At 42.3% G+C, this 52,054-nt stretch overlaps 4 protein-coding genes and 1 pseudogene across 7 annotated transcripts; 1 reads left to right on the forward strand and 4 right to left on the reverse strand.

Annotated features, from left to right (window-relative positions):
- Positions 1–7,385: 7,385 nt before the first annotated feature.
- LOC311001908 (uncharacterized protein) lies at positions 7,386–9,063 on the reverse strand (the record flags this gene model as incomplete). Its single annotated transcript, XM_083993087.1, has 3 exons — positions 7,386–7,856; positions 8,278–8,980; positions 9,059–9,063. 3 exons carry the CDS (start codon positions 9,061–9,063, stop codon positions 7,386–7,388), a joined length of 1,179 nt encoding a protein of 392 aa, XP_083849213.1.
- Positions 9,064–11,230: 2,167 nt separating this feature from the next.
- On the reverse strand, positions 11,231–15,759 carry LOC311001909 (GTPase IMAP family member 8-like; annotated as a pseudogene). The gene is made up of 4 exons (XR_014596506.1): positions 15,691–15,759; positions 13,759–14,553; positions 12,828–12,832; positions 11,231–12,657 (listed from the first exon to the last, which is right to left on the reverse strand). The product of XR_014596506.1 is annotated as a GTPase IMAP family member 8-like (transcript).
- A 1,349-nt stretch (positions 15,760–17,108) lies between these two features.
- On the reverse strand, positions 17,109–18,675 carry LOC311001910 (GTPase IMAP family member 4-like; the record flags this gene model as incomplete). The annotated part of the gene is made up of 2 exons (XM_083993088.1): positions 18,627–18,675; positions 17,109–18,244 (listed from the first exon to the last, which is right to left on the reverse strand). The coding sequence occupies exons 1-2, from the start codon at positions 18,667–18,669 to the stop codon at positions 17,109–17,111; spliced, it is 1,179 nt and encodes a 392-aa protein (XP_083849214.1). The 5' UTR covers positions 18,670–18,675.
- Positions 18,676–26,549: 7,874 nt separating this feature from the next.
- On the reverse strand, positions 26,550–30,613 carry LOC311001672 (myeloid-associated differentiation marker homolog). The gene is made up of 2 exons (XM_083992788.1): positions 30,509–30,613; positions 26,550–28,178 (listed from the first exon to the last, which is right to left on the reverse strand). The coding sequence occupies exon 2, from the start codon at positions 28,046–28,048 to the stop codon at positions 27,170–27,172; it is 879 nt and encodes a 292-aa protein (XP_083848914.1). The 5' UTR covers positions 28,049–28,178; positions 30,509–30,613; the 3' UTR covers positions 26,550–27,169.
- Positions 30,614–31,626: 1,013 nt separating this feature from the next.
- arhgef11 (Rho guanine nucleotide exchange factor (GEF) 11) lies at positions 31,627–51,052 on the forward strand. 3 transcript variants are annotated; one of them, XM_083993490.1, is made up of 41 exons: positions 31,627–33,306; positions 35,254–35,345; positions 35,457–35,561; positions 36,054–36,103; positions 36,210–36,267; positions 36,396–36,595; positions 36,691–36,762; positions 36,865–36,972; positions 37,138–37,186; positions 37,923–37,960; positions 38,109–38,201; positions 38,928–38,993; positions 39,101–39,205; positions 40,007–40,105; positions 40,215–40,257; positions 40,367–40,463; positions 40,575–40,697; positions 41,240–41,263; positions 41,478–41,604; positions 41,872–41,965; positions 42,520–42,549; positions 42,737–42,866; positions 42,983–43,189; positions 43,372–43,419; positions 43,890–44,038; positions 44,134–44,274; positions 44,989–45,065; positions 45,169–45,294; positions 46,022–46,139; positions 46,227–46,375; positions 46,505–46,580; positions 46,883–47,062; positions 47,221–47,302; positions 47,393–47,473; positions 47,598–47,653; positions 47,755–47,907; positions 48,003–48,236; positions 49,028–49,135; positions 49,234–49,553; positions 50,366–50,498; positions 50,586–51,052. In XM_083993490.1, exons 1-41 carry the CDS (start codon positions 33,272–33,274, stop codon positions 50,633–50,635), a joined length of 4,326 nt encoding a protein of 1,441 aa, XP_083849616.1. In that variant the 5' UTR covers positions 31,627–33,271; the 3' UTR covers positions 50,636–51,052. The 3 variants fall into 3 exon arrangements, with proteins under 3 accessions (XP_083849616.1, XP_083849615.1, XP_083849617.1); XM_083993489.1 differs by lacking the exon at positions 31,627–33,306 and having other exon boundaries at positions 34,840–35,345; XM_083993491.1 differs by lacking the exons at positions 31,627–33,306; positions 49,028–49,135 and having other exon boundaries at positions 34,840–35,345.
- The last annotated feature ends 1,002 nt before the right edge of the window (positions 51,053–52,054 follow it).

The following is a 52,054-nucleotide window of genomic DNA, read 5'->3' on the forward strand; positions in this document are numbered from 1 at the left end:
TTGTTCAATGTTACAGAACTTTCATGACCACAAAATATAAAATAACCAGCAATTTAATTTGTTTGTTTGTTCTTAAACTAATGTAGAATGGTGCAAAGCCTCATGGGAAATGGGAAATGCATTAGCCTATCACTGTGAAAGTTATTAAACTAGCGGCTACGGCTAAAAACAGAACGACTCACGGAAGCCAACCAGCAAACCTTATCAGTCCTGCCCGTGTGTTACGTTATCTATAAGTTATATTAATTTAACAAGACAACACAGTCCGTGCTTTACTGTAAGTGGGCCAGTGCGCGTCGGTACGCGGACCGCGGTACCGTTACGAGCCGGAACCTCTCACATCACAGCAGCAGCTGCTCTGTCTTCTCCATGGGCACCGAAGCATGTTGGTGAGTAGGACAAGACCCCAAACCGTGGCGTTTGCAGCGCGCTGTCAGTAAAATCAGACAGACATCAAGCAGAGTAGAGTAGTTGAGAGGGGGAAATAAAGGAGTAAACATGACTGGATGTAATGTTATGGTCAGCAGTGTTAAGTAGGCTAAATCTGCTCGGGAGGCACTCTTTCACATTCTGTGTTTCTGTAATTTCTTTCTTTCTTTCTTTTAGCTAGATAAAAGTAAGTTAACAATGTGTTAAAATGCACCAGAATATGGGAAATGGTGTAGCCAATTTATGTGGGAGGACCCCCAGACCCCCAATTAAGTTGTTTCACCCACATTTTTTTTTTTTTTTTTTTTTGCTTCTGGCACTCATATATTTTGCCATATGGAATGACACATAGCTCTGTTTGAGCGGTGAGCGGTACAGAAATATGTAAATGGTGTGTGTGTGTGTGCGTGTGTGTGTGTGTGTGTGTGTGTGTGTGTGGGGTGGGGGTTGGGCCGATCGTGGGCCGGTGCGGTCAGAATTTTCCCGGTAGATTTTGGTGCCCCACTCCGCCCCTGATGGCAAGCGGATTTAATTAGGTATCAACAACATATTTTTGACAAGTAGTAATTACATTTTGAAAAGTTGGATTTTTCATTCAAGATACAGTATCTATAATGCAATGTGACTAGTATGGCAAGCGAATTTAACATTTAAAAGCAGCTACCTGCTCCAAATCCATTAAAAAGAAAAAACAGGTATGGATCAAGTTGTGGAGGAGTCGACGTTGAGTTAATACGCTTTTTCATTTGTCCCGTCTCCTCTTTTTTATTGGCTGTGGGCAAAGTGTTTGCAGAAGTGTTGCCAGATTGGGTGGTTTCCTGCCCAATGGGCGTTTTTGTAATCTATTTTGCGGGAAAAAATGGGTTTGGGCGGGTGGATAAAAATTGGGCTGGTTTCAGATCAGTTCGGTGGGTTTTTGTAGCCGAAACGCGACTAGCGACAAATCTAGCGACTTTTTCCCGTGATATTACAAACGTTTCTGGACCTGAAATCACGTTATCACAGCTGTTTTCAACGAGCAGCGGCGCTGCCGCGGGCACTCACAGGTAGTCAGCCTACACACAATAGTGTCACGGAGCTGCCTCCGCTGCATTCAGAGACGCTCTGCTCCACGCCAAAGAGCGCCGCAAATATGGTGTGGAATGGAGAACTGTCCCCTGGTAATTGCATCAGTAGTATCACGTACTGGCCTTGACTTTAACCATCTGTGAAAGTAAAGTGAAACCAAACTAAACAAAACATGTTCCAGGAAGTTAGACTATTTTTGTCTCAGGCAATACAGTGCATATGTCAGGGCACTTAGACAAAGAAACCCAACTTAATGTAAATTTGATGAACCAGAACAAAGGACAAGGGAAGAAAAAAGTCATATCAATGGGTACACTTAATATTTTCAGTCACTGTCGGACATGGAAGGGACAAAAAATGGTTTCACAGTAGAAAACTTACATTTCCATTAAAGGGGACATATTATGCTCATTTCTGCTTCTTAACATGGTACCTTGATGTCTAAAAGTAATGTTAGTAACATGCTTTGGTCAGAAAAAACAAAAGATTGCGCACAGCTGGGTTTTCTACACACCAGTTTCACAGCCCTGCTCTAAATGGTCGGTTTAGAATCTTCGCTCTGGTAGCTGAGGTAACCATGGGAGCGAGGACTTGAATATTCACATCACCCGGCTTGTGATGTAATAAGCCGGGTGAAAATTAAAACGGCTTGTTAAGAGACACATTTTCTTACTATGGCAGTTTACAAAATGTTGACCTAGCTAGTTGTCAAAACTTACGTTTAAGGGGTGAGGAGGCACTCTGGATACGCAAATACACATACTAAAACAATGAAAAAGTGAGTTTTGCATAATATGTCCCCTTTAAGGGAATGCTTTGATTACCTGAAGCTTGGATGAATATCTGATCTGCTTTTTATAATGTACTGTACTGTTTCCCAATAGTGATAAGTACTTAGTTATAAAATACAGTACAGTACAGACAGCTGATACATGTCTTCATCTACACAGATTATGAAACAAAAATTACATGACATCTGAGACATCTTTTTTGTTATTCTGGGAAGTCAAGCTTTGTTGGACTAGAGACACACGTGTCTTGGTTATGATCTGTAGATGATCTGTAGAAATTAAGCAGCCAGGCCAATGAAAACAAACAAACAATGATTTGAAAGCAAGAAATGTAATATAGTGTCCTGACCTTTTCAACATTGTTATTAAAAATAACCTTAAATAGGTTACACCCCAGAGAAAGACTTGAAGATCAAGACAAACCAGATGCGAAACTTTGTCTCCGTCATAAAAACTTGTCACTGCCTAAGATTATCTCGTCCCATTCCCAGGCCCTAACAACTGGCCTTATAGACAACCAGTGTCAGAATATAAAAAAAACCTTTGTTTTTTTGTTTCTGTCGTCTAGTGATTTTATTTTTGTTATATGAAATTGAACATGAAAATCAAACTGTTTTTAAATCTTAGTTAATTGTTCTTTGATACTCAAAAAGAAGAATGCTTTGTGTTTCAATTTTATTTGGTGTATTTCAAAATGAAAATCCAATAAACCAGTATTTTTTTGTTTTTTAATTCCCATTCATCAAAAGAAGACCCAATGACCAAAAGACACACTGAAACCAATTCACAGACAGAAAGACAAAGTGGAATCCAAGTACACCGATCAAGCAATCCAATCCATAATGGAAGGTGAGTTAAAGCAGAAGTAAGTGATCCGGTCGTTTTGGCTAATGCTGCGTTCCAGGTAGGCTTTTGAAACCGTAAATTACAGCTTCAAGTCACAACTTACGACTTTGTAGCGTTTCAGGCAACCCACTCGTGTTTTTCCGACCTGTTTTACCTGTGAAAGTCACTATAACGGCCACTCGTAACTTCCGACCCGTGAACTCGTACCAGATTGAAATGGTATGACTTCACAGGTCGGAAAAACACGAGTTACGAGTTTCCTTGAACGCACCATAACGGTCCTCGTCCCTACGTCACCACATTCACGGCGTCCCTTGGCTGCACACACAGCCCTGCATGCCGTTCTCTCTCCTCATTGGATAAAAACTGTAGGATACGATAAATGTTTTCTCCTCGGCTCAGAGCAGAGCAGAGTGACTGACAGACCCGTGTTTCGGTCCAAACACTCTATGTAAGTGATTGCTTTCGGAAGATATAACTATTTAAGACTTATATTAACACAAATATATCACTTACTTCTGCTTTAAATTATAAATTCTTAACTTATTCTTTGCAGATCAATAGCCGTGTTTCCACTGCAGGAACTTCGGGGTAATTTTACGGGGCCAGCCCCGTTGGTGCGTGTTTCCACTGCAGGAACCTCCCCCACAGGGCCATTTACAGGAACTTTTACGGGGGCCAACGGAGTACCTACTCCAGGGTAGGTACTCCGTTCGGCCCTGAAAAGCTCCTGGGTGGGGTTCGAGGTTAACCCGGCGCTGATTGGCTAAAGCTAGAGCAGGCTCTGCCGCTACCAGAAAGCACCAAAACAACCGGCATTTTTAAAAGGGGGAGCAGAAGGGGAGCATTAGCCTAGCAGACACCGCTGTAAACAAGAAAACAGCAGGAAGATGTACACAAATGGACCGACGATGAGGTGCAGACATTGATTGCAGTCTACAGCACCGAGGAGATTCAGAGGGGGTTTGAGTCATCGCGGCGAAATGAAAATATCAGCGCACCTCGACACACTGGGGATCCATCACGCCACAAAACAATGCCGTCAAAAGTTTAAAAAAAAAAAAAAAAAAAAAAAAAACACGCACAGCGATTAAGCGGCGATCGAAACTCATGACGTCGCCGCGGGGTCCGACTCTGCAGTGGAAACACGACCACTGAGAGGGCCGAGTGAGAGGACGGTTCCTGTAGAAGTTCCTACCCCCTCCCTTTACCAGGAACTCCTGCAGTGGAAACACGGCTATTGTCATGTTATGTGTGACCTTTATTCAACTGAAAACTAAAACGGACAAAAAATTATATCTGGGGTAAGAAAACAACCATATCAACCTGTATCAGCAAAATGTTGAAATAGGCTTCCACTCCTAATACGTACTGTCTGTGAACAAATAATTTGATTAATCAACAAATAAAAAACAGAAACGTTTATTTCCAATATTACGTTTTTAGTGTGTGAATTTCCTTAAATGAATTCTTTGATGGATGATTTTACTTTTTGATTTCCTTTTGTCAGTCTTTGTACATCTTCATATTTAAAGCATCCAAGAAAAATACTATCTCTAAAAGAAATAATTTGTGGGTGACTCAAAGACTCAATTTATCAATGCAAGCGACAAAATGTATAAATCAGCAAGCTACACTTACAATTTTAACATTTTAACACTCATACACACAGGCACACAGTGACCTCAACAGAGATCCATCTGCTTCATTTCTACAGATCAGTTGGCTCATAACAAAGACAGGTGTGGCAGGGCACATCTACAGCCCAACAAAGCTTGACTTACCGGAATAACAAGGATGTCTGTTGCCATTTACGGTAATTGCCTTGTTTAGTTTTGCCAGAATTATTTCGGTTATTATAGTCTGTGTAATTGAATACTTGTACTAGCATACAGACACACATGACAAGATAAAGGAGTTAACCCTTTTCTGAAATTAATAGATTTTTTAAAAAATTTTTAATTTACTTATTGTTAAAAAAAACAACTTATATTTGACAAGTAATTAATTCAGTGCTGTTTTTACTGTACTTTATCATAACATATAGTCATAACGCCAATCACTTTTTGGAAAATGCGGAAAAAAACAACAACTAACAAACAAGTACATTATAAAAAGTAAATCATATCTTTTCTTCCTCATATTTGTTCTGTATGAAATGGAGAGTTGTGTTATAAATGTGTTTTCAGGTTTTGCTGAGCACAACAACTCAACAGCTGTGAATCCTATTCCATAGGGTTACATTTTCAATATTTTTAGCTGCAGACAATTGTGAGTCATCCAAGTCTTCAGTTCATCAAAGCATGCCTTTATACAGTAGGGAACATTTACATTTTTTACCCAAAAACTTTTTCTATTCCTTCCATGTCTGATGACAATGACTGAAAATAACAGATTTAGACCCAGTGATGTGACTTTGTTCTTCCCTTGTCCTTTGGTCTGGCTCGTGAAATTGAAGTTTCTTTGTCTAAGTGCCCTGACATATGCACTGCATGTCTCTTATTTTCATATTTGGTTCCATGGTGACACATAACACTGGTATGATAATTATCGCTTTAGTCAAATACAGCCCAAGTTCCTGGAACATGTTTTGTTTAGTTTTGTTTCACTTTTCTTTTCAGTGAGTAAGAAAAAAGTGGTCATATGTGAGAGATGTAAAAACTTTTATTTGTAACAGCTTTGGCTCAAATTTCAATGTCGTGTAAAAGTTGAATTTTCTGTTATCGAGGATTATAACATAAAGCATATGATTATAATTTTCTGTACAGAACTCTGTTTAATGGTTATCAAATCAACACTTATGGTGTACTATTCCTTATCAACTGTTCATTCAAAATTGATTGAAAAGTGTCTTTGAGCACCTGTAAAAGTGCGTTATAAATCAAATGTATTATTATTATTATTATAAAATAATATTTCACGTACATGAGTGTTTCCCTCACCAACACTGATCACCTGTCCATCCTGTAGTGTTAAACTTCCCTCTAGTGGTGAGATGATGTGGGTGAGATGATGTGGTTGCAGTGCTTCCATTGCACTTTTTTTTCTTTCCTTCTCTTCCTTCTCTTTTCAGGCGAGTTTTGTCAGTTATAGTTCACATCTCTCCTCGGGCTTTAGCCTCATAGTCGGTGATTTTGAAAAAAAAAAAAAAACAACAACTGAGGAGACACTTAAGGGTGATGAAATTTATTTATTTGATTTACAGAAGTTTAAGAGAGAAAAAAAAATCACATAACACTGATTATTTCACAATTTATCACTTAAATCCACATCATGTAATTGTAATAGCAAGGAGTAGTTTTACAGAAAAATAAGTATAGTGACCTTGAACAAATGGATTAAAATTATAGCTGATGAATCACAGGTTAAAGTCAAGGCCAATAGGTGATACTACTGTACTATATATGATGCAATTACCAAGCTAAAGAAAATGAGAGCTAGACACCTATTGTCATTGGACCCTTCCAGGCTGTCTGACATGGTTTTATGAACAGGAGAAAAAAAGTAACAACTACATTTTACTATTTTTAACAGAAAATCAAATGGAGTATGAATCTGAAGAATACACACTTAGTGCACATGCTGAGTAACCTAGATAGACTATATAAAACAGAGTCAAACACAGCAAATGTATATTTTAAATAAATGTTATGCAAGAAAACAAATAGATATTAAAGAAGCTATTTCCAGTTCAGCCTTCTTGTCACAATCACCTCTATATTCACTCAATGCTTCATTTTTTTTTATCCATTGTCCATTTGTCACTTTCTTGTAATAACAACTTTTTGTTTTGTGAACTGAAGGTAAATGTTGTTTATAATAAGTTATGTTCCTCATAAAAGCAGAAAAATAATTTGGTGATATTGAATGAAGAGAAGGCTCATGTCCTGTTGTTGTGAAATGTACATTTAGCTACACTCTCCTATAATAACAGGAATAATGCCACTGACAACAACAACATTATTAATACACCAAACCATAACAGAATGGTCCCAGCAATTGGTACTTTCACACAAAATGATAACAACAACAACAAGAAGAAGGTGACCACCAGCAATATGATTCCTGCACATCTGGAATAGTTTGTCAATAAGTAATTGAAAAACTTTTTCAGAGCCCACTGTGGATTTTTAAAAATGTCTACTACTGCTGTTACTATTACTATGGCAGTTATTACTATTCCTGTAAAAGCTCCTCCAACAAATATTCCTACTGCACTACCCACTCCTGCTGCACCCGCTGCACTACCTACTACACCCGCTGCACCTGCGGCACTACCTCCTCCTGCTGCACTACCTCCTCCTGCTGCACCTGCGGCACTACCTCCTCCTGCTGCTCCTGCGGCACTACCTCCTCCTGCTGCACCTGCGGCACTACCTCCTGCTGCACCTGCGGCACTACCTCCTGCTGCACCTGCGGCACTACCTCCTCCTGCTGCACCTGCGGCACTACCTCCTGCTGCTGCACCTGCGGCACTACCTCCTGCTGCTGCACCTGCGGCACTACCTCCTCCTGCGGCACTACCTCCTCCTGCTGCACCTGCGGCACTACCTCCTGCTGCTGCACCTGCGGCACTACCTCCTGCTGCTGCACCTGCGGCACTACCTCCTGCTGCTGCACCTGCGGCACTACCTCCTCTTGCTGCACCTGCGGCACTACCTCCTGCTGCTGCACCTGCGGCACTTCCTCCTCCGGCTGCACCTGCTCCTGCTGAAGCTCCACCTAAAGCTGCTGCTGAAGCTCCACCTAAAGCTCTACCTGCTACTTTTTTTGTTTCTGATGCAGCTGTCATAGCCACTTTGTCTTTTTTTGTTGCAGTTGCTTGTTTTTCATTGGATTCCTCGGCTCTTTCATCTACTTCTTCTGTATCTGTTGCTGCATCTTCTCCTGTTTCCGCTGTTTCTTCATCTTCCTCTCTTCCTGTTGTTGTTGTTGCTACTTCATCTTGTATTTTTGGTGCTGCTTCATTTTCATCTCCTTCTTTGTCTTCTATCTTTGTTGCTTCTTCCACTGTTCTTTTTATATCTTTCAAATATTTTCCTTCTCTGGCTTCATTCCCTGCCTGCACTTTCTCTGCTGCTCTATCTGTTGGTCCTGCGGTGTTCTGCAAAACTACGACAGCTGGGCTGGAGAAAGCTTCTACCATTGATTCTGCTGCAGGGCCTGTTAGTTTGATCCACATACTCTTGGACACACTTTTGTTTTTGGTTTTGCTGGTTTCTCCTTCTGGCATGTTACCTACTGATTCTTTGTTGCCGGTTTCCTCTGTTTCCCTCTCTGCTGCTTGCAACATCTTGTTGGTGTAGTAGCCCCCTTTGTTTTCTATCACTAGCTTGTCTATTGTGCTGAGCAGCTCTGCCACTTGGTTCTTACTATTTTTATTATCAACAACATGACACCGACCCCCACATTTCTTCACTAGATCACTGAGACTTTTCTCCTGACCCACAAACTCTTCAATCTTCATTCCTTCAGGGAGCTGATCACCATGAGTGAAGACCACCACAGCGCATTTTAAGGCTTCCTCAGAAAACAACTGACACATTTTGTCAATCGCATCCTTCTCTTGCTCTGTGAATTTCTCCACTTTCAGCACAATGAGAAAAACATGAGGTCCAGGAGAGCACCCTGTGATCCAGGTCTTCATCTCCTCCTCATGTCTGTCAGTGTCAAAGAAACCAGGAGTGTCAACCACAGTGATTCTTCTTCCATGAACAGATTTGGACTTTGTCTGACATTCACTTGCTCCACTGATCGGAGTGTGATGTATCTTGAACACATCCTCTCCAAAGATGGTGTTAGCCAGGCTGCTTTTCCCAGCTCCTTTTGTTCCCAGCAGGACAATCCTGAAATTTTTTAGCACTAGAGGAGAACATGGGAAAAGTTAAAAAAAATAATAATAATAGTTACGTTTTTCCAGTTACAACATATTCATTGCAATTATGTGTCCTGTACAGTCTTGTTACAGGACTGAAATTAAGAATTGAAGATAAAATATTCAGTTTTACTAAATTGAACTTCTTAGGTCAACCAGAAAAAGGTCCTGTATCCTAACAAGCTGAAAGGCAGCATAAAGGCATCTATTGTAGACGGTTGTCCAACTAAATGGTCTCACAGAGCTACAACAGTAACTGGACTTCAGGCTCTGTCGTTTTTCATCAACGAATTGTGGTCCAAATATGTAAATCATTACCTTTAATGGTCTTCCCAACTCCAGATGTTCCTGCGATGATTCTGGTTGGTGGCACTAGGGGAGCAAAGTGATTAACAGTAAATAACATCAAACAGCACTGCCTCGGCTCATTTCCTCACTATAATAATGTCAACACTGGTTTATATGATGCTAAATAACTATCATAACAGTATTTTTGTTCAAGCATGTGCCACTTTTTACCTGCTGGTTTAACTCCTGCCATGGCTCCTTCTCTCTCAGTAACTTGTTCACCTCCTTCTGCAGCTCTGTGTCCTGGCGGTGGTTGCATCAAAGCTCCTCTGACAATTCTGTTTATGATGAGCTCTTTGCTGTTCTCTGGGTCTTCTGCATCTGCTGCTCCTTTTTCTACCCCCTTTATTTCCTGCAAAACTACGATACCTGGCCCATAGAAAGCTTCCCCTAATTTTTCTGCTGAAGGGCCTGTTAGTTTGATGCACGTGTTCTTGAAGACATTGTCAGCCCCATTGCTCCCACCTCCCACCTCTGGAGCCATGTCTTTGTTTACCATCACCATCTCGTATCTTGTGTTGAGCTGTGTAGCTTTGCTGATGCTGGAGTAGTTGTTTTTTGTTTTGTTTTTTCCCCCTAGTATTGATTATCAGTGAGGTGACACCAGCTGTTGAACTTCTTCATCAGATCACTCAGAGTCTGTCTGCATAGGAGGAGATAAATGAATGTATCATTAATCACACTTTTTGTCTGCAGTTTTGCTTTACATACTGAATGGATTTATTCATGCCTACATCAACAAAGGTGTCTCACAGTGTCTAAGAGTATAACTTCACATTATGTCCTGTAACGCAAAAGTTCATACACATTCATTATGATATCTGCAGATATAAGTTGTAAACTCATCCTGTGACAGTCTAACTTTAACGATAGAGTAGTGCGTAAGCTTGAAAAAAAAACAATGCCTCCTCCTGGGTGGCATAAGCCTGTGAATATTCTCATTTGTCCAGGTCATAGTTATCTCAAAGACATTTAAATCGAAAGCAACTAAGTCCAGTTGCTTTCTGTTTTGTTTTCTTTGAAACTCCTGGGTGGGATTGTCCTGAAGCGCAGCATCACATTTCCTCACCCTCACTTACCCCTGATGCTGCATTCCTGTCTCTGTACGCTGAGCAACTGGAGAGCTATAAGATCCCTACTCTAGCTGATGTTGCTGTGTGCTGCCATCTAGAGGTTGCTACACATCACAGCTTGGTGTTTTCTTAGTGTTTACGGTTTCACTTTCCTCTAACACTAAATTCACGGTCGTTTTTGTGATTTATTTCTACCCACAATCAGCATGTGATCCGTGTCTGTGTCTGTGGGACCTTAACAACACAAACAGTTAAAGGGCTTTGGTTTTATTTCTTGGCTGCCATGTTACACAAAAAACAATGCTAAATTGATTTCAGTAACTGCAGATTGAAAGACAGCAGTCAGTGCTAATGAAGACGTGACCTTAACCTAACAACCCCTGTCGTCTAAAGACAGACAAGTTAAGAGAGAATAACCATTTAGCCTTACCAGTTCCGTGTGTTCCCATGTCCTTTCTCCTCTGCTCTCACTCTGCTTTCACTTTCAATTTGATGTGCCAGTTGAAGGGTGGGGGCTATTTTGGGATTTCATCCCCTCCCCCATACTCAAACAAGAAATTAAAGAGGAAGAAACCCTGCTGTGGTGCAAAACTTAAGACAACAAGAGACATAAAGTACACTCAGATGTCCCATGTTACACATCTATGCTGCTTTATTAATTTAACATCAGTGATGATAGTACATTAATTGTACAGCAACATCAGAGCTTGTTACCATCAATATTGTTTATCATTATGATCAAAACTATTAACCTTTTTGATAAAGAGTACAATCTACTTTTATTCAGCCAGAAAGCACAAACAAAAAATGTGATGTTAGTTTTCAACAGTGACAATCATTTTTATATAGCTTAGCTTTTTGTTCATTTTTATTATCCAGTATATGAATAAACATAATCAAGTGATGGATTAAAGGTAGCTGATAGCAAGTTTTTACTGTGAGATATGATGTTTTAATCATGAGCCCTCAAAATGTGCAAGTCATTTTGGCTTTCCATCCTGTCCTGACTGTGGATGTAGAATTCTGTCAAACAATCCAACTGTACTATTGTAGGCACACAGGGCGTCATCTTTGACAGCCCCTGCTGTCATCTTCACAGCTTGCCACGGTGTTTCTGCCTCCTCGGATGCATAGTATCCTCGAACACCACCAGCCCCTGCTCCTAATACAGCAGCTCCAATTGTAAGTGCTGCTCCAGCTGTTCCTGCTGCACCTCCTCCTGTTGCAGCTGCTCCTGCTGCTTCTCCAGCTGCTGCTACTGCTGTTCCTGCTGCTGCTGCTTCTCCAGCTGCTACTGCTGTTCCTGCTGCTGCTCCACCCGATGACCCTCCACCTGCTAATGCTGCTGCTGCTCCTAATGTTAATTCTAGAGCTTTTTTCAGATGTGGAGTCTTTGCAGACATCTTTAAACCTGTATAAACTGCTGCAACCATCACTGCTACACCACAAAGAGCTCCTATCAATGCACCTGTTGCAACACCTGCTGCTCTGATCCAAAATCTATTAAATACACTGGCTTTAGCCCGTCGTCTGATCTCTTTCCCTGACATATTTCCTGGTGACTTTCTAATGTTTGCCTCTTCTTGCTTGATTTCCTCCTGCACTGCTTGTAGCATCTCATTGGTGTAACACCTTCCTTGGTTTCCCTTCATCTCATCTATTGTTTTCAGGAGCTGTTCCACCTGAAACTGGTTGTTCCTGTACTGATCTTCTCCATTTCCGTTCCAGTATTTATTGTCAATGACATGGCACCGATTGCCACACTTCTTCACCAGATCTTTCAGAGACTTGTTCTGGTTGACAAAGTCCTCAATCTTCTTTCCTTTAGGGAGTTGGTCACCATGAGTGAAGAGAACGACAGCATACTTAAAAGCTTCCTCAGAGAAATACTTAATAATTTTGTTGATGACAGCCTTCTCCTGCTCTGTGAACTTTTCCACTTTCATCACAATGAGAAAAGCATGAGGCCCAGGAGCGCACTCTATGATACACCTCAGTATCTCAGGTTTCAGGTTCTCTTCTGGTTGGTCTGTGTCGAAGAAACCAGGAGTGTCGATCAAAGTGAGGCTTCTTCCATGGACAGATCTGGTTTGTGCTTCACATCGACTTGTTTCTGAGTTAAAATTGTCACTGGTCTTGAACAGTTTCTCTCCAAATATGGTGTTGGCCAAGCTGCTTTTCCCTGAGCCAGTTTTTCCCAACATGACAACTCTCCTTGTGTTTGACTCTAAAAGAAACAACAACAAAAACATATCAGTATGAGTGTTAGGACAACAAAGGTCCTCGGTGTTCAAAAATTACAATGAAAGGAAAAACACTTATTACTAAAAAGATAGAAATAGTCTGTAGGTAAAATTGCATGGACTATCTTAATATTTTTACACCATGGATAAGGACCACAACTGTTGGTGAACATTTATGCTGAAATGTACAGAAATAGAAAGGGACCAACAAAATGTGTAACCCATGTTGACAGCTGAACATCAGGGCAATAAAACATGAATATATTATGGAGCATAGTAACACCAGACTAATATCAACAAGTGTCCATACTATTTTTATGATGTACTTTTTGCCTTTCATTGATAGCACAGTCAAGAGAAACAGGAAATGGGGAGGCAATACGGGGCGCTGCAGCGAGGGCTATATGGGGCGCCTGCTCTACCCACTGAGCTAAACGACGCCCCAAATGTCTATAATATTAAAGGAGACGATTAGAAGCGAAGCCTGTAAATCCACATATTTTTGAACTATAGGCCTACATTGACTGAGTTTGAGCTGACCACAGTTTAGTGGTGAGTCCTTTCCACTCATTTCATGGATGTATTCAGACATAGGCCTACAGTATTTTCCCTAGGTTGCCCAAAAATATGAAAAAGTACTAACATTGACAAAAGACAAGCAAAACCATCCTTCCATGCTGAGAAGAGTTTCTATTAAAAACACACACAAGAACTTGAATGAGAAATAAGCTTTTTTTATTTGTTGATTATTTATTTTCCAAAAACATTTTTCAACAGAGAGAGTGGAGAGTTTTAACTAAGCATGAGAAATCCAGAAACAACCATTAACTTGGAAATGATTTCACATCACTTATTTCAGTTTTTCACTTTTCTAATTTTCATGTTTGTCTCCAAAAAAGAAACTCAACAGAAAATGAGTGATTTGCTAAACTTGTAGCATTTATAGCAAAGCACAAAGTAACAGCAATAAACAGTGCCATAATGCTCAAAGTGAGACACTGCAATGTTTGAGACAAGCCCAGAGGAGATGGTGGTCTAGAGTGACATCTAGTGGCAAAGATGATCACTTTCTATTACTCTGTCACAGGATAGAGTGTATTACTGCTTTGGGTTTCATCATTTTTGAAATGAGGAGCACACCAAAGATCACTGCTCCAGCAGCCATCACTGATCTCTTACTTAGAAATGTCTTCAAATACTTAAAGATGTTTAGAAAAGATGGTGATGATGGATTAATGTTCTTCTCTTGTTCTTCCTGCCATTCCTGCAGCATCTTTGCTGTGTAGCAGCCTCCTCTGTTTTTCACCATCTTCTCTATTGTGTTGAGCAGCTGTGTCACCTGGAACTGGTTGCTCCTGTATTCATCCTGTTGCTTGTTTTTCCAATATTTATTATCAACAACATGGCACCGACCACCGCACTTCTTCATCAGATCACTCAGATCTTTGTTCTGGTTGACGAACTCTTCAATCTTCGCTCCCTGATGAGCTGATCGCCACATGTGAAGACGACTACAGCATATTTTAAAACTTCCTCAGAGAAGTACTGACAGATTTTAGTGATGACATCCTTCTCCTGCTCTGTGAATGTTTGCACTTTGAGTACAATAAGGAAAGCATGAGGCCCAGGAGAGCATTGAGAGATACATCCAAGTATCTCAGGCTTCAGTTCCTCCTCAGACCTGTCTGGATCAATGAACCCAGGAGTGTCGACCAAAGTGAGCTTCTGTCCATTGATGGATCCAGTTTGAGCTTCACATTTTCTCTTTGAAGAGCTGGTACCGTGGTTGACGGTAAACAGTTCCTCTCCAAATATGGTGTTGGCAAGGCTGCTGCGCCCAACTCCACTTTTTCCAAGCAGGATGATCCTCCATGATGCGTCTGGCATTAGGAGAAAATAGTTTGAAATATTTTTTTTACCCAACAATGTCTTTAAAAATGTCATACCTATTAAGTGTCAGACGTAGGAAATATGAAGCCAACATGATAGACTGAGACTGAGAATGGCATGGAATGTACAGTCTCTGTGGCTCTATTTTATTTTATGGTGATTGTTAATGACTTTATACAAACAGCGTTAACCCGGACAGATAAGACTGTGCTTGTCTATGATCTCTGTAGGGTTGCTAGTCTTAACTAATGATTAATTTGACCTAGTTTAAAACAACAAGTATCTGTAGCCTACATACAGTAAAAATATGGTGAGTAGGTCATGTGTTTGATAGATGTTATCTACTGATACTTGAAAGCACAAAACTTAAAACATTGACTGACTGACTGTGACTGTTTTGACTGATTATCCAATATCTGCTGCACATTAAGCAGCTGGTGTATTTAGGCTGGTGGATGTGTGAATTAATACGTTCATGCAACGAGAGATTGTTGATAAAGTGTGAGGTGGAGTGTGGCACGTTTGTTATCTAGCCGACACATGTGTCACGTGCCAAAGACATGCATTTGCGTGATACAAGTTTGTATTACAGTAAGTAAGTGATACTCATGGTCATAACTAGCTTTCCCTACGTTCATGAAGGTGGCATTGGCATAGCCTACAGTTTACAGGCTAAGAAGCCTGTCAGTCATTGTTGTTCCCATGACAATGAGTTGTTTTGGAGAGATGGGGCGGGAGCTGGCATGGGACCCGGGAGTGTGCTGTGCGCGAGCCTGGAGAGGAGCGCTAAGTTAGACCGAGGAATTTCGTTTCTTGTGATGTTGCTGTTGGCTATGGCCCACAGCACCACTCGGTATTGTTGCGTCCCCGTCTGTGACCCGCACCGCACTCGCACCAAAACTTCAACTGGGTCGACCTAAAACCCCGATTTTACGTCTTATAATTATTCTGCAGCACTAGTTAGTCAGTTTAAGGACAGTTTAGACCGTGAGTCAGAGAGAGAAACATAGAGAGGGAGAGAGGTATGTTGCAGCCCCGTGAACAGTTTAGCTCTGTAAATGATTTTCCGTCATATATTAGTTCACTCGGTGTTCACAATATGAGTGGCATAAGTAAATGTAACTCACCATCCATGGTGTGAAGAAAGAAGTTGACACAGTGTCGAGAGTCGAGAGTGACACGGACTGCGTGGCTTGTTCTCCGTCTTCACTCCCAAGTGGCTGCTTGCCTGTTGCGCATAGTTTCAGTTTCTATTTGACTTGGTTGCTCTGACTTCCTGTTGAACCCTCAAATAAGCTAACACAGGGTTTTGTTTACATATTAGGAGTGGAAAGACACACACACACACACACACACACACACACACACACACACACACACACACACACACACACACACACACACACAAAGTATAACGTTAATATCAAGTCTTCATCTCTGTTCTGAACAAAACATATCTGATGTCTCCCATGCTCATATTTATCTGTTTGGTTTCTGAGGAAATGTGCAAAAATTGACTGTGCGTGTGATCATACTGTGGTGGCATGTGTTAAGAGACCCCAAAATATACAAGAAATGTCATCCTTTATTATTGTTGTAATAGCATCTGATTAGGCTGGAGTTTAAACAAAGAAAATAAGAGAATTGCTTCGTGGAATACTCCATGTTTATTACAGAGACCATTACAAGAATACAGGTTTTACTGCTCTCTCTTACAGTTAAAGAAAAGTGATAGAACATGCATGGCTATATCTCTCGTAAAAAAAAAGAAGTAAATCTTATAGAAAATCACATAAGCTGTATATGTGACAAAGAATAATGAGAAGCCGTCAATATCTGGATGATGTATTGAATTATCTTAAGTAGATGAAATAATATATGACTTGTGGGTTATTAACTCAATTGTTGTGACTCCCAGGACTATGGTGGTATTTGATGTTTGATTTTCTTTTTTCCACTTTTATTTTTCAGTCTGTCTTGATCACGGCAACACAATTCTCAGATTGAACATGCATACAGGTTCAAAATGATTCTGCAAATAATTGAACAAACCCATGTCCCAGTCAGCCATAAACATAATACATTACATGATACCCCTCTATTTGTGTTAATTTAAATGATTTTAAGACATTATTTCACTTCATTCTTTATGATAATCATGTATGAAAAAAAACATCAGGGAGGTGATTCAAAAGATAATAAAGTACATAAACACATGTAAAAAGAGTGAGTGCATAATGACAAAGTGAACACATACTACAACAAAGACGTTTTTCCAGCTTTTCTCCCATCTCCCAGAGACACCAATTTAGCAAGTTGGTCAAAGCAAGCCTGATTTCTAAGAGCTAATGTATCTGACCAGTTGAAAAGTATTTTTATTGTAAGAACAACATGTTTAATCCTTTACCTAAATATTAACTTTGTATAAAAAAAAGAGACGTGAACAAGCTTTTTGTATATGAAAATATTTCTTTCAAAAACACTTTCTGTTTGGAAAAAAAACAACAACAAAAAAACCTTTCTACCGAGTGTAAAGAATCAGTTTCTATAAACGATTTGGTTCTTCTATCACATTGTGAGCCCTTTTCAAAACAGCCCTAGCTGTGTTCACTACTGCCTCCCTGACTGAACCTGCTTGACCAGCTTCTTCATATCCAATAAAACCTCCGACTACCGCCCCTGCTGTTGCTGCTCCTGCTACTGCTGCTTCAGCTGCAACGGCTGCTGCTCCAGCGAGTTCTGCAACTGCGGTTAACAGAGCTTCATTTGGTGCACCTCTTGCTGCTGCTGTTGCGGCCGCTGACATCTCTATGAAGGCTCTCTCTGGTGTTACTGAGGCCTTTACTGCTTCCCTCCATCCTCCCATTCCTGCTCGTGCTACGGCTTTGACAACTAATGTAACCATCACTGGCACACCAAGCAGAGCTCCCAACAGGGCTCCTGTGGTAACACCAGCTAATTTCTTGAGAAGATTTGAGACAATTATTGTTGCTGTCTCTACGTTCTCTTCCACTGACAAACGTGGAAATAACCGTCTGAGCCACCTTATCACTTGTTGTCTTACTCTCGATATTACTTGTAGCATCTGATTGGTGTAGAGACCTTCTTCTTCTACCATGCCTTGAATTGTGTTTAGTAGGTTTGCCACCTGGACTTCGTTGTTCCTATATTTGTGCTGGTTGTTTCTCCAGTATTTATTATCAATGACACAGCACCGATTCCTGCACCTCTGCAGCAGATCACGCAGCATCTCATTCTGACCAACATATTCATTAATTGTCATTTCTTCATCGAGCTGGTCACCATGAGTGAAGACAACCACAGCATGTCTGAAAGCCTCCTCACCAAAACACTTTCTTATCCTGTCAATAACCTGCTTCTCCTGCTCTGTGAATCTCTCCACTTTCAGCACAATGAGAAAACCATGAATCCCAGAAGCGGATTCTGTGATACACCTTGAAACCGCAGTGGCCAGATCCTCCTGAGACCTGTGTGTGTCAAAGAAACCAGGAGTGTCGATCAAAGTGACTCTTCTTCCATTAACAGATCTGGTTTCTCTCTGACATTCTCTTGTTTCAGAGTTTGCAGTGCAGCTTCTTGTAAAAACATCTTCTCCCAGTATGGTGTTACCCAGGCTGCTTTTCCCACCTCCAGTTTTTCCCAGAGGGACAATCATCCATTCTGACAATGAAAAATAATTAGATGTACATTTGTAGACATCAGAAAATGAAACATCATGTTTTACTGTGTCATTTATTCTCCCAGCAGATCTGCAAAGCCTTCAGGTCTTGTTTTGTGAGTATGTTTTTTGCCTTTATTTGATAGAATAGTTGAGAGACAGGAAATGGGGAGGCAGAGAGAGGGGGAATGACATGTGGTATTCAAACCGGGGCCAACTGCAGCGAGGCCTCTATATATGGGGCATCTGCTCTACATCTCTAAATTTTGAGGGTCAGCACTCATTTCTATAACTAGTAATGGAGATGTAATAGAATATGGTTTTACTGACAGAATAATGGTGTGATTTAATTGTGCTTCGTGGCATCTCAGGGGTCAAACTCACCACCTCCATTGTTTGGATTCACTTGAGCGGCTTCGTTACTCATCTTTGAGGACAGGTGTGTTGATCCTGTGGAGAGGTGCAAAGTGAGAAAGAACAAACACACAGGAAAACATTGAAATTGCAGAATCAGTAGCAAATGGAGGTGGGTTGTATTATACAGTAGAGCTGCAACAATTAATCGAACAATAATCAATTGTTAAATTATTCGTCAGCTATTTTGATGATCGAATAATCGATTTGTTCCTTTACAACAATAAACTGATTATGTCTTTGGTTTGTTGACAAAAAGACATTTCAGGACGTCATCCTGTGGTTTGGGAAATTAATTTATTTTATTACATTAATCAAAACCTTTAATTATTCTGCCTGTCACAGGATAGAGTGCACTTCTGCTTTGATTTTCATCATTTTTGAGATGAGCACACCAAAGATCACTGCTCCAGCAGCCATCACCGATCTCTTACTTAGAAATGTCTTCAAATACTTAAACATGTTTAGAAAAGATCGTGATTTGATGTTCTTCTCTTGTTCTTCCTGCCATTCCTGCAGCATCTTTGCTGTGTAGCAGCCTATATTAACAAAAACATTCCACTGATATCTGCTTTAATATAAGTCTTAAATAGTTATATCTTCCGACAGCAATCACATACATAGAGTGTTTGGACTGAAACACGGGTCTGTCAGTCACTCTGCTCTGCTCTGAGCCGAGGAGAAAATATTTATCGTATCCTACAGTTTTTATCCAATGAGGAGAGAGAACGGCATGCAGGGCTGTGTGTGCAGCCAAGGGACGCCGTGAATGTGGTGACGTAGGGACGAGGACTGTTATGGTGCATTCAAGGCAACCCGTAACTCGTGTTTTTCCGACCCGTGAAGTCGTACCAGTTCGATCTGGTACGAGTTCACGGGTCGGAAGTTACGAGTGGCCGTTATAGTGACTTTCACAGGTAAAACAGGTCGGAAAAACACGAGTGGGTTGCCTGGAACGCTACAAAGTCGTAAGTTGTGACTTGAAGCTGTAATTTACGGTTTCAAAAGCCTGCCTGGAACGCAGCATTAGCCAAAACGACCGGATCGCTTACTTCTGCTTTAACTTTTCCATTTTTTGTGGTTGGATTGTTCCTTATCTAGCTCAAGGTTATAGATAATTGAACTTTAAAATATGTTAAATCTTTAAACATGATTAAAATGTTTAGAATATTAATAATGTGATAACCTTGTCCTAGACTTTGAAAATTAGCCATCCTATTACTAGAGGCGCCTCTAATTCATTAGATCTGTATGACGGCCAGTCGGCCTGATAGGTGTTGGTCAATTTAATTATGATGGAGTGTTTTTGACTATTTTTGTATGTTTTGGTTTTGCACAAGATGGGTTTTGATTTATACATTCCCTTTACCATGTGACTCACCATGTGACCCTCGGGGGCAGGTTTAAAAGCGGGGCGTCTAATGTGTATGAGTTAGTCTGATGAAGAGCTATGAGCTCGAAACGTTACTACTGATGTGCTAATAAATCTGCACATAAGGGAGCTGATGTGTGCGGTCTCCTCTTTTTGCTTTTCCAGACGTAGGAAATACAAAACCTACATGATAGACTGAGAATGGCATGGAATGTACAGTCTCTGTGGCTCTATTTTATTTTATGGTGATTTAGTTTATACGCACAGTGTTAACCTGGACAGATAAGACTGTGCTTGTCTATGATCTCTGTGGATCTTTTGCAGGGTTGCTAGTCTTAACTAATGATTAATTTGACCAAGTTTAAAACAACAAGTATCTGTACGTATGGTGAGAAAGTCATATGTTTGATAGATGTCATCTACTGACACTTTATGATGAAAGCACAAAACTTAAAACATTGACCGACTGACTGTGACTGTTTTGACTGATTATCCAATATGTGCTGCACATTAAGCAGCTGGTGTATTTAGGCTGGTGGATGTGTGAATTAATAGGACGTTCATGCGATGAAGAGAGTGTTGGTAAAGTGTGAGGTGGAATGTGTATGTGTCGGCCAGATAACGTGCCAAAGACGTGCATTTGCATGATACAAGTTTGTATCAAGTGATACTCATGGTCATAACAGCTTAAATCCATTAAGCTGCTGGTGGTCACGTAAATTAATACGATCTTGGTGAGAGTGGGTGTTGAACTGAAAAGGCTGAAAAACAAATAACAGAACCAAGGACATGATGGCCATTTTCACAGGACACATCAGGAAACAGCCAGATGGTTTAGGAGTAAATAAGAGTAATAATAATAGTTTACATTTAGCGCTTTTCTATCGATACCCAAAGCTTGTACAGAAACCATTGTTCACTCATACCACATTCACACCGGTGAGTAGGCTCACTCTGATTATCTGTCTTGTTCTGCAGCACTACTTTACTGAAAACACAGAGTTCAAAACAGCGATTCTGGTGATTCTTCAACTATCGTAGAATTTGTGTCCCTGGCAGATATAACAAAAACTGAAACACATTTCTTGTTTTTTATTTTACACTTACATGACATCAAGAGGAACTTTGAAAAAAGTCAAATGTCATTTCCAACATGTGAAATCCTTTTCACCACATATATTGTCATTTCCATCACAACACACATTTTCACATAAAATTCATAAAAATTAACAGTGAAACTAATAATATTTTGCAGTTTTGGAAATTATGCAGCTGAAATCTCAATAAATGCCCTGAAACATGTGTTATTTTCAATATTTTGTTTGGAAAAACAACTTTTTTGTGGTGTGGTGGAAATTATGCTTTCCACTTAATGTTAGACTAAAATGTCAAAAAACATATATTATCTAAATAATTTTATCACAACAGCTATCAGAATGTGTTTCTATACATAATTGAAAAGTATACATCTGAAAAAAAAATCTCAAAATATATGTTTGATTTTCTAAAATTTTCAAGACCAAATTTGGCCGTAGTTGAAGAATGATAAGTGAACGAAACTCACCACCCATGATGTGAAAGAAGAAGTCGACACAACGAGGAGTGGTTTGGCGTGTGTGTTTACTCTCTGGCTGCCTTCCTGTTGCTGTGCTGCTTCCACTCGACTTGGCTGCTCTCAGTGGGACTTCCCGATGAACTTTCAATGTAAGGCGGGGTTTGTTATATAAAGACTGGAGTGTAAACTGTTAATGATCATAGTTTCAGTTTCAATTTGACTCAGAGCATCTGTATTCAAAATAAACAAAATAATATATCTGATGGCCCCCATGCTCATATTATTTGACCTAATTAAACTGTGGTAGCATGTACAAGCAATTTCGTCCTTTATTATTTGCATAAAAACAATCATGGAACAATATTTCATTTTATTCAACTTGTATTTATTTAGGTGAATTAAAAATGTATTTAGAATCTTATTCAGTACAGTGAATACAGAAACTCACCCTCTTAAATCATTACAATTACTGCAATAAAAAGAAATATTTTGCTGATTTGATCAATGGCTGACCTTTATTAGTCAGCCCTTCCTTGTCATTTTGTGTACTGCCGGATCACTGAGGACATGTTCAGACACTGTATGTGATGATGAACTCAAACTTCATGAAGTAGTAAATTAAGATCTGAGTAAACAAACAAACAAACAAAACCAGGGATACCCAATAGTTTGTATAATAGTAATAGTAGTCTATATCTCAGTCTTAAAGGATTTAAAATGTTTTATTTTGTATTAGGTTATTTTGGTCAAAATTTAGGCACACGTTGCATTTGATCATTTCCTATGCAACAACATGTAAAAAGCAACTTCTGTTGAGACTTTAAGTCAGCATCATCAGCTGTAGATTCACTGAATGCAACAGGCTTCTGCTGCTGCTTCTGCCGCTGCCAGCACTGTTGCCGCCGCGTCTCCTACTTCACTTAACCCCTCTGCTGCTGCTGCCATCTCCCCCGCTCCCTCTGCTGCGGCTGCCATCTCCCCTACTCCCTCTGCTGCGGCTGCCATCTCCCCTACTCCCTCTGCTGCGGCTGCCATCTCCCCCGCTCCCTCTGCTGCAGCCGCTCCTTCAGCTGATGCTTTTGCTATTCCCTCTCCTGCTCTTGCTGCTCCTGCTGCTCCTGCTGCTCCGTCCACTGTATCTTCTGTTGCCGCTCCTGAAGCTGGCCCTGTTGTTTCACCATTTTGTTGTTTTCCTGGAGTTTCTTCTGCAGGAGCATCCTTTCCTCCAAGTAGTTTGGCTAACGTGAGGAAACCAGCTGCAGATTTGGCCACTTCTCCTCCCTTAATCAGTGCTGATAGTACTTTTTTACCCGGTGTCTCTGCTGCTTGTTCTGCTGTTGCCCCTGCAGGTGGTTTTTCTTCTCCTGCACTCTCTTTTGTCACTGCTTGTGTAATTGTGTTTGCACCTTTTGCAGCGCTGATTAAAAGTGCAGTTTCTGATCCGAGCAAAGCCAACATCAGCACTTCACCTGCGACGTTAGCGAGCTTGGCAACATTCTTCTTATAGACAGAAGATTTGGTTTTCTCTCTGGTTTCTTTCTGACATGCGTTTCCCTCCTGTCTGGTTGCTTCCTCCTCTTCCTTCATTTCTGTCTCCACTACTTGTAGGAACTTATTTGTGTAGTGACCACCTTTGTTGTCTGCTACGATCTTGTCGATGGTGTTGAGCAGCTCCTCCACCTGCAGCTGGTTGCTCCTGTATCCGCTCTGTGGTTCACTTTTCCAGTATTTGTTATCAACGACATGGCAACGACCACCGCACTTTTTAACAAGATCAATCAAACCTTCACTCTGACTGACAAACTCCTGAATCTTCATTCCTTCTGGAAGCTGGTCGCCATGAGTGAAGACAACTACAGTGTATCGTAAAGCCTCCTCTGAGAAGAACTGGCACATTTTCGAGATGACCTCCTTCTCCTGATCAGTGACACCCTCCACTTTAAGCACAAGGACAAAAGCATGAGGCCCAGGGGAACTCTCTACGATACACTGGAGTGTTTCACACTGCATGTCCTCCTCTGACGTGCAGAATCCTGGAATGTCAATCAAGGTGATGTTTCGCCCCTTGACTAGTTTCGACTCTGCTTGGCATTTACTTCTTTGTGAGACAAGAAGCTGGTTTGTTTTGAACACAGTCTCTCCCAATATGGTGTTGCCAAGGCTGCTCTTCCCAACTCCAGTTTTCCCCAGGAGGATGATCCTCCTTGTTGGTGGTTCTAAAAAAATAATAACTCAGATTTATTTATTTATTCCTTTCCTTATGCTTGGTGAGTATTCGGCTTAGTCACTTTTCCTGTCACAGCAAGGATGAGACACACTTTGTAATCTCAACCTCATGCAATCAAGAATGTTTGTGGACTTCGGCCAAAGGCAACTATAGATAGCACATTGCAATAAAGATGTGATTATCTAACCCTCTGATTAATTTTAACAGGGTGGACCTGTCTGCATTATGTCAGTTCAACAACACCACAGAGTACATTTTCAAATATGATCATTGAGGTCTGAAGACTACTGATGTTCATGTCAAATTTAAAACTTGTAGTTGTACTTGTAGTGTTTGTAGAGTACCTAATAAACTGCCAACTGAGCATACAGTATACATAGATTTCATTATGCATTACATAAACCCTAAAACAATATGGCTAGATAAACTCCAATGAGTTAGAGAAGCTATAGTGAATCAACCAATAGAGCATCAATAAAGAAAACCACTTTAAAATGCAAAATATTGCACTGATGCAGTAATCAGTGTTCAACTGTTCAGGCCTTGAGAGAAAAACTGAAATAATATTGTTCACTGATCATGAATTTTGCTCATTGTGAATAGAAAATAATTCAAAGGAGCATTGAAATTATAGTAAATAGTAACATAATGAATAACGGAATAGTAAAGTATCTGAACTCACCAGCCATGTCGTTAACAAAGACAGTTGAGTAGTACCCTGGTTCTCCAATTAAGGACCTGTGTCTTATTTTATTTTCTCTGTTCTAGTTCAGCTCTGTTTGAACACATGACTCTGTCTATATATCTGCTACAGTATCGGCTGGTCAATGATCACTGATGCAATAAAAGTAAGAACATTGAACAGGATTATTAAAAACCCAGATAAGAAGCACAATCTTATGCCAACCACAATTCACATCGCATCAGCTAATTTTTCTCTGTGCCAAGTTCATGAACTATGATCAACAGCAATACTATAAAGAGGAGAAAGAAAATCAAACGTCAAATATCAAACATAATATTGTTTAATCCTAGAACTAAACAATCAAGTCAAAAAGTTCACAATACAAAAGTAAAGGAACAGGGTGAGAATGTTTGTGTTTCCTCGTTTAAAGTTTCTTTTTGGCATTGGTAAAAGACACAAAAACTGGTCCTTGTGGCACAGTTATTGAAGACACTAACACATTTTAGCCAATGTACTGACCTGATTTCTGCTTTATACTGAGTTTACATTTTCTTTTGCAAATGACTACACACGGTTATCTACATAACACACATCACTCAAAACTATAAGCCTCAATTATGAATCACCAGCAAACAGAATGCAGCAGTGAAAACACCTCAAGTGTTTGAACTGTGCATTTCCTGGACAGTTGGCAGCCTCTGCTGTTGTCTTTTTTGCCTTTGATGAGTGCAATGAAAGATTTCTAAAATGTCAACAAGGCTTATCTCCAGTTGTAAGGTCATGAACTCTTTTAGACTTGGTGCTGCCATAGTAAAAGTGCAAATTCAAAATATTTGCCTCAACTGTCGTTTCTCCTCTCTTTGCTTTGGCCTTGTGATATAAAGAAGAAAAATTACAGTCAGGTAAATGACAGGTGGTCAGGATGCTGTGTCTTATCTAGTTTTCCGTTGTCCTGATCCACTTCCTCTAGTGCTGTTATGAATATAAAAATCAAAGCCACACCTTCATCTGCAGCTTAAATGATCCGGTGACCCACAACACTGTCTCTAATGTAAGTGCTGCATTGACAGTTGACATCTGGTCAACGCTCACTCACATGTAATAAAATGTACATCCAGGAACCAAGATATTAAACCTGACACTTATTAACCATAATTCACGTCATCAGCTCTTACTTTGGTTATGAGAAAGTTCCAGGAACTGCGTTTAAGGCGTTGCCATGATAAAGTTACAAATGCAGCCTTCTTGTTTCAGCTGTGGGGGAGATGATTCCTCCTGACTTTGCTTTGGCCTTGAGGTATTCACGTAAATTCTTAACTGCGTTAATATCAATCTTAGCTGTGTTCTCTGCTGCCTCCCTAACTGAACCTGCTTCATCATATCCAATAAAACCTCTTACTGCTGCTGCTGCAAATAATTTCCTGCAGCTCGTCTGTTGGTGTTTCACACTTTACAAAGCTTGAAGCCTGTACACAGGGTTTCAGTTCATGTGAAAACCTTCATCAAACAACTGAACTGACATTTTTTGGGTTTGCAAAGTGAAACCAACCAAGTAGCCCAGCACCACGTCATATTTCAACAGTCATTTGTTTACCATTGACCAGTCCAGTATGGCCACTCTTTCTGAAATGAAATTGAATGAATTTTGAAAAACTAAAACATTATGTCACAGTAACACAATAGTTTTTGTTGTTGTTTTATCTGTAGCCATTTAAATTGAAATCTGGATTGTGGTGATGACTGTCTTGCCTCATTTGCTATTTTCAGTTTCTCATATGTTTCCTGTCATTTATGCTCTTCACCATGTTTGATTTGTCAGGTCTGCAACAGCATGTTGTACATCATCACTGAATGCAATACTCTCAGAATAATTTAGCTATTTGCAAATGCCACATGTATGATTATCCCCCCTTAAGTGATAGCAGGTACATTAAAGCTCATGTTTCAGATTAAAGTACGTTTTACTTCATACAGATACAGGTAACCGTCTTTGCCCATAATGTCAGTAATAAAGAATAATAATAACAGTTGCATGAATCACACATTCCTTTAAACACAAAATATTTATTGGTTTCACTAAAAGCTTAATTTTCTCAAATACACAGATTTTTTAATACTGATACTTTTGAAGTATTTTTCTTCCAAAACCTTATTAACAATAGATAATAAGAATAATGTGGAACAAATCTTTTCATTGGCAGGTGCACTCCTTATCAGAAAACAAAGATTGTATGTGTGTCCAATAAAAAGACAAACATCTAAAAAAGAAAAAAAACATTTCACTTTTCTCTTTGGTTTACTGCTGTGTTCTCTCCAGTGTGTTTGACTTCAATGGATTTAAACAGACCTCATCTTGTTTTGATCGTCATGTGAAATCCAACATTTGGATCTTTCATTTTCTACTCAACAAAAGTCACATTGGAGTTTAATCACTGTCATTGCAGATAGCTGGAAAGTATACAAACATGTGCAGATACATACACACCTAATGGAAGTGAGCTTGTGTTATGTTATTGAGCTTTCCTTGTATCAACAGGGCTTTTTAATTCCAGCATATTACAATAAGGCAGCAAATGGTTAAAGTCATGTCAGCTACACTCAATCTCCTTTGTTTATTCCCTTCATCACTCGCTGAGGTTTCTTTTCCTTTTCCCTTTCATTTCCTCCTTCCTTCTCAGACAGTGACAAACACCAGTCTGGCGGTGTAGGCCAGGTCGGCGAGGTACAGCAGGAAGTTGAGGGCGGTGAGCACGGCCACGGTGATCAGGTTTGTTGAGTTAGAATTGTATGTGTAACGGTCCTGGTACTGTTTGTCAAACTGGTAGACGGGCCAGATGATGGTGGCGGTCAGGTACATGATGGCCGCCAGGAGCCCGTACGCCGACAGGAACTTGGAGAAGGGGATGGGGAGGCAGCCGGTGCACTCCCCCACACACAGCACCACCACGGCCATGGAGAGGATGAAGCAGATGCAGTACACCGCCATGCACCACTTGAGCGCCGGGTGGCGGTCGTACGAGACGGGGTTGCTGACCAGGATGAAGATGACGCACGCCACGAAGGTCTGACACACCTTCAACAAGCCCGGAGCCGTGGCCATGTATCCCGCCACCTCTCCCGGCCTGGCCTTCGTCAGGCTCACCTCCCCCATGTAGGCCACCGCCGCCAGGCAGGAGAAGACGGTGGAGACGATGCGATGGTCTCGAACCTCGCTGGAGAGAGACCGGCCCTTCAGGAAATAGATCGGGAAGATGATGGAGGCAGAGAGGCAAAGGAGGGCGGCGTAGCAGGCGATGGTGATGGGGAAGTTGTTCCAGGACACCGGTGTTCGGGCCTGGAGGCCGCACTGCTCCACCAGCAGGACCAGCAGGGTGCAGGCGAAGCTGAACACCCAGCAGAAGAGGCACCAGTCGGCCATTCCCCCCAGCTGGCCCCCGGCTCCGTGAGGCAGGTAGCCTCCGTGTGCTGCGACGCTGAAGGCCACGCAGGTGAACAACAGGGCGGCTACGCGCACCCAGAGCAGCTGGGACATGGGAAATACAATCTGAGGCATGATGAGATCAGGCTATCAGTCAGTCAGGATGTGAAAACCGCTTCTGTAGTCCAGCGAGGATGTAGATAACGTCTTGGAAACTGAATGCACTGAATCCTGTGTCCAACTTGTCATATACCCCGTTGATGTTCTGCAGAAAGGACAAGAGACAGAGAGTTTGGTGAAATTATAATCAGGAGTTTTAGATGCAAAATGAAAGCAAAGTACTACAGGATTATATTGCGTAATTTAAAGCAGAAGTAAGCGGAATGTTTGTGTTAATATACTAAGTCTTAAATAGTTATATCTTCCGACAGCAATCACTTATATAGAGTGTTTGGTCCGAAACACGGGTCTGTCAGTCACTCTGCTCTGCTGTAAGCCGAGGAGAAAACTTTCCTTGTATCCTACAACCTTTATCCAATGAGGAGAGAGAACGGCATAAAGGGGCGGTCCTCTCTGTGTGTGCAGCCAAGGGATGCGCGTGAATGTGGTGACGTAGGGACGAGGGCGGGGACTGCTAACTCCATCAGCTGACAGGAAGTTATAGCCAAAACCACCGGATCGCTTACTTCTGCTTTAATGACGCATCCTTGAAGTTTCTGTAGTCTTGTAGTTTCATGTTGTAGAAATGCACAGCTGTCCAGTGACTAAACATGAGTCAATGTGAAATAGTGATAAATTGCAACATCACTAATTTAAATATTCCTTGATGGACATGTCTAGGCTCAAACTAACATTGCATGAGAAGGAATGTTTGATGGATTTTGATTTATGTTTTCAAGCTGTGACCTGTGCAGGGTAGGTGTACAGGAAGTTGAAGTTTGCCTGCGGAAGCCCGGAGGGAGTTGGAAAGTCCCTCAAGTCTAAAGCTGAGGCGACTCAGTTCCAAATATTTGACGTTGCTGCCCTCTAGTGGTACACAAACTGTAGTGGTTCTTAACTCAAGTCAAGGCAGTTACTGTATAGCCAAATATCAATCACAGTTCTGCCTCAGAGAGTTTGACAATCTGAACCTGTGAAACAGATTTAATCATCATTACATTAAGTGATCTCTGGACTATAAGACTAGAATTTATTCTGAATCAGATGATAATTCATTCCAGTCATAAAACACAAAGTCTTGGAAACGGGTTCTTCCAAGGTTTTAATGCAAAGAGGTGACGGGCCTGAGATCTGCAGTTTCATAAACAGTGATTTTAAAGTTGATGCAGATTTTGAGGGAGGTGTTCGTGAGTGAGAATGACATCATGTAGCTCTCTTCCTTTGTCTTATACGCCCAGCTTTCTCATATATTGCATGTGCATATTTCCTGTCAGTGCAGAGCATAGTGTTGAACTGCATCAGGGTGATTTATGGTAGTGTGAGCAGAGTGAGCATCTCCACAGTCAGACCATCACTGAAACACACGCACCTTTAGTCACTGGTAGTCTGATATTTCATGTAGATGTAGATTTTAAATCACATTTCTTGTGTATGATTAAATCGACTGATAATGCTCTCTCCACAGATGCTGCGATCTCAGGTCAGAAACCTTCATTCAACAACAACAACAACAACAAAAAGTCCATGACTGCTGCCTCAACAGGTCAAGGGGACAGTGCACATATCATGCACAAAGCATCACTCACAGAGAAACACAAGTTCCCTCCATCGACCCACCCTAAAACTGAAAATTTCATTACTCACTAACCAAACCTACCAGCTTCCTGTTCTGCAGTGAGAACACAGGAAACAGCTCTTAGTTGCTAATGGCCTGTCTGTCTGCAGGAACCTGCAATGGCAAGACGAACTATAATGAGCCCTTAATCACTTTACCAGGACACAATGAGTTGGATCTCAATTGATGATACAAGCTTCTTTAGCCTACTGCATGCAGAAGTCAGTGAATTTGAACATGAGGGGTCTATACTGCTCAGAGTTTCACTACTGAGAGATGTCAGTTCATATAGGCTACAAATGAGTCAACACTAACCTGTTGAAACACACACTGATAGAGATGTGGTTGTGTGGTGCATGAGGTTGTGCTCCAGAAGCTGGCAGGAAACCAACCTTTGGTTTTGTTAGTGGCCTTGAACATACCATGCATACCCAGGGAGGGTATTTAAAATAAACAGAACCAGACTGCTATACTGTAGGTACATCACCATGTTCAGGTTGACCATTTTCATTACTGTGAAATGAGGTCACACCAACAGAAAAAGCTCCTTAAAACTCACTAGAAATCTTTACACAAACCGTTTTAAAGCAGAACCAAAGCTGTAAAGCACTGGATTATTCAGTAGCGGTATATTTACTTTGCTGGGAAGACACATACATGAAAACCGGCTCAATACGCGAGTGATGAAGAGGTTTTCCGTCTCCAAATAGCGGACATACCGCGCCCAGCTCAATGCCAGAAATAGTCCATGATTGAAGCGAGCTGGTACCTTCCACATCAACTCTACGGGAGAGCAATGCAAGTTAGAAGATCGACCTTACCGTTTCCTTGGCTTGAGGGTATCCTTTTTTTTTGTATTTCATTAAACTTTAAGTTCCTGTTACGGAGTGCGTACTTCTCTGGCGCATCCCCCCTTCTCTCATCTCAGCCACCGATACCTCCCAGCTCCACGTCTCCCACGCCCCGCGCTGGCCATATTTGGTAAAGTGTTGAATCCCTCTCTAAGCCTTTAGTGAGGTCATGGTAATTCCACTTCTCCAGTGCTTCTCATATTTAGTTTAGGCTGGGCTACCAATAAAAACATGCTGAGAGTCTGGGTCAAATGAAAAATCTGAATGATCCTTCTGGCAAAGATACCTCTATTTTTTGGGTGCGCCCACTTCCCCTCCACTTCACATCTGTTTGTACTTATGGGCTTTTGAGAGATTTGCCGGATTGATGCGATTCTTTTTAAGGTTTAGGCCTTTACAAATCACATTTTCCTGATATCATATCATAGGCTATAGGCCTAGCCTATCAGCTTATACCTAAACTATGATGCATTCTGTAGCCTATTACAAGTGTTATTAATTGTTATTAATGTAGCTAGTTATTCGCCGTTTTATTAATAATTATTTGCCAAATATGCTGGATAACTTATTTCTATAGCTATAATTTGTGATTCAAAGTGCATCACATGTTTGGGTCCAGACTCAATAAAGGCCATAAAGTCTGATGACAAGAAAATCATATAATCAATAGGATGACCAACATAAGTGAAGTTCCATCAGGTGTCAGTCTCTATACCCTTCTGGCTATAATTTCAATTTTTGATATCAAATATATAGCTAGTAGTTTATATTATCAATAATGGTCTCAATAAAGGTCATAAAGTCTGATGATAAGAAAATCATATAATCAATAGGATGACCAACATAAGTGAAGTTCCATCAGGTGTCAGTCTCTATAGCCACTGGCTATAATTTCAATTTTTGATATCAAATATAGGCTATAGCTTAGCTAGTAGTTTATATTCTCTTTTATTCTATGTGTTGTATTGTGTTGTCATTCTGTATTGCCTATAGATCAATGGTGGTGGCTGCAGTACCGCAGTCCAGCCAGGTGAGGTCGGTGTTGCGCCGTGTGGTTTGTCCGGATGATCTATTGAGGACATGGTGTTGTATCAGCAGCAGCCAGTCAAGACAGCAGGAATAACAACACAGCAGAGATCATCATTCATGAGCACCGTACGGGATTAAAACGGGCAGAAAAATATATGCAACGGAGGTCGTGATTACACACCGAGCCCCCTGGCAGACCACGGGAGAAAGTGAGAGGAAGAAGCAAACCCAAATTCTGTGACTTGTTTTGGAGAGAAGAAGACCCTGAGGTGGAGCTCTGGCTGCCTTCTGGCTAACTGGCTAACATGCAGCTTTAGTGTCTGAATTTGCACCAAAAAAACCAACTGGGATTATGTGGAGCTGGGATTTACACGGATTTCTATCATCTGGACCCTTTGTGAGGTCCATTTAGTCGCATGCAGCTGGACTGAACACCGGCCCTTTTAATAATCTTTGCAGCGGCACTTAGCTCGCTAGCTAGCTGCGAAAGAACCGACTCGCTGGCGCAGCAGTGAGCCGAGCACAGTGCGCGTTCTGTCGGCGTGAGCTCCAACGCCATGCCGCGGATCGAACTCGGCCTGTTCGTAGAGCTAACTCCGGCGAGCTAACACAGGCCGCTTCAGATGCTCGTTATCATTCCCTAGCCCCCGGTTTATTAGACAAGTCACAACTGAAAATAGAGAAGCACCTTTTTTTAGCCTTCACCCTGCACCGTGCTTCCATTTTATATAAGACAAACAGCAGAAAGGACTAGCTAATACCGGCTAACTTGCTAATTAGGGTTAGCAATGCAAAGACAGAGTCTGGGTTGGTCGTTGTTTACAGTGTGATAGCATGTAAATTACTACCAGTTACAGTTAAGCCTGGGAGCGTGTTTAAGTGCTGTGGAAAGTCATTGTTTTTGACTTATCAAGCTAATTTGTGTATGGGCTAATTTGCATTAGCTAGCCACATCTAATACAGAGACACTACTTAAACTCACTTTAGGTTTTTCCCTTAAAATAATCTATGCAAGCATATGACTGAGAAAAAAAACAAGCGACATGCATTAGCTTGTATGTGATTATTTAGGGTTGCCACAGCTCTTTGGGAGCCTCACATGTAAACAAGGTAGTATTTAATTCCACGTTGTCGCTAAATATATAATTCAGTTACTGTGAGCTTATCCCCAATGAATTAGCTTTACACACAGACACTAAAAGGCATGGCTGTTGTTGTCCCTCTGCAGCACAGCGAGACGTATCAGTCATTCATTCATGATTGATGACCTGTGAGGAAGCAGCCTATCCTTTATCCTGTACTACTGCATCACACCTAAGCCACTAACTGTGTATTTTGTGTTATAGTATTTATTTGTGAACCACTAATGCAACCTGGGTACTGAGGGAGATTAGTCAGTGTTTTTTTTTTGTTTTTGTTTTAATGTTAGTTTTAGCAGCACTTTCTTTTTATATAATCCTACTGACACCTAACTGGAGCCACATGGGTGGACGGGACCATGAGGAGCGCTCTGCCTGCTGATCTGAACCGGCTTCCGAGCAGCTTGAAGGTCTAGATCAGAGCACAACGCAACAGAGAAGCCCCCATTGTGTGGACCGAGATGGGGATGATGATGATGATGATGATAATGATAGAGAAACCCCAGTGACAGTGTTGACCCCCCCCCGCACCAGGAAGCAGAGGAGTTGTCACACGGCTGCAGACATGAGTCTCCGCCAACCCACCTCTACACTGGACAGGTAGGAGCGCCTCACAAAAACCAAACCAAAACAAAACAAAACAATAAACCGCATCATGCACCCAGACAGCCTCACACAGCCCCGCTCAAAAATGTAGGGCTTCCAGATCGGGCAGACTGATATGACTTTTATCTCACTTCCCAGTGTGGCCGGCGAAAAAACGAGTCAGACAGGCTGTTTACTGGGGAGGTGGTGATGAAACTGCTAGAGGAGAAGGAGGGGAAACCATGTATGCATGATGTGAATTCCCCCTCCGAAACACCTCAAAACAAAAGATCACACAATAATCTTTCAACTATTTGCAGCGAGACTCGTCTTTCGGTGTCTTGTCTGTTGCTTGAATGTCATGTGACCCCTTCACCTGTCGTCGTTGCTGTGTCTAGCTCTGCTTCCTCAAACACAACATGCTTCTCTGTAGTTCATCATCCTGTGTGTTAGTGTTGCTCATCACACTGTGATTAGTTTGTCTTGATCATATGTCTTTCCTGTTTCTCCTGCTGTCAACTCTTTTCCTCCTTGTCTGTGTTTCTGTGTGTGTGTGTGTGTGTGTGTTCTTGTGCACATGCCCCGCCACTGTCTTTTTGTGTGTGTCATGTGACAGCAGTGCAGCCAATAAGAAAAACGCCCACCTGTTCAGGTAGGACAGCTGTCCAGTAAGAGTGTATCAGGGTTTTGAGTTGGGGGGGGATGATTGACACCTACAGATTGTACAGCTGTGGCAGGAGGTTTCTCACTGGCTGCTCTTGTTATTCCAGGGCACTTTGACCTGAGGCTGCATCTGCATGAGAAACATCTATATTACATTCATATAAAGATGCATTTGCAAAAAAAAAAAAAAAAAAGCAAAATGCATGCAATTTTACAATATTGTTTTTAATATTGATCAGTTCCATTATGCAGTTTAATCATGTCAGCATTGACATTGATATAGTTGGAAATGAACTGGTGCAGTTTCATTTCCTTCTATTATATAAAGTGTCGAGTGCACCTGCCTACTGCGCTGCGGTTTAACCACTGACTTCAGAGAGTTTATTGAACCATGGTTTATTAAATCTAAGGTGTTTGATACATGCTCAAAGGATAACATCTCATATTTGTTTATTATTGATTCATCTATGAAAGTAATAAAAGTGAGGAGTAAATCCTCATTCAAGAGGAAAAGTTTAACTTTTTTAAATTTTACAATTAATTTCTGAGATTTTTTTAAAATATCTATTTGTTGTCTATTTTAAAATACTTTTTTGAATAATTTCCAGATCAATTCACATTAATTGGCTGTGCAAGTACAGGAGCTAAACTTCTCTCAGTGTGGATGGATCGATGACACTCTTGAGTCTGATTAAAAATAGGTTTTGCTGTGTTTCTGGCCCGTCGGTCACTGGGCCTCTGGAATAATACCAAATCACTGAAGTGTTTACTCTGTGAATTCTTGTGCCATTCACCCTTGAATAAATATGTTGTTGAAAGTCATAGCTGCTCTCAGTGTTTACAATCTGTACGAGTATGAAGGGCGTGGAGGGGGGATCGTTTGAACTTCAGTCTGTTTCTCTGCGTGATGATCCGGCTTCATTCTGAATTTCTTCTCTCCTTTTCTCTCTGCCCCTTTTTTTCCTCCTCTGTCTGTTTTTCCTCCTTTTCTCTGTCACGCTTCGCTTTCAGCCCTTTCGCTGCTTGGTGAGTTTCCCTGTCGACTGCTCTCTTGTTGCTTCTCATGTCATGTCCTATCGCTCATCTTTCTCGCTTCTTTCTGACCCACTTCTTCTAAACCATGTGCTTCCCTCGAATCCTCTTCTGTCTCATCACAAGCTTTCCTTCTTCCTCCCTTCCCTTCCTTCTCATCTCTTTATCTCTTCTTCACTGACCCCGCTCTGTTCATTTTCTCACATCAGATGTTTGGTATTGCTTCATGTTCACTGTCTCTCTCTCTCTCTCTCCCCTCAAACCCAGGCTCAGCAGTCTGACCATCGGGGACTCGGATCGCAAAGCCTCTGCCACCCAGCAGAGGGAGCCAATGCCCGACATCCCTGTTGAGAGCACAGGTAAACTGGAGGATTGATAAAGGATTGCACTACAATGAATTGATATCCTTTAATATCCTCTTAAAAAGACCCTTTATATAAATATATCTATTATATAATATCTTTACCCAGGTCCTGGTCTTGTGCAGAGATGTGTGGTCGTGCAGAAGGACCAGCTCGGGTTCGGCTTCACAGTTTGTGGAGAGAGAGTCAAGCTTGTGCAGAACGTCCGACCAGGTAAGACACAAGCACAGATTTTTTTATTTTAAATCATGTCTTCTGATCCCATCGAGGAAACAAACACAACTTTAGCTGTAGAAAAATGTGTATTTTTTTTTGTCCTTATTCACTCACCTACACATTTTCTGGATTCGAAGATGCACTGCCAGATTACACACTGATATTATTACCATGTTGCACATCATTTCCCAGATATAATATAAGCTCAATGACATATACAGTGGTGTGCAAACGTCTGGGCATCCCTGTTCAAAATGTCTGTTGTGTTGTGAATTTTAAACTATATCTATATATATTATTTTCATCTTTTACATTTTCAAAATGCCACTGTATTTATATGTTGACTCTAATTCACACATCTACATATTTTATGGATTTGAAGACTACACACTGATTTCCTAAACATAATATGACCTCAATGACATTTGTTTATGTGAATAAGTTGACCATAGACTCATGCTTAACATATGTCCACGTCCCTCCTCACAGGCGGAGCAGCAGTCAAGGCCGGGGTCCAGGAGGGGGACCGCATCATAAAGGTTTTTTTTATTGTTTTATTTCTTTAAAATCATTTTTATTGACAATGTCTTCCTGTTTTCACTGTCACTGATTCTCCTCGCATTTCCGTCTTCCTCCCTCCCTCAGGTGAACGGCTCGGTGGTGTCCTCCATGTCCCATCAGGAGGTGGTAAAACTCATCAAATGTGAGTTTTAAACCAGCGTAATTGCTGCAGTGAAGTTTCCCCGTTGTTTTATTTTACGCACTCGCTGTGTTTCTTTTTCCTTTATAACCGCTCACCGTTCCTTTTTTTTTATTATTGACCTATTATAGCTGGAACGTACGTAGCTCTGACGCTACAAGGACCTCCCCCGTCAGCTGCTTCCTTGCCCTTAGAGCCCCTCCCCACCGACCTCACGCCCAATCAAAGAACGTCTCTGGGTGGGGAGGCTCCACCCCCTCCGCCTCCACCATTGCCCTCTGGACTGAGCAGCAACCCTTCCCAAAGAATCACAGGACCCAAACCACTGCAGGTGAGTGACAGTAGAGATATACACATAACAAAGTCCTTGTTTCTATGTACAAATTCAGAATGATTCACCGTTTCTGTTCTTTGTGTGTCTGTCAGGACCCAGAAGTACAGAAACATGCCACTCAGATACTCAGGAAAATGCTGGAGCAGGAAGAAGCTGAACTGCAGGTAACACACTCGTATAAACAAATGAGCTCTGTTGATTCAAATAATATTGTGTTTAATTGCGCCACCATAATAATTGGCCGTAATGCTTTGACTGATCGACAGGACTTGATGGAAGAGCGGTTGAGGAACCCGTCGCCGTCACTGGAGGAGCGGATCGAAAGCGCCAAGAGGAGAGCTCACCAAGTCAGAGTGAAGATCCAGCAAGATCTGGTGAGGAAGAATACAGCTGTTCTCACTGTGTGTTTAACCGTTTGTTTGATAGGAGTTCAATTAATGAGAGGCAGCAATTTTTAATCAACCTGGCTTCAATCAACGGTCGTGCATGTTTGATGTGTGAAGCCTGTGCAATTAAATTCTTTTTTTCTGCTCCTACAGGAGGGAACACGATCAGAGTCGATCACGAGCTACGTCATAGCAGGAGAAGGTTTGGCTCTCTTCCTTTTTCTTTTATTTATTTACTTATTTATTTCACGGGGACAGAGCATATTGGGAATAAAGAACATTTCTGCAAATATGCCAGATTTAGCCAAAAGGCTAGTTTCTGTCTGTTGTCCCTGGCCAGGTTTATATAAAGGCTCCCTAAAATGAAACAAAACGAAACAGAAAATTGTGAAGACGACAATATCCATCTATCTAAAATAACAACAACTCATCAATAAGCTACAACTAATCAAAATTGGTTAAAACATAAATAACAGTTTATGATAACATAGTTAAAAGACAAAGTCGACAACACCATAAATCACAAAGCGAGACGACCTCACAAGAGATAGTAAAACAACAACAAGCTGCCAGCAGCTGACAGAAGTTTCAATAGTTCATTGGGGTTGCATGAGGTACAAATGGCATCTGCAGTAGAAAGGTCTCTGCTCACACACTCAACACCAGCGCATTGCACCGAGATACAGGCAGTACACTGTTGTGAATGAGAGACAATTAATCAGCGTATTTTCACCGCCTACGAGAAGTTCGCCTATCAGCTGTTTGGATCAGTGGTGTGTGGAAGAGGCAGAGTTTCTCAGTCGGGGGGAGCAGAGACCTTTCCACTGCAAATATTATACTAAATGGCCACTTGTACCTCATACAACCTCAAAAAACTATCCCTTTAAGTGAGACTCGCTGAAGCTTTAGTGGTTAAAAGCTGCTCTGTGTTTCTACAGGTCGACTCTCGGTGGACTCGGGTGAAGGAGACATGGAGGTAGGCCTGTGCATCTTGTCTTGTACCTGAACTGGTGAGATTGTGTATGTTGCGTGTCTGTGTATGTGACGACCCCACTCATCCCGTACCCCCTCGTCCTCCCTCCTCCTCCTCCTCCTTCCTGCTCCTTCCTCCTCCTCCTCCCCAGGCCTTTGAGAGTCCCCACTCCTCCCCCTCATCCTCCTTCAGGACCCCCCTACACCGACGGCAGAGCTCCGACACACACACCCTCTCTGATTCGGTGAGATGGACACACTCGCCTGCATTCACTTTAGATTAGACGTCTAAGTCGACAACAGATAAGACAAAAGAGCTACTCACAGTTTGACAGTTTCCTCAGTGTGATAAACACAACCTCCCAAAATAGAATTCACACGATTTAATTACATGTGAGAAGATACAGTTCCGAGAAAGAGGAAGAGAGAGACAGTGACACACACACACATACATGTATAAAAAGACCATATTCTAGCATTCAATCTGCACATTGCTTTTAAATGATTTTATCTTTTGCACTAAAACATTTTAAAAGTCAAATAACTGCAGATTTCAAGTTGATTAAATCTATTTAAAAACAAAAAAACGTATGTTGCTGCAGCACCGGCTTCATATTTGTGCTTAATCTTTTGATCTCAAGTAGCAGCTCTGCTCTCTCTCCTCTTCACCTGCTCCTCTCCATCTTTGCCTGCACCGCTGTGACTTGCAAAAAAAAAAAAACCCAACTTGTTTCAAACCTGTTGAGACGAGCAGCGAGAGTGACGAGCTCATCTATCACCACACGGCCTCAGATCCATATCAGACATCGTCCAGTCGTTTTGCACTTGAGCACTGCATGTAGAGCATATGAGTGAAAACTGCAAGATGTGCATGGACCTGCTGCCAGCGTCCACGTGTGTGTGTGTGTGTGTGGCCGAGTGTTTTCCATTTCTTGAAACCTGCATGTGTGTGTGTGCGTCTGTGTTCGAAGGGCGGGAAGCCTCAGATCATCGGCCCCGAGGAGGAGGACGTAGAAGATGGCTACGCTTTTAATGAGGTGAGAAGGACATGTGTGTAGATCTGTGTCTCTTTCTTTTACCACGTCTTTTCTTTTCTTTTTCTACAATCTTTTCGTTTCTCATTTCTCCTCTGTCGTTGTCTCAGATGGACGGCCCATTCCAGGACATCGAGCTGCTGAAGTCCCGACCAGCGCACATGACGGTGTTCATGAGATACGTCTTCACTCAGCTGCTGGACCCCAACCCTCTGGTTAGCCCATCTTAGATTTAAAGGGATAGTTCAGCATTTTGCCAAATTGGCCCATTGCCATAATCCCTATAGTCATAGCAGTAGGTTCGTTACCTTTAATTGTCGGTGCAAGCTGTTTTTAGAACAGCGGAGCAGAGCCGCGAGCTGCTCAGAGCTAGGTAACAAACCTACTCCTAAAACTATAGGGATTATGACAATGGGCCAATTTGCCATACGTAATGTTGAACTATCCCTTTCATTTTTGGATAACATTGTCACCTATAGGAAAAAGCAGATATTTTTGACTTTTTTTATTTTGCACTGTTAAAAAAAACAAAAATGCAAGTAAAATTTACAATTAAATTATTTACAGTGCAGGACGAGGTGAAAACTCAAACTGCTTATTTGATGCCTCCACCTGTGGTTGACAATGAAATATCATAATGTCAAAACTAAGAAAACAAAACATACAAATGAACAATCAGAAAAAAACAGAGTGGAAATTAAATTTTTCGGCATCTTTTGTAACCTTTTACAGATTAACTTTTTTTTTGCTCAATGGGAATGTGTGTTCCATGATGAATGACTACGAGTATATTTGAATATCTACTTGCCATTTAAATGTAAATATACTTTATTTATACAGCCCTTTGCAACAACCCTTTCGTTGAACCAAAGTGCTTTAAATTAGATAATAAATAAAAAGGAATAAGTAAACAACAAAATCAATAAAATAGAACAAAACAAAATCAAATAATGTGTGTTCATCTTGCTTCTGTTCACGGTTGTGTGTGTGTGTGTGTGTGTGTGTGTCTCCAACAGCTGTTCTACCTGTCGGTGGAGGCCTACCTGGGCTCCAGTCCTAAAGACGCCCGCTCCCTTGCACCTCAGATCTGCTCCCACTACCTGGACCCGGACGCTGTACGTACCAACACGGGAGAAAGTTTCCTCTAATGCCTCGTTTAAAAAGTAATACGAGTTATTTCAGGTATAAAAAGATAAATACATTTTTCTTTCTTTTTTCTTCCAGCCCTTGAAAATCAAAGTGCGAGAGGAGTACCTCACAGATATCGGTAAGCAGAGCAGAGCTCCTCCATGTTTCTGCCTCGAGCAGCTTCTTTCATGTGAAACTGAGGTTTTGAGTCGTGTGTGATGATTTATTCCAAACGCTCTCCCCATCAGAGAGTCGATTACACGCCCAGGAGGACATCAGAGGACCCCTGTCTGAGCTGCAGCAGCAGGTTCTGCCGGACATTCAGGACCAGATACAGGACTACAGGTACAGGACGTTCACATAATCATTAACAGCGGGAGTTCCTCGCCATCGAAAGTTAAACGTTTCTCTCCTCGTTAAGTTTCCCTCAAGCTTAATTTTTTTTTGTTCAATCAGGAACAAGCAGATGATGGGTCTGGGCTCTCTGTTTGGAGAGGGGGACCTGCAGCACCTGGACGGAGACCCCGTGAAAGAGAGACAGGTGGTGGACAGACAGGTCACTGCCCTCTGGGAGATCCTGTGAGTACACACAGTACTGCTTTATCACTTTATCTTTCTCCTGCTGCAGACAGTCACTGTAAAAACTGTAAAAACTGTAAAAAAAAAAAAAAAAAAAAAGCGCTAGAACTTAAGTTCATGGCGAGGGCAGGGGTTCGTCCCCAGGTCGAGGTGGTCCACCACCGTTTTATCTCAACAGGGAAGATCAGGTTGTTTTTTGCTGAGTAACGGGAGCCAATAAAAAGTGTTATTACAAAGTGACAGACGGAGCTCACCTGGGCGATCATAACAAAGGTCACCGCCGCAGCTGCAAGCGCTGGAAACCACATGACAATTACACACACACACACACACACACACACACACACACAGAGACTGACAGTTTCCCGTCACATGATAGTGGATCTCCTCTCTGAGTCTCACACCGGCGTTTGCACCTGAATGAAACGGGATCGATCTCTTGGATATTTCTTTTTTTTTCTTTTCTTTTTGAAAACCTGTAATCTGTCTCTGTCGGGGAGTTAACGGCCTTTTTTATGTCTCTCTCTCCGTCCCCGCTCCAGATCAAAGCACGAAGAGGACAGAAGGTAAAAGGGAGAAAAATCATCGGTCTTGTAACTTTAACGGCAACATGCAAACTCATCCACTTCCTCATTCATTCTTCTCATACGTCTTTTCTTCGTTTGTTTCCTTCTCCTCTCTTCACCCTCCGCCCTCAAACCACCACCACCACCACCGCCGCTGTATTCCATTTGTCTTCTTCTCTCCGTCTCCACCCCCTTTTCTGCTGGCGTCCTGCAGTTCTCCCCTGGCGTCGGCGGTCCTCCTCTACCTGCGTCATTCTGGGATCAAACTCAGAGACTCCAAGGTTTTCCCTGGTCTCACCACAGAGAAGGAGAAGTGGCTCGCTTTCCTAAAGTCGAAAAAGGTAAGAGTGAAGAGCTGCGATCATCTACGTAATCATATTTACTGTTGGAAACTGTTTGTAATTGCTTTAGTCAGATGATTTATGTGTTTGGCAATGAATGCGCTACAGTTTTTTCTTGACGCTGTTTAAATGCAACTCTGGAGCAGCAGGTTCGTGTAAACATAGATGCACGGGTGCAGCTGTTAAAGATAAAAAAGGAAAAGAATAGTAAAGGAAAAAAAGCATTGATTATATTACATGACTTTACGTTTCCTCTCTCCTCCACAGCTGAGTGGCACCAAGAAAGAGAAAGATGGAGAGGATAAAAAGAGAAATCCCATCCTGAAGTACATCGGCAAACCACGGACCACATCCCAGTCCAGTAAATACACACACACACACACACACACACACACACACACACACACACACACACACACACACACACACACACACACACACACACACACACACACACACACACACACAGACACACACATTTACCTTCAGGCATAAAACTGAGGAAGGAAACAAGAAAATCAATAGTACAGGATGAGTCATGCCTGTGATTTCATTAAGGGAGGTTTTAATCTCTCTGTTAATAACAATCAGAGTCACAGTGAACATACGCAGTTTTTATAAAGTCATCGTCTCATGAGTTCATTATTAGCGTCGAAACTGCAGAGGTCATTATGAGCTGACAGTATTGGTCCACTGGCACACCAATATATACACACACACACGATGACACGCTCACACGTTACAGTTGTCAGACAATATTGATTTCTGTTTGTCCTTTGTTCCCCCTTTATTGTTTCCACTGGTTTTCTTATTGATTTATGGAAATTTCATTGTGTTGTTGTTGTTATTATTATTATTATTATTATTATTATGTTTTGATTGTTTCTTTTTGGTTCATTTTGTTTGTTTTTTTAGCATTCCATGTCCCGTTGTCACCTAACGAAGGTACATCACACTTCTGTTTTTTCTCCTAAGTTACATTTTTGTTTTAAACCAAACGTTCCAGACTTGGTTGTTTGAACATTTCATTTCATTTTAAACACTTCAGCTCATTCTGCTGGAAGTGAATGAGCACCACTAAGTGATATCCGTGTGTGTGTGTGTGCGTGTCTGTGTGTGTGTGTGTGCGCAGTCCGTCCTGGCAGCGTGAGGAACATCATTCAGCAGTTTGAAAACCACACAGAGACGACGGAGGAGGGAGGCGACGGCGCCGACGCCCAGAGGCTCTCGTCCAGCAGCCTGGGAGAGGACAGCATGGAAAGGTAGGGACGGTCCGACATCCCATCAGCTCCTGAAGCAGCAGATTTCTCAGATTTAAGTCATTTGTGTCATAAGTGTGATTTCACTAAAACGCTGCGCTCCGTCTTTTCCCCCGCAGCCCCACCGTCTCGGTGCGTCTGGCACGCAGCGAGTCGCTGAAGGCTCAGGGAGAAGGACGTCGGCGGGGCGTCGCCTCGGGAACGGAGTCGGTCCCCCGCTCTCGCAGCGACGTGGACATGGAGGACTGCGGGGAGGAGAGGGAGGGGCCGGGCCTCAGGCCGCTGCAGCACAGCGCCTCATCGTCGGCGTCCAGCAACTCGGCACGGTAAACTAACATCTGCACCGGGAGCAGATTTCTCCTCATTTCACCCTGGATGGTAGAAAATAGATAAAATACCCCCCTCCTCCCCTCCCCCAGTGAAGGATCTGCTCCCCAGCATCACAAACGCCCCTGGAAGTGCAGCTTTTCACCTCATGCCATCTCTCTCTCCACTCTCTCACACTCAGGTCTCTAGAGAACCCTACACCCCCATACACCCCTCGCTCTAGACGCAGGTGAGTTCCCAAGTTGCCCCGGAGATGATTGATCTTCAGTGATTAGAAAACTGTCTAGTAGAAAGTAGAAATTAAAAACAAAAAAAGAAGACTGACCACTTTAAACTTTAAAACAAGAGTTTATTATAGATCCCCATTAGTCAGTGCCTCAGCAGCCACTGTTCTTCTTTTAAATTAAAAAAAAAGTGAATATACTGTCTGGATATACACATATACATACATATAAATATACACATACTTGTATACATGTTAAAATATTTAACAAAGACACTTATCCTGAGCCAAGCAAACCACCAAATGGAACATGTGTTAATAAACAACACACCAAATTCAACTTGGAAGAAAAAGCAAAAAGCAAAAAAACTGAATATAATTTTTTCCTGTTTGTCACTCCATCCATCCCTCCATCCATCCATCCCTCCATCTCTCCATCATGGATCCGTCTCCTCCTCTCCTATGTGGCCGTACAGGAGCGTGGACTCGCCCCTGGCCCTGCTGCCGGACACGGCGGCGCTGGAAGAGGAGGTGAGCGACGGTCAGAACTGGCAGGACACGGTGCCGCCTCAGCTCCTCGCCACACTCAGCCCGCGGGAGGTGGACCGCCAGGCCGTCATATACGGTACCAGTCTAACTCACACATGTATGAATCAGACAATCCTCACAACCCAAATGGAAATAGTCTGATTCTCTCCTCCTCCTCCTCCTCGTCCTCAGAGCTGTTCACCACCGAGGCGTCCCACCTCAGGACCCTGCGAGTCCTGGACCAGGTCTTCTTCCAGAAGATGAGGTCTGTGCTGAACTCCGATGAGCTGGCCTGCATCTTCCCCAACCTGCCGCAGGTCTACGAGCTCCACGGTCAGTCTGTCTCTGTTTGCACAGCAGTGACTTGTACTGTGTGTGTGTGTGTGTGTGTGTGTGTGTGTGTGTGTGTGTGTGTGTGTGTGTGTGTGTGTGTGTGTGTGTGTGTGTGTGTGTGTGTGTGTGTGTGTGTGTGTGTGTGTGTGTGTGTGTGTGTGTGTGTGTGTGTGTGTGTGTGTGTGTGTGTGTGTGTGTGTGTGTGTTGCTTTGTAAATAATAATAAATGAAGCAAATAACAAAGCAAATGTTGTAGCTTTAACTGTTGTGTGTAATCTCAGCCTGCAGCTCCACTCTGTCAATATGTGTTCAGGGTCTTAATTATGAGTCTGGGAGGCACATGGTGTCACATTAACATCCTACTTAACCAGGAAATGGTTTTCAGAGACACAATCTGATGCTGAAGTTTTTTTTTAAACAAATTAATGGGAATTATTTTTGATGTTTTCTTGCATGACAACACACATAGTAACCACAGCAGGTCTGTTAGTTCAAAAAATGATCAAACATTCACAATAAAAATGTGAAAAAATCTAAAAATATACAAAACTATATACAGAAATTAACTGTGTGAGTGTTGTATTGAAATTTCTGGATCGTCCTATTGATGATCTATGAAATAGCTGAAATTGTGATCATCTAATTAAGGCTGAGCACATTAATTTGTTAGTTTACAGTTAGTTTAATGCTGTTGTGTTGCTTCTGTCTTTGCAGCGAGTCTGTGTGAGGCCATGAAGAAGAGAAGAGAAACTCCCATCGTTCAGGACATCGGGGACGTGATGCTGGCCGGGGTGAGAGGAATAACTGCTGCCACCAGTTTGATGACTTCTTGTGTGAATGTGCTTTGTGTGTTAACGGTGATGTGTGTGTTTATGTGTGTGTGTCTCTTTGTAGTTTGAAGGTGCAGCTGGAGACGAGTTTCAGGAGCAGGCGTCCCAGCTGTGCAGTCAGCAGTCTCAGGCTCTGGAGCTCATCAAGAACAAACAACGGAAAGACCCTCGCTTCGCTCACATCATCCAGGTACACACACACACACACACACACACACACCTACATGTTTAACTTCCATATAACCTACACCTCCACACTCCTTGTGCCTTTTATGGCTCCATGCAGCAAACACGTGCACACTACATGTGCCCTCTTCATCGATTTACACTTCAACTCCTCTTTTTATCAAAGCAAATCTGTCTCATAATTCAGATTAAAATGGATTAACAGAAATGCTTTTTCATTTTCAAAATATTGCTGCATTTTTTGACTCATAAATGAGAGTTATCCACCACTTTTTTTTAAATTATGTCATAAAATGCGCAACCTAAAGAAGAAAATGAAAATGCAGTTTGGATGATTTCTTATTAGGTTACAAAGCCTTTCTGCTGATGCATTTTAGTTTTCAAATTTGACATTTCATTGAATTGCAATTGAATTTTGGTACCTTTTTGCTGGAGGATGTTTTGAAAATTGAATCTTAAATGTCCTTTTCTTTATTATTTTAATGAGCAGTCTTGAAGAAGAAAATGAAAATGCAGTTTAGATCATTAAATATTCATTTTATTTATGAGTAAAAAAAAATGCAGTTATATTTTGAAAATGAAAAAACATTTCTCTTAATCCATTTTAATTTGAATTATGAGACACATTTGCATCAATACTCTTTTTATCAAGATGAACATTTAGTGTTTATTAAAAACAATAGTCTTACTTAAGGTTTTATTATTTTTAACCTGTGGACCTCTGCGTGCAGGAGTGTGAGGCGAGTCCTCACTGTCGCAGGCTGCAGCTGAAGGACCTGCTGGTGTCAGAGATGCAGAGACTCACCAAGTACCCGCTGCTGCTGGACAACATCATGAAGCACACAGAGGGTGAGGACTTGGTGCCGCACCGTGCCTTTGTTCAGTTTCTGCTATTTAAAAATGTCTAACATAACATATCATTGTTTGTACCTTCAGCCGGTTCGTCAGACCTCCCCTCGCTCCAGCGGGCCCAGGCCTGTTGCCGAGGGATACTGCAGGCCGTCAACGAGGACGTCAGGGAAACGGAACACCGGCAACGCCTCAGCCAGTACCAGCGCAGGCTGGATGCTGCCCCACAGTTCAAGGTGACAGAGTAGATCAGTTTAACTGGGACCTAACTATGACATTGATTTATTTATTTATTTTTTCTGAATGAAACAAACCATCTTTTTTTTTAATCAGCATGTGTTTTGTTTCACTTTTCCTTCCCACAGAGTCTGGACCTGTCCACAAAGAGGATGATCCACGAAGGTCCTCTCACCTGGAAAGTGAGCAAAGACAAGCAGATAGGTCAGTATGTGTTTCTGTCTGACACGTACAATAGGAGGGCAGCACGGTGCAGCAGTGGTTCGTACCATCAGGTTCAATTCCCGGGCTTGGGAGCGTTGCTATGTGGAGCTGTCTGTGTGGGCATTTTCTCTACAGCCCAAAAACATGCACCCTAGGTTGATGAGCAACTCTAAACTGCTCGTCTCTACATGCAACCATGTGATAGACCGGGGGCCTGTCCAGGTGTACCCCTAGTATAGATCATTGATGGATAGATGTAGTAGAAGCTCATCTCTCTCTCTCTCTGTGTTTCCCTCCCTCAGAGATCCAGGCCCTGCTGCTGTCTGACTGCCTGGTCCTCCTTCAGAGGGCCCCTGACGACCGGCTGCAGCTCAGATATCCATCCCGCTGGCTGGGTGGAGGCGGAGGAGGCGGGGACAGCAAGACCTCCTTCAGCCCTCTGGTGAAGCTGGACTCGCTGCTGGTCCGCTCTGTGGCTACAGGTAAAAAAAAAAGAAAAAACACACTGTCTTTTTTTTTTTTTTAGATGAGAAAAACATCTTCAATCGATTGATGCGATTTGTGATCTAGTCAGATTACATAACATCATATTAACCATCTCTCTCCTCTGCTCTCTATCTGGTTTCATGTTTCTCTCCAGACAACAAAGCCCTGTACGTCATCAGCACCACAGAGAGGCAGATCTACGAGCTGGTTGCCGGGACGTTGTCAGAGAAAAACACGTAAGCTCTTAAGCTCTACGGTCTGTATTTTCCTCAGGAACTTTGCTGTACATTTTTACAAGACGTGTCGACTGTATTTTTGTGTCGCAGGTGGAAGGATTTACTTGAAAAGACCGTCTCATCAGCCGACGGCTCCTCACCGCTCATCAACCACGGGTCCATGCCGATACCGTGAGTAGATTTGTTATTAGATGCGTCGTCTTTTATACACTCACTCTGATCCACACAGAATATAAACAGTCACAGGATGGAGGATGCTTTGCTCAGTGCTTGTTGTTGTGTGCATTTTCCGCAGTTCCCCCAGTATTCGCAGTGCATCCCCGATCTCCACGGGCAGCAACGTCGACGCAGGTACCGACTACGTGATTTATGTCATTTAGCCTGAATATTTAAAACCGTAACCTGTAAATGGTCGTTACCACGGCAGCTCTAACTGTTTTTAAACCGTCCAGACAACTCGATGACGGAGCAGTCGGACTCCATGGAGACTCATTCCTCCAGCAACGACATCGCGCTCTCCGACAGCACGCCCGTGGACCAATCAGGAGCTTTCGGCTGCGGCGAGAGACAAGCAGCGGGTGTGGCAGAGGCGGCGCTACAGGACGGTGAGGACGGACTTTCATCAGATTTATAAACTCTCTGACGTTTGATTGAAAAAGAGCTTTTTTACTCAGTTGTCTTTGTTTTCACGCCTCCGCAGTGGAGATGCTGCGGCGGCTCATAACACGCGACCTGGAGGATGACGGGTGGAGCCACGACTCGGACGACACGCCCACCAACGAGACGGCCAACGAGGGGAGCTCGTTCTCGGACAGGCAGCGGCCGGAGTCTCTGGAGACGGTCCTCAGCTTCAGCACCAACGACTGGGAGGCCGAACCCGAGGAGGCTCCGCCCCCAGACACCGAGCCGCCGGGCGTTCAGGTCGTAAGGAAAGGTAACGCATCAGAGCGAGAAGAGTTTGTTTTTTTTGTTTTTGTTTTTTATTCCCCTTGGCTGATTCACTCAATTTTTGAAACTGTGTTTTTAAAGTTTTAGTTGGTAACAATTATTCAGTCATATTTGCTGGAACTGTCACTATATTCCGATCGTTGGACATCAAATGGGTAATTTAGGACAAAATCCAACTCCTCTGGCTCCACCTACAGCCTGTAATCGTATTTGCCAAAATCCACCGCGACCGACAATTCTCCACCAATAGAGGGAACAGGAAGAGCAGCCAATCGCAGCTCGTACACGTCGTAGTAAGCCGACGAAAGTGAAAGTAAAGTCTGCGACTGCGTAAATTTCAAGATGATACACAGTCAGCTTGGCAGAGGTTCATAAAGGGACCTGACACTGTATTGCGGAGTTTACTTTCACTTTTCGTCAACTTACCGACTGTAGTTTTAGAGCCAGTTCAACATGATAATAGATCATAAATGTGGTGTCGACTGAAGTGAAGGTGAAAGCAGCCGACTTCTCTCTGGGTGTTTTGGGAATCAAATCTTTGACGACTGCCTCCTTTGCATGTTTCTTTGCACTCTGTGATTCATTTATTTTGTTTCTCACACACTTTATCTTCTCTTCTTCTTCTTCCTCTTCTTCTGTGTGCCTGCTCCGCACAACTCAACACAACAACAACAACAACCTCTTCCGACCTCCTCCCTCACGCCTTCACATTTTCCTCTTCCAATCCACTTCCACACACTCTTTTCCTTTGTCACACAATCTGTCCTCTGTGCATAGCTGTGGTTGCGGGTCCTTCTTCTTCCTCTGTCCCTGATGGCATCACTGATGATGTCACCCTCACCCCCGACCAATCGTCCAAGCCGAGAGGCGAGGCCGCTCCGCAGGGTAATGACGACGACCGATTTAGTCAAGAGCAGAAATGTAGAAATGAGTAGTGAGAACAACGGAGACGCCGCGTTCCTCATCTCGTCTCTGTCCCGCAGGGAACACCTTCTACCTGGTGATGCCGACGGAGCAGGGAGAGAGCATCACCGACGAGCTCAACGACCCCCCCACCCCCACCGCCGCCCACTTCCCCCAGCCTCCGGAGGAAGTGATGTCGCTACCGACGACGCAGCCACAGGAGGAGGAGGAGGAGGAGGAGGAGGAGGAGGCGCCGACCAACCAATCGGAGGCTATGCAACAGGAACAGGAAGAGGAAACGGGTCCGTCGCAGGCCGGACACCAGAGTCACGTGATCAAAAACGTGGATGAGATTTTCCACACAATCGAAGGGTTGATGAGCAAGCTGCGCCAGCTGAAGGTCGGACGGATTTCTGTCATTGTTGATGAATTCATTTATTTATTAGTGTCCAAGCAGATTTTGGTTGGGAGAATTTCTTAATATATTTAACATGGAGGAATACATAACATTATTGAACGGCCCCGTCACTAAACTTATGTATGGTGTCATGGGTAGGCTGTACAGTGTGGGAATAAAAGTTGAATTTAATTTATACAAACTGTCACAAAATTAGTATTTATTACCAGTGATGGGAATAACGGCGCTACTTTTTTCAGTAACAAGTAATAAAAAAAGTTACTGTTTCCCCTGTTAAAATGCCGTTACAGTTACTGACAATAAAATGCACTGTTTCGCCGTCACTTGACTCAAGAAGTCCCGTCAGAAAATAATACACCCATTAAAGTGTAGGACATTATTATATTCGGTTCATCAACTGGTCAGAAAAAGCCGTTTATCTGGAACTAACCGACTCACTCAGTATTCCTCCACACAGGCAGGCTCTGCAATGCACTGTATCACTCCGCTTATCAGCTGTTTAGATCAGTGCCGTGATAGTGATACAGCGCGTTGCGGAGCCTGCCTGTGTGGAGGAACACTGAGTGAGTCGGTTAGTTCCAGATTAACAGGGGTTAGGGAGGGAAGTCCAAGTAATTTGACATATTTGAACATGTTCAAATAACGCAATAGTTACTTTCCTTGTAATTAAGTATTTTTATCACTAAAGTAACAATAACTAATTGACCCAACATTGTTTATTACTATTTATCGTAGTGTTTGGACACCCTTTATTGACCTTTACTCTAATATTCAAATCTTTTGTCCCGTCACAGGAAATAGAGGCGGCTCATCACAAGCTGTTGAAAACCCTCACTGAGCCGTCTGTCAATCAGGAGTCAGCCGATCAAAAGTGTCCCTCGGCAACGGTCTCCAGGACGCCATCTCTAGATCGCGGCTCAGGAGACGGTGAGCGCTCACTGCATTTGTGTTTAATATAATAACAGCTGATATTTTTTATTTTTTCATACTTGATTTTTTTTTTCCTCAATCCAGGCAAAGAAGGAAGTTCAGCTGAACCCAAGATTCAGTCGACCGGGTTCTGATGTGGCTCTGGAGCGGATTTACTTGACTGACGGCACATGAACACATCCCATACGTACCCATTGTCAGACTTTGGCACCCAAACCCCGCCTCCCGCCTCCCCCTCCCGCCCCACATCCCTGCATGCACCGACCAGTGGAGCAGAACCTGTGGACCGTAGCTGTTTTTTCCAGTTTGTTTCTTTTTTCCTCCCGGTCTCTCGCGCCGTTGTGTGTGGGGGGAAAAACAAGAAGCTGGTCGGACTCGTCGGGATCTCCGAGGTCCGGTGCAGCTCTGCTCTGCGTCAGGACCAGGAGATCCAGGGCGAGTGAGGAAAAAGTATGAAGGAACAATAACTAAAAAAAAAAAAAAGGCGGAAGGCAAGTTGACTAATGAAGAGAAAAGGAAAAGTCGGAAGAGCTGGGAAAAAAAAAACTAAAGACCAAGTTGGATATTAGTGAAGGAACGTGAGGTGAGCTGGTTGAAGGAACGGAGCAGAAAAGTGTTGAAACGTTAATTTAAGGAAAAAATAAATAAAAATCCGAGGGACCCGTCACCCCAGCACTTTACCCACAATGCAATGCATCCCCCTCTGTCGTGTACTACATCCTCTACAGTGGACAGATCAGGGACTGGACATGCCTTGGGCTTCATTTAGGGGCCCGACACATAAACACAAACAAAGATGGCCTCTTCCACTGGGTTCACCTGCCACTACGGCCGAAGGACTGTGTCTATATAATTCAGGTTATTTGCACTGGGTAAGGAAATATCACACACATACATACACACACACACAAGCATCATTTAACCTTATTATTCATCTCAGACGTTTCATATCCTCCACTGTGGGACAAACAGTAGAGTTATTATCTATGGGAACAGTTGCAGGCATGCTGTCATATCTTTTGAAGCCTTTTTTTCTTTTTTTTTATGAAGCTACAAGATGGCCTGTCCATCGGTGCAACACATTATTGATCATTACACGTTTGGTATTTGATTGTTTTGTTTGTTAGTTCTGGAAAACACTACTGCGCTGTTTACTACTGAAATGCTGGCAGGTTTTTTTTTCTTTTCAGCGCTGCTTCAGAGGCGAACAGGGATCTCAGCGATTCACAAAACAAGCTCAGCGGACTCACGCGCACGCTGGTGTGAAGTTGTTAAGTTTCGGAGGTTTACAGGTTACAGGCTTGAGACGGGCAACGGAGGGCGAGGAAGCGACAACAGACGAGACAGATTCAGACTTAGAAACTTGAATTTTTCAGCGAAAAGCCTCTTTGTTCTTCAGTTAACTTGCTGCCAAATAATAACCGTTGCCTGTCTACACTTTTAGGTTTTGACTGTGCATCCTTTAGCCCTCTACAGTGTATCGTGTGTGTGTGGAAATAACCACAGAAAAATACTGTGAACCAGCATCTTCCCCCTCCCCCCATAGCCTTCTC

Source organism: Trachurus trachurus (assembly GCF_905171665.1).
Source record: "Trachurus trachurus genome assembly, chromosome: 18".
NCBI classification, from domain to species: Eukaryota; Metazoa; Chordata; class Actinopteri; order Carangiformes; family Carangidae; genus Trachurus; species Trachurus trachurus.

Excerpts from the sequence above, each read along its gene's own strand:
- arhgef11 (XM_083993489.1), top strand. The coding sequence starts at position 35,213 with ATGTTCACTGTCTCTCTCTCTCTCTCTCCCCTCAAACCCAGGCTCAGC. Across the intron at positions 41,605-41,871 it reads CTTTCCTAAAGTCGAAAAAG|CTGAGTGGCACCAAGAAAGA; the intron begins GTAAGAGTGAAG and ends TCTCCTCCACAG. Across the intron at positions 47,908-48,002 it reads AGAGGCGGCGCTACAGGACG|TGGAGATGCTGCGGCGGCTC; the intron begins GTGAGGACGGAC and ends ACGCCTCCGCAG.
- LOC311001672 (XM_083992788.1), bottom strand. The coding sequence starts at position 28,048 with ATGCCTCAGATTGTATTTCCCATGTCCCAGCTGCTCTGGGTGCGCGTA.